This window comes from Magnolia sinica, chromosome 1 (genome assembly GCF_029962835.1).
Source record: "Magnolia sinica isolate HGM2019 chromosome 1, MsV1, whole genome shotgun sequence".
Taxonomy (NCBI): Eukaryota; Viridiplantae; Streptophyta; class Magnoliopsida; order Magnoliales; family Magnoliaceae; genus Magnolia; species Magnolia sinica.
This window is the reverse complement of record NC_080573.1, coordinates 109,450,804-109,505,667: the sequence shown is the minus strand read 5'-3', so window position 1 is coordinate 109,505,667 and position 54,864 is coordinate 109,450,804. Positions and strand designations below refer to the sequence as shown.

At 43.2% G+C, this 54,864-nt stretch overlaps 3 protein-coding genes and 1 long non-coding RNA gene across 4 annotated transcripts in view; 2 read left to right on the top strand and 2 right to left on the bottom strand.

Annotated features, from left to right (window-relative positions):
* Positions 1-17,974: 17,974 nt before the first annotated feature.
* LOC131248333 (uncharacterized) lies at positions 17,975-18,499 on the bottom strand. Its single transcript, XM_058248585.1, has one exon. The coding sequence runs from the start codon at positions 18,497-18,499 to the stop codon at positions 17,975-17,977; it is 525 nt and encodes a 174-aa protein (XP_058104568.1).
* Positions 18,500-31,518: 13,019 nt separating this feature from the next.
* Positions 31,519-34,245, top strand: LOC131253655 (pentatricopeptide repeat-containing protein At2g02750). The gene has a single exon (XM_058254756.1). It carries the CDS (start codon positions 31,653-31,655, stop codon positions 33,546-33,548), a length of 1,896 nt encoding a protein of 631 aa, XP_058110739.1. The 5' UTR covers positions 31,519-31,652; the 3' UTR covers positions 33,549-34,245.
* A 94-nt stretch (positions 34,246-34,339) lies between these two features.
* LOC131253652 (uncharacterized) lies at positions 34,340-36,463 on the top strand. The gene is made up of 2 exons (XR_009175271.1): positions 34,340-34,504; positions 36,118-36,463. It is a non-coding gene; the product is annotated as an uncharacterized LOC131253652 (long non-coding RNA).
* Positions 36,464-44,473: 8,010 nt separating this feature from the next.
* The window catches only part of LOC131253644 (SNF1-related protein kinase regulatory subunit gamma-1-like), a 13,045-nt gene continuing 2,654 nt past the window's right edge, over positions 44,474-54,864 (bottom strand). The window contains exons 2-6 of the mRNA XM_058254734.1: positions 50,833-50,997; positions 49,342-49,784; positions 47,972-48,238; positions 45,218-45,390; positions 44,474-44,856 (exon numbers count right to left, since the gene is read on the bottom strand). Coding sequence (XP_058110717.1) covers positions 44,571-44,856; positions 45,218-45,390; positions 47,972-48,238; positions 49,342-49,784; positions 50,833-50,995 — 1,332 coding nt within the window. The 5' untranslated portion in view covers positions 50,996-50,997 and the 3' untranslated portion in view covers positions 44,474-44,570. The remainder of the gene's footprint in view (positions 44,857-45,217; positions 45,391-47,971; positions 48,239-49,341; positions 49,785-50,832; positions 50,998-54,864) is intronic.

Here is a 54,864-nt window from a genome sequence, read left to right as displayed (position 1 = left end):
ATCACATTCATTTGTATTTGAGAATTTTTGTTGATCGACTGGTTTGCTGCTAGAGTATGCGTGTGAGGGTTTGTCAGTGTCAATGCCCTGGGAAGACCACGGTGTTAGGTTTGATTTACTCGTCTTGCCCCGTTTTAGTTGGAGAGACCTTACCAGCTGACCTATTTGCCCTGCTGATGTTCGAGTTCAATGTTATCCTGGGTATGAATTGGCTTGTCGAGTACCACATTGTATTGGACTATTCTGAAAGGACAATCATATTTTGTATACTCGGTGTGCCATAGTGCCAGTTTGCAGCCGAGCCCAGAGGAGAGCAACTCGCTTGCCTTATGTCATGTGTCGTGGAGGAGTCAGTTGTCTTGAGTATCGACCTACTACCTATCGTTTGTAGTTTTCCGGATGTGTTTTAGGAGATTCTAAGATTGCCGCCTTGTCGGTATATTGAGTTTCAGATCGACCCTATGCCCGATACAATGCCTATCTCAAAGGCCCCGTATCGCATGACACCATTAGAGTTGCGGGAACTGCATAAGTAGTTGGACGAGTTGCGTGAGTTGAGCTTTATCTTTTTTTCACCGTGAGGAGCGCTGATAATTTTCGTGAAGAAGAAGGATGGCTCGTTGGGGCTTTGTGTGGATTACCGTGAGCTCAACAAGGTGACAATTAAGAATAAGTACTCGCTTCCAATGATTGATGATATGTTCGACCCCCCGCAACAGGCGTAATTCTTTTTGAAGATAGACATGTGGTCCGATTATCACCATGTTCAAGTTTGGGAGGAGGATATCCCGAAGACATCTTTCAAGACACGCTATGGTCACTTTGAGTTTCAAGTCATGTCCTTCGGACTGATCAATGCTCCCGTCGTGTTCATACAGTTGATGAATGAGGTCTTCCATCCGTATTTTAACCAGTTCGTTGTGGTCTTTATCAATGATATTTTAATTTATTCGAGGACTCAGGAGGAGCATGAGCGGCATTTGGAGATCACCTTGCAGACCCTCCAGGCACACCAACTCTATGCGAAGCTAGAGAAGTACGAGTTCTTGCAGGAGGAGGTGAAGTTCCTCGGCACGTGGTGACGAGATAGGACGTAACAGTAGACCCTTCGAAGATTGAGCCCACGAACGCGTCCGAGATCTGTAGTTTCCTTGGGTTAGCGGGCTACTATCGACGTTTCATTGAGGGATTCTCTCGTACTATAGCTCCCTTGACCAGGTTAATGCGGAAGGGCGCTGAGTTCGTTTAGAGTGACACATGTGAGCGAGCATTCACAGAGCTGAAGGACCATCTTACGTTCCCACCAATCCTCACTCTCCCCGCTGGGAGTGAAGGATTCGTGGTTTTTATAGATGCCTTGGGTGCTATCTTGATGCAACATGGGAAGCCTGTGGCCTTCACGTCTCACCAGCTTAAGGTTTATGAGCAGAATTACCCCACACATGATCTGGAGTTAGCTGAAGTTGTCTTTACATTGAAAGTGTGGAGGCACTATTTTTATGTAGTTAGATTCAAGCTCTTCTCTTACCATAAGAGCTTAAAGTATCTCTTCTCGCAATCTGTGTTAAACATGAGGCAGAGGCGTTAGATGGAGCTCCTAAAGGACTATGATTTTAATATTCAATACCACTCCGACAAGGTTAATGTGGTGGCAGATGCCCTTAGCCATCAGCCACGGGGTTTGGTGGCACATATGATGGTCCAGGAGTAAAGGATTGTAACACCCTGCACCTCTGGTACACAAGTGTTACCATTAAAACCTGTGTTAGCGTAACTATGAGCCTAATTACTAAACAAGTTTTAACTTAAACCAAGGCAAAGAGAACTCAACACTCAAATACGTCACCAAGCTCTCTTAGGGACTAAGTAAGACCATGCACACTAGGGATATTCAACAGGCCAAGTAACTAGGCCTGAGCACACCCATAGCTCTAGGACCCCTTTTTGTCCATTGATACTTGAACCTAGGAGGACCTAACTCTCAGATTAGCAGGAATATATAAGAAAACTCTCCGATCACGACCTGAGAGCCACCCGAGCGTTGGATCGTTCTGATCGATGGTCCGACACCTCAGGAAAGGCTCCCTAGATGAACGTGCAGTGTGGATTGCATTATCTCATCGTGATGGACCCCACACAGGGGTGCGCGTGCACCATAGTCAGCATGTAGGATGCGCACTGGACCGCCCAGCTGGTTAAACCTGTCTTGACCCGACTAAACACATGAAAAGGAGATTTTTCTCCCACCAGGACATTTTTAAAAAAACAAATGGACGTCCTGGCCGCATGGTGGCCCACTTCAGGCCACTGCCCGGGCAATCCAGACCGTCAATCAGGTGCATGGGCCATGGATGACTAAACCATGGAGGTCTGATCGAACCCATGCAAACACACACGTGCTCGGGTAGGAGCTAAACAACACCGTGCGACGACGTTTCTCCATCGGGAGGGGACTGTGCGAACGCCACGTTGGTAATACGCGTCCGCCTTCTTCCCTCCATCCCAGCCGCCCTTTCAAGCTTAATCCGCACTCTTCCTCCACTTCCAAAGAAGGGCAGGCAACCGTCTGTTATAGCAACAGGCGTGATGAGACATTTCCTCTTTGGAAAAGCCTCTCTGGTGTGATCCGAGTGCCTCCCTAAGCCACGCGGATCATCTCCGCCATCCGTTGTAGGGCTATGACGGCTCTCTCCGAAAGGCCTCCCATCTCACGAGAAAACCAAGGAAGCGGGGGGAAATCTCGGATTGTGGCCCTCGGTGTGGTCAGTAACCCCATCTGATATGTTCAGAAGGACCAGATCACGTAAATGTACCATGGACAAAAATTTGCCATTAATGGTTACACCATCTTCTCTGTCCAGTCTGATGATCCATCATCATGGCATGGACCCCATTGGCTGATCAAAGATACTTTTCCAGTGGGCCTCGGGGGCGGCATTCCATCCCTTGCATTAGATTAATCTCATGCATACAAGGGACCGAGGATGGGAGCATGAACAGCCGCACACATCTCGACTGTCCACTAGGACCGTTGGTGCGTGTTTCACGCTTATAAATGGGCATGTCCGCCTTGGGATCCCCACCCAGAAAACTAGGAAGAAAGAGAGAGAGTAGGAGCGGAAATAGGAGAGATTTTAGGAGGTGCTAGTTGAGAGCGTGAACTCGGTGCCACACTGCACCAACTCAACTCGCTTGACTCGAATTGAGTTGGGTCAGTGCAGACCAGTAGCACTGCAATACATAAGAAAAGAGAGTGGAGAACAAGAAAGGAGAAAGAGGGAGGGAGAAGGCAAGCAAGTGGGGAACCCGGCACCGCACTACACCAACTCCACTCGACCAGCTCAGATCAAGTTAGGTCAGTTCAGGCCTGAGGAACCTCACAAAAGGAAGGGAGAGAAGAAGTAGGAGGAATCAGCATCGTGACCCAGCTTGCCGTTGGGTCCATCAGCAGGTACCGTTGCTCACATCTCCCTCCATCCACAACCTTCAAAAGGGCTGAGACCAAACTCAGATCAGGGCTGAAACAACCTCCGATCAGGGCCAAGATCAGCCACTGACTATTGCCGAAAATAGCCTCCGATCAGGGCTAAAACCAGCCCCATGATAGGCTGAAATCGGGCCTAGGCTGTAATCAGAGACCAGGCCTAGCTCGGCCACAAGCTCTGGGCTGAGCCAGACTTCCAACAGAAGTTCTGGGCCAATCCAAGCTTCCAGCTATAGCAAGTGGGCTGAGTTTGGATTGGGTCTCAGCCACCGAACTAGGCTAGGATGTGGGCTGATGTAGCCCCTGATTTGAGCCATTATCTGGGCCAAGAAACCGCCACCATTTGAACTATAGATTGGGCTAAGATCTGGGCTGAAAACTAGCCCCGAACTGGGCGGAAACTAGCCCCAACTTTGGGCCAGAATTAGCCACACGAGCTGGGCTGAAAACCAGCCTAGAACTGGGCTGAAGTTTGGGTTGATTCCCGTTGTAGTTGGGTCCAGCCCAGCCACTCAAAGTGGGCCTAGATTGGGCTACAACTCAGGTCATGGTTTGGGCTAAGCTCAGTTGCTGACCTGGGCCAAAGAGTTGGGCCGAACCGGCTACAGATATGGGCTGAGCCCAGCCACAGCTGTGGGCTGCACCTGAGCCAAGCTCAGTGGGCCGCACAGATGGGCCAGACTAATCAGTCCATCCCCGTTTAGGCCACCCAGATGGGCCAGGCCGGTCCCGTTGGGCCATGGACTGTTGGGCCAATGGGTTGGGCCCAATCTTCATAGTTTTGGGTAAAGCCCAATAAGCCCACCTGTTTATAGGAGCCAAGGAACATAGAAAGCAGGCCTTAACATCGTTGCGTGGGAGAAAAACCCAAGTTAAATCAGGCCTGGAAAATTATCAGAATCACTTACCAAATTCAACTATTAACTTCTTATTGGAAATGGCCCTAGGTATTCAAGTAGGTGACATTGAATCATGGGTTGATCATTAGAAAGGAAGAGCTACGTAAAGAATCCAATCGAGAAGGTGATGACTTTTCCCCTTGGGCTTTCCATCTCTAAGTTAGTCCAAACATAGTATCCATATAATTTATAGTCAATAGTTTAAGACTCTGGTTATTTGTGTTAAATTATTAAATTCTATTAGCGGTCCCATCTTGAACTATGATTGATAAACCATGTCTACATGAAATAAGTATTACATGCTAGGTTCACATATTAATTGATAACTCATAAACATTGTTCATTGCAATGATCTTTGATTTCCATGTTTTAGCATCATAATACTTGATAGTTCGTACTTTAGTTTCATGACGCCACGTTATAAGTTCTACTACCATTATATAATTGTATGCACCTTTACATATTAGTAGATTGTTGTGAGTCGTCATAGGATTCAATTCACAGCATTACACGTGGAAAATTCTACTATTACATGTGAGCCACACTTGGGATGTAACTAGACAGATTACGTGGAAAATGAGACCCTTGACTTGAAGTTATTTTTGACCAACCACTTTTAGAGGGATTCCTGTCACGCCCCGTACTCTGAAACCGGGCTCACAAAATTCCCGATCGCCGAATCCGGCGACGACAGCCTCCGTAGAACTCCATTTTCGGATCCCGGTACCCATTCACCAGGTTCCGATCCTGGGATACTATAAGGAGGATTTCAAGTCATCAGTCTAATTCATAATGAGCATAACAAAAGCATAACCCACAAACAATAACCATAAGAACACCACTACAAAATCCACTATGATCAAAAACTTTTGAGTACAATGCAGCAGAAAGGGGAAATACAATGCAACAAAAGAAACAAAACTCTAGAAGCTCGGCTGCACGCTCCAATTATGGCGAGACTATGGCTGCGACTGCGTCCTGGCGTCACCTGCACGCATCAATCGTGTATAAGCTTATAGAAAGCTTAGAGGGTGGTGTAAGTATGTGCGCAATATAAGCGTGCTCAAAATGCAAGGTAAGAGTAATGCGGAATCATGACGATGAGCACGTGGCATGCAATCAGCCGTACCAAGGCTATGCGGTGCAAGATATGAATGCTATCGGCCATAACACAGCCATGCGATGCGAGATGTAACTCAAACATGCCAATCCTCATCATGTATCAGTACAATTCTCATTCTGGATAATCACCGGGGTTCAATACACTCCAAATGGCACTGTCACTCTCCTAGCCGCACAGTCCAAGTAAGCGTAAGAAACCTCACTATCCGCCTGGCCAATAGTCTGTCAATACCTATCCGGCACGTCGATAGCGGACCCATTCGCGAGCTGGTCAAACTCAGCCTAATATTGCCCCCTACTCTCGGGCGAGTAAGGCCACACCCCTTTCCAACCGACCATGACACAGTAGGAGACGCGGCCTCCTGGTATTCGGCCCTCATGCGCTCATATATCCACTCGGTCTCGACGTTGGAGTCATCCTCTGGTACCATCGGGTTTAGGGATTTTCACCCAGGGACGTCTATGGCGCCCGTATGCTAGAACCAAATATTTCCGGTTTCCAATCCTGCCATCCACGATGTGTCTGTGGAGGTTATGGCCCTGATGTGGCTAGGGCATACAATAACTACAATCACACAAATGCAAGTGCATGAATCACACTATCAGTCATGCAACAGCCCTGTATATACCATGCACTTATATGAGGCAACTCCGCCTATCAGGGAGCCCATAAACAGTCTATCCAAAGGTATATGCTATGATCGGTCATTCCTCACATCAGGCATACATATGGTGCGAATGATCATGAATCATGCATCTATACTAAACATGTAATAAGAGATGAGTTCTAGGTATAATGGAGATGGGCCTAGACGGCCTACTTACCACAAGTTTGGGCCTATCAGTGGGCCTTAGGGAGAGTTATAATGCGGACATTTAACCAACATTATCAATGTGGACGTCAAACCAGCATTGCTCCCAAGGTGTGGCCCGTTATAAGTGTCAATACATATGCTATGGTGGAGTCACACTATAAGGGACATTATGTTCATCCTATTGGGCCTTGACCCGTGGGCCTCCAGTACATCAAATGGGCCTCATAATACGGGCCTAATGCAAATCAAGGCGGGCCTCAACAAGGACCACTAATACATGAAGATGGGCCTCCACAATGGGCTTTAAATTATCTCCAACACAGTTGGACAGTTGGATGAAACACATACATCATGATGGAGGGCGTGATTTACAATACATACATAGGCGGGTCCTAAGTAGGACTCACCATAATGCTTGTTCTCCACCCAGCCTAGGGCCCAATATAATGTTTATTTTCCACCCAACTTAGGGCCCATTATAATGTTTATTTTCCACCCAACTGTTCATAAGATCATGTGGACCAGGGTAGGGCCCACTAAAATATTTATTATCATCCAATCTATTCATAAGGTCACGTGGGCCTGAATAGGGCCCACTGTAGTATTTATTTTCCATACAAAATGGGCCCAATGCTATATTTATTTTCTGTCCAAAATGGGCCCACAGTCATATTTATTTTTCACCCAACCTGTTGATAGGCCACGCGGACCAGGGGGCCCACCATACTACTTATTATTATTATTATTATTATTATTATTATTTATTTATTATTATTATTTTTTTTGTTGGCGTGGGAGTTCACGTGGACCAGGCCCACGGTTATGTTTATTTGCCATTCCAACTATTGAAGAGCCCCCAAATCTAGGGCCCACCGTGATGTGGTCCACGATCCAGCCCACCCATTTTGTGTGTCCCACTGGACTAACGGTCCAGACCAAATTTCAGTGACATCCAAAACTCTGGTAGGCCCCACCAAGTGATTTTACATGTTTTGGCATGTCTTCACATGATTTTAAATGGTATGGCCCACCTGAGTTCCGTATAAGGCTGATTTTCGGAGTGGACGTGTGGACTGAGGGGACCCATCAATTGCACGGTGTTGATGGTTGAAAGCATCAAGGTGGGGCCCACAGCTGGGGCCGTGAGCCCCAGCCCGGTCGCTGGCAGAGCCTGCTACGTGCGCTGACGGCAGCAGCAGCTGCCTTAAGTGATATTTTTTTTTTTTTTTTGAAAACTAATTTTTCCACGGTTTTCCCGGGGTAGGGCCCTTATCAGATCGATCCGATCCCGCCACTGGTCCCTGTAGGTTGATACAATCCCATAGAGTCCAATATTGGGATATTTCAGACATACAGGAGCATCAGGGAGGTATTTTAATGGTAATACCGCTATTTCCTTTGGTATGGCCCGCTTGGTTATCAGATTAGTCCAAATTTTTGGTTCAACGGCTGAAATGAACTGGGTAACGGAATAGACGGCTTAGATTATATATATACATCAAGGTGGGGCCTGCATGAGTGGCCCACCATTTGGCTAGCTCGTTAGTACCTCCCATGCTATTTTACACTTCTCAGTTTGCCAATGTCCAGCGTCCAGGGACGCTGGACGGCATGCACAAACACATTGCTGTGGTGGGTCCCACGTAGATGTGGCCCACCAACATATATGCATATAATATATATATTATATTATATATATAATACATATTATATTATATATATTATATAAAATATAACATATATACATATATTTATATATATATATATAAATACATTGGGTCCATCCAAACAATGGATGGTGTGGATCATCACCTGCAATAGAGTGGGCCACACCGTCTGATGTAGATGGACGGGGTAGATGTAGCACATATTGGTGGGATCCACACCATTACAAAGAAAGAGAGAAAGAGAGAGATAGGGAGAGATGTACGGTGAGATAGAGGAACCCCGCCACTATGGGCCCTCTTGATTAAATCACATACATCCAAATGGGTCCCACCAACAAGTGGGCCCTAAAATTTAAAATAATGACAAATCACCCACCTTATCTTCCTTCTTCTTGGTCCCTTAGACTCCAATGCTCCTTAGCTTCAACTTTGATGGAGGTTGATGGACTTTTGATGGTGGGGATGAGAGATGAGAGGGTGTAGATGGAAGATGGAAGGTGGACCACACTTGTGGTTTGGGAGAGAAGTGTTGGACGTGAGAGGCTTGGGTTGCTTTGAGAGATATGAGAAATGAGAGAGAGAGGGGTGATATGGATGGGTGAGGTGTGATGGGGGATGGTTTGGGTTGAAAAATTGTAAAAGGGGTATGGTTGATATTGAAAATGGGAAAAAGAGGAGTGGTGAGGTGGAAAGAGGGTAGACTTTTGAAAAAGGTGGAGATGGGTTGTTGTACTTGAGGTATAGGATGCTTTAATGGTTGATTGATGGGACTAATTGTAGAGATTCCCTCGAAATTCGCAACGCGCGGTGTTTCTTCGAAATAAACGCTGATCGGCATCTTCTTGCCTGGGTATCGGTTCGGTGCGCAAGTCACGGCGTTGGAACCGCGGCAACGACGCGGTCGCTATGATACAACTTTCGGATCAAGCCGACGTCGGTGCGCGGGACCTAGCTTAGGATCGTGCGCAGACACCGAATACGGTGCGAAGGTTGCCGGAATTTGACCGGAAGGACCGCGGAAGCTAACGGAACAGTACGGACTAGGACACGGGTCTTACAATTCCATTAAACATTCCAAGGTGGAAAAACCTCATGAGCTAAGAACGGTGGTCATGGGACACTATACCTGAACTGTTGGCCTAAGCTGGGTGGCGAGCCCCCCGTAGTGACCATTGAGTTACTTAAATTGGTTGAATGTAACTGGAATAGTAATGGTTTGGCTAATCATGCATTTATAGCATATTAGCGATGACAGGTAGCTAATTTTGGATGCTTTAGCACGTGCCTTAGATTTATCTGGGTATCGTTTCGCTAGGTCCTAGACCACCGACTATCGACCTATTTTAATGATTTGACACCATGCTGTAAGAGATATGCTACGCTGGTGACTGGTCTTATGCATGGGTGACGAGCCCAAGTTTGACTGGATGAGCATCCCTAGGACGATTTGCATTCATACATCCATGCATTTTAATAAGATTGCATCTTATCTGTTTTGGAATGTTTCATTATTTTTCTTTAAACTATGTTTGCTAAGGCAACGATGTGAAATCTTAAGGAAAATTCACACCAAGTTGGCTACTCATTCATCAAATATCCAACCGTACAGAGTATGTAGGAGTAGATGAAGAAGATGGTAGCACCGGCCCTAAAGGCATGATAGCAGGATCTGAAGGTGGATATTATGGAGATGAGCCGCAGCTGGAGGCAGCTGAATATTTTGGCTTGAACTAGTAGATGCCGTATTTCTTTATTGATGTTTTGGTACCTTAAAACTTATAAATTTTGTAATTAAGGCCCCCAACTGAGTGGGCCAGATATTCAAATTTCATGATATTATCCCTGCTTGCTTATGCTATCGTACTCTGATTTTGATATTTCCACTAGCTATCTGAATTATTAACACTCTGGTTTCTAGAACGAGTCTTGTACTCGGGTACTGGGAACTGGGGCGTTACAAGGATGCTTGAGGATGTTGTTGAGTATGACTTCGAGTTGAGCCTGTAGTTTTCCATCGTTCAGTTATTAAGCTTGTCAATTCAACCCTCTCTTGTTGCAAGGGTGATCGAAGCTCAACAGGTAGACCAAACATTGTAGGATTATCGAGCAGAGGCCACGTCCAAGGTCAGTCGAATTGACAGATTGGGTTTGATGGCGGACTCCGTTTCAGAGGTCAGTTGTGTGTTCTGGATATTCCAGAGTTGCATGGAGATCTTATGACCGACACACACCGATCGAGGTTTACTATCCACTCCAACTCCACCAAGATGTATCGCGATATGAGGAGGCAATATTTTTGGGTTAGGATGAAGCGTCAGATTACTAGTTTTGTGGCCGATTGCGACACCTGCCAGCGTGTCAAGGTTGATCATCAGAGGCCTCCAGGTTCCTTGCAGCCATTGAGTGTCCTATTATGGAAGTGTGCAGCACCCCGAATTCCATCGACCGAGTAGGAACTTAGCTGCTGAATTTTTGAGTGACACGTATGCCCTAATGGGCCCCATATGCAATTGTAAATGAAGTATCCTGTGGGCAATGGAGAATTAAACTAAGCATAGTGTAACAAAATCTCATACAGAAATGTCAAGTGCTACTAATAAAACAAACATCCAACATAAGATCGAAATGTCTAAAATAATATCCAACCAGGGATCTAGTCCCATCCATACAAACAACCTAAAATGAATAAAGCCCTGGCCCAGTCTCACGATCGTCCACCAAACTAGTATGATCCGCCAAAGGTCTGGAAGTACATCCGCTCCTCCTCATCATCCACACCGGCATCCTCCAGCGCGTCCAACTCCAGTGTCCCTACATCTATGCTAGATTTTGGTTGGCGTTTTAGAACACCGTCCCAGAGTGGGAGTGAGTAGCTAACTCAGTGGTACCATGAACAATAAGTTGCACAAATTATCATGCACAAGAGTAAATTTAGTGAACAACATATATCATAGAATCCTAGATACTCTAATTAATGTAAATGCATGATTTAATGATATGATGCATGCCTCTCACCACCAACACTCCCATGGTCTTATGGTAAATGTGGGGTTTAGGAGGAATAAGAACTGATGTGGTAAGTTATGAGTGGTTGGGGAGAGAGAAACGCCACGTGGTGCACTATCATTGGCTCTTGGGGTTGGTAAAATGATAAATAATACTGGCTAGAGACAGCTGTTGCTCGAAGGACACACGCATCCGGTGAGTGGAGTTAATTGGAGTACCACCGGTGATAGTCAAACTACCGCTCGGGCTGGGTTCGGGCCGAGCTCGAGCGTGTGGGCCTCATATGGTGCACCGGTTCGTCCGATAGTCTTCTTCTAGGCTTTTGGGTTCGAATGGGTGGGTTTTCATGCTGATCTAGCTCTGATGGGTTTTAGGTTTGGAATTTCGAGTTGGTTTGTGAGGTTCTAAGGGTTCGGGTTTGGGCTTGGGTTCGAGTTAAGGTTTGGGGTTTACTTGGTTTATTGATCATGGTCCGAATTTGTCCTTGCCTTTTCAAGGTGTTAGCCTGGGTGGGGTGTCTATAGATGCCCCTCTTTGGCTGAGGTTGTGAGCAACCGAAGGTCAAAGCGAGTGAACACCCCACCCTTCTGGTCAGAAAGGATAGTGATTCAAATCTGTTGCCTGCCATTGTATCATTGTCAGCTGATTGTATGAAAAAGATATGACTTGCACATATTATGAGGGTTAACGAAAACATTGTGATTGTCCCTGCGCGTTGGTGTGGCATTACGGGTCACCAATCACAACCCTTTCACGTTAGATTGTTAATAGGATTGGAGGGTAAGTCTGAAAAGTAGGGCCTTTACGCATTGGTGCGGCTTTATAAGGATTCCCGTACTATTTGGTCTATTGTTCCTTTGCTATGTAAGCACCCTAGGAGTATTCGTTTTGTTTGATCATTAAAGTGGTTAGCTACTATGCGCGTTGATGCAACCTTATGGGGAACTCACTACACCGACTTGAACTCGATCAAATTTTACGAATATCCCGGACTAGGTATATATAGGTAATCTTTTGCCATGTAGTCTGCTAATTCTGATACTTTGGTTACAATGGATTGTTGTCACTTTGAGTTTGATTATTCTTTCCAGAGATAGATCCACTCATTTCTACTAGCATTCATACGACTGTCCAGATATAAAGATTAGGACAGTCGTACATGTATTATATATGGATTCGATCATCCTTCGGGGAAATCGGGAGAGATCGAATCTTATTTAGATGTTTGCACTGACTGTAATTGGAGAATATGAAAGATTCCTCAGTACACTGTGCGACGTGTGCTCTTTTTTTTTTTTTTTGAAAATTTTGTTTGAAAGCTATTCCCTTTGGAGCTAGACTCTTTGGAGATTTTATTTGAAAATATTTTTTTGGATTTTTTTTGAAAAATATCCGTTCGATCTCGCTGGTGGGCATCGTCGTTTGGTTTTTATTTGTAAAAAATTGATAAATGGCCTCCACTAATAAATTAATGGGGTTAATGGTTTGAAATATTTTTTAGATTTTTGAAAGATCCATCTGATCTCACGGGTTGTTGTGATCATCCAGTTTTTATTATAAGAAATTGACAGATGGCCTCCACTAATAAATTAATGTGGCTAATAGTTTGAAATATTTTTTTGGATTTTTCGAAAGAACTGTCCGATCTTGCTGGTGAGCACAGTCGTCCGGTTTTTATTGTACGGTTCAGATAAAAAAGTCAGATGGCCTCCACTAATGGAATAATGAGGCATCCAATCATCATTTATTAGATTTCTTGAAATTTTCCCATTTTTTCCAACAATATATCTTTTCATTTTATCAAGATTCCCAATTTCTCGCGAGATTTTGAGATGAGAAACCACTTTTCATGGGGAATCCTATCTTTTCCTCTTTTTGTCTTTTCTTGTGTTGTTATCTAATGGACCAAGGAAAGATCCGGACATCCCATCTCATCATGGGGGACAAGCCCACTGTCCCATGCAATTCTGGTCAGGGGCGGCAGTCCGATTACCGCCGATTCGAGCGTTTGTCTGCTGGTTCGAGCTGAACACAGGTCTGATGGATGTGGCCTCCTTCCCTATTTGTTTTCACTTCCTGGACGTCCAGGGACACCATTGTTGTCCCTGGAAGCTCTCTTTGGCCTCTGATCTTGGCGATTTTTCTTGATCTCTCTCCTTCTCTGTTATTCAGGTGGATGATCCATGGATTTTATTATGTTTTGTTTTTGGTTGGATCCTCTCTATATGATATTTTTGAAGGAGTTCATCTGTGACCTTGAATCTTCTTTTGGGCCTGGGTAGGCCATGATCGGGACCGTTGGATCATTTTAGTCAGATCTCAACTGTTGGATCTTGCTATTTTTTTGGGCCAAAGAGTTGGCTGGATTTTTCTATTTTTATTTGTTTATTATTTTTATATTTTTTTTTAGAGTGGGGTGTGATAAGAAAGGGAGCCCCACTCTTTTATTTGGTTTTTGTCTCTCTCTTTCTCCCCTTTCTGTGATGATCTGGACCATAAGATGGATGATTTAGGGCCCACTTGAGCACTTGGATGGTATGGATCTTGATGGCGGGCCACCACTTGTGAAGTGGGTCACACACTTTAGCTTGATTTTTTGGATTCTATGGATGAAGGTTTTCAAATGGGCCCCAAATCATGATCCTGATTTGGTCAAATTGGAATATACCTTGATTTGGCTATGTAGTCCCTAGAGATTATCTTATGAGAATATGGACTTATGGAAGTGGGCCTGAATTATGGACAAGTGGGCCGATAGAATGGGCCTTGGAGAAGTAGGCTTTGAGCCTTAGAAACATAGGCCTTTGAAAATGGGCCTTGATGGGCTTTGTTCATTTGGGCTTTGATGGGCCTTGTAGAAGTGGGCTCTTGAAAGTGGGCTTGGGCCTTGAAAACATGGACTTTTGAAAATGGGCCTTGATGGGCTTTGTGTATTTGGGCTTTGATGGGCCTCCTGCAGCTGGCTTGGGGCAGATATTTAGCACGAATTTCAAGGCAGTGATGGGACAGGCTGCTGTTGTCAGGGATCAGGGTACCGGTCCAGTCAGCTACTGGGGTACTTTGGGTGCTGCAGCTCTTGGAGCGTGTACTTTCTAGACTGCTCTCGATGTGGCGGTCGTTGGAAGCTCGAGCCCACCTGTTGCAGCTTTTTCAGGATACGCTTCGGGATGCGTTGGGTGAGTTAGGCTTTTTTCGGCATCATGAGATAAATCTGCTGGATGAGGGTATGCCCATTTTTGACGATTCACCTGTGGATCCAGGGTTCCAGATTGTAGAGGGCATACCTGTTCGGACCTGCCGATTGCAGCCACGCGGCACTTGTTCTGAGCGGTTGCATATCTGGATTGAAAGTCTGACCGAGTCTGAGATCTTTGAGTTGGGCTCCCTGGGCTTTTGAGAGGTTCTTCATTTTTACCAAGTTTGCCTAGATTGGCGATTGTTGAGTGCGGCTTCGTATGATTGGGTTCCAGCGTTGAACCTATTTTCCTTCAATGATTTGGAGCTGGCCCATCTTTGAAGGAGTTTGTGCGCCTATCTGGTCTTCCTCTTACCCGGGAACCTTATGTTCCTTCATCTAAGCCGGTTCGTCCTATTGACCTGACCTCCTAGTTTGGATTTCCAGCTGTTTTTCCCACTGTAGAAGGTAAGGCCGGTGAGCTTTCGCTTGAGCTTCTGTATGATCACTGTTCTATTGCTCGAGGAGGCCCTAGATCCAATCGTCAGCTTCAGTGCTTGAATGCACTGATATTCTGTGTCCTGGCTGAGCTGCTCTTCTCAGGCTAACGACAGTCATCGTTGGTGGTTTTACTAAATGTGTTCCGCCGCGTTCTGTTCCATAGGGGCATCATTTCTATGGTGTTGGTGGAGCTCTTTTTGGGCTTGACCGAGTGCTCTCTTGGTCATACTCGCATCCTTCGAGGCTGCTGCTCATTCCTCTAGGTATTCTTTGCACTTGTCTTCTTTCCTTTCCTCTGCTTTGTTATTTGCTTGCAACTTGAGCTCGACTCGTACCTTTCTCCAAGTATGGTTGTGGGAGCATCTTTATATGACCCCCCCGCTTGTGTGGCCTGTCTCTCGTCGTGTCGACATACTGTCTCTGTTGCTTGATGGCCTTCCTCTTGATGTGGAGGCTACTGAGTCATTGTACCGTCGTATGCTTTCTTAGCTCCGAGGATGGGAGATTAGCTGGGAGGCTCCATGGCTTTGCCATACCCCTTTTAATTTGCAGTGCAACTCGCACTCCTCTGTTGTTGCTGGGCCTTCGAGGATACTGCTCTTATCATCTTACTCGCTTCTTCCAGCAGTTTGGCTTCTGGTAGGATGTTCCGGACTTTGCCTTTTCTAGATTTGGACATGCTTCTCTTCCTTTTAACTTGATTACTATGTATCAACGAGTCTGGATTTCCTAGCGGGGCTTTTTGAACGTGGTGGCTCTAGAGTTTGAGTCTTGGGCTCCACTCTTGGCGACAGTACCTTACCAGCGATGGGTAGCAGAGCAATCGCTTTATAATTAGGTCCCCGGTTGGCACTTGATGGACGAGGCCGATGATCGAGACATGGTTGGCAATATTGCTTCATCCTTCTCATGTGTCGATGATTCGTTGGAGGCGTTCGAGGAGCGGCCGTTCATTGATCCATCATTTCTGCTTGCGACACACGACCATCTTATATCTGAGATTGCCGTTCTTCGCCACTCCTGTGAGGATATGGTCCGCTGATTGGCAGTGGGGAGGCGGTATGATGAGGGCATGCCTGCTGCGTATCGCCTGGAGAGGGATGAGGTCTTCTACCTGTGCATGGAGGTAGAGCGACTCAGGTAGAGATTGTTGATGTATGAGGATAGAAGCTTACCTGGGGTCCCTGATTTTGACCAGCTGCTTATCTTGTATGGATGGATATTATATTTTTTGTTTTCTTATTTTTGTTTTTGCAAGTAAAGAGACAAGTGATGTAAAAGATTTTTGACAAGAAAGAATATTTTTGTGTGTGCCAAAACTTGTGCTAGCTCAGGTTCGGATTTATGCTTTTGGATGATTGAGATCAGAATATTAGGCTCAGCCCACGTTGTGTTCTGTAGTCTTGGTTTAGTAGAGATCTTGATTCCCTGAGAGTATCTAGGATCGTGTCCTTGGATTTGAGTAGAGTCTAATGGAATACTGATCTGGAGTTAGTCCCTTCTTTGTATCTCGTTGTTACGCTTGCTGCCTTGGCTTCTTCTGTACCTGCACTTTTATTTTTTTGGTTTGTTAGCCATTTTTGCCCATAGCGCCCTTTCATGTTTTCACTATGACTGACTTTCCCTTCATTTTTGCCCGTAGCGTCCTTTCGGATTTTTAATATGTCTCGAGTTTTTGGTCTTGCCTGCCCCTTGGCAGGTGTGTTGTTTTTACCCTTGGTGCCCTTTCAGGTTTTCACCAAGTCTGCTACATGCCCGCTGTTTTTACTCGAGGCGCCCTTTCGGGTTTTCAACTCACCCTTTTGCTTAGGCATATTTTCTCTTTTTTTTTTGTTATTTTGTTTCTTTTCAAAGTGCCGGAAGAGACAGAGAGGTATCCTTCATAGCCGGCCGAATGGTTACCCTCTTGTCCTTATCTTTGATCGCAATTGTAAGCTGTTTTATGTCGATTGGGGAATTTGGGGATGGGGATGACCTTATTTTCTTCTCCTTTTTGCCTTCTTTTTGGGATTTTCTGTCTTTTCCTCTCTCTCTCTCTCTCTTTTTCTTTTTCTTTGTTTCTTCTTCTTTTTGTGTTGTTTTTTTTATAGGAGAAATGATAGGTACTTTTCTTTATTTAGGGAGGTGATGGGTACAACTCTTTTTTTTTGTGTTGGGAGAGGGGATGAGTATATATTTTTATTTAGGGGAAGTGATGGATACAACTTTGCGATTGTAATCATTAACAAAGTTAGGAATGGTTACCCATGATAGATCTTCACATTATCGGCATTGATGGGCTCGAGAAGATCTTCTCCTCTCAGACTGGTGAGCCAAAGAGCGCCTCTTGGAAGTACCTCCCTAATGATCAGCGGTTCGTCCCACGAGGGTTTAAACTTTCCTTTAAGATCTGGCAAGTGCAGCGGTAGGATACGCTTCATGACCATGTCACCGATTTTGAAACTTCTTTTTCGGACCCTCTTGTTGTAGGCCCAGGCGATCCTTCTTTGGTAGCATTGTGAGTGACTTAGCGCACGCATGTGCTTTTTGTTTGCCAGATGCAGTTGATCGTATCTTGCTTCGTGCCACTCGCCTTCATTGACATTGCTCTCCAGCAATACCCGGAGTGATGGGATTTCGATTTCGACTGGTAGCACTGCTTCTATTTCGTATGCGAGTTCAAATGGTTACGGCTGTAGCAAACCGTACAAACGTCCTATAAGCCCAGAGTGCATATGAGAGCATTTCCAACCAGTCGTGGTATGTTTTAACCATTTTCTCCAGTATACGCATGATAGTGTTGTTTGCGGCTTCAACCCCACCATTCATTTGAGGACGGTAGGGGCTTGATCAATGACATTGAACTTTAAATTTGTTGAGGAACGGAGTCCCGCTGTCTGTAATAATGGCATGAGGGACCTCATACCAGCTGATGATGTTGTTCTTCATGAACTTGATTACATGAGACGCTGCGATAGTGGTATAGGATGCTGCCTCTATCCATTTGATGAAGTAATCTACCGTCACCAGGATGTACTCATGCCCGTTTGAAGCTTTGTGGTTGACTTTGTCGATGATGTCAAGTTCCCATATAGAGAAGGGCCTGGGTGTCATCTGGTTGTAGAGTTTGGAAGCAGGTGCATGGATTTGGTTCGCATGTTCCTGACACTTGAAGCATTTTCTGACGTGTTTGTAGCAATCTGTCTCCAGCGTTAGCTAGTAGTAACTGAGCCGTAGGATCTTCTTTGCCATCATATGTCCATTCATGTGTAGGCTGTATAGTCCTTCGTGGATTTCTGACATGATCTGTGCCGCTTCTGTTTCATCTATGCAACGGAGAATGACTTGATTGAAGGATCGCTTGTAGAGGATGCCTCCGGTGATTGTGAACTGGCCGCTAGCCGTTGGATGGTGCGACGATCAGTTGACGTCTCTCCTTCTCGGTACTTTTGATGCTCGAGATATTCCTTGATGTATGTGCACCACAACTGATCATTTGGAGAGGTTTCAGCTTCGTCGATCTGTAGGCAGAACACGGGTTCTTCCTGGAGTTCAATGGTGAGTTCCCATTCAGTAACTCCTTTTGGGATTTCCATCATTGAGGCAAGGGTAGCCAAGGCGTCCGTGAATTGGTTCATGACTCGAGGCATGTAAGTGAATGTGATCTCTTCAAATTCTTTAGTTAGATTTTCCAGATAGACGTGATAAGGGATCAGTTTTTCGTCATTGGTCTTCCAATTGCCATTCGTCTGATTGATGATGAGTTGTGCGTCTCCAAAGACTCGTAACTTCTTTTTGTTGAGGATTATGGCTTTTCTTAGACCAGCGATACATGCTTCATACTCAGCCATGTTGTTTGTGCATTGGAACGCCAATTGCCTGGAGATAGGAATTGGGACGTCGTCGGGGGAGTAGATTATTGCTCCTACCCCACTCCCTTTTAAGTTATCGAAGAAGAGTGTCCACTCTCCTGGCTTTCTTTCTTCTTCTTCCTCAATTAGGAGAATGTCCTCATCAGGGAAAAATGTCTTTAGGGGTTTGTAATCTGGCAGAGAGTGTGCTGCTAAATCATCGGCTAGTGCTTACCCCTTGATCGCCTTCTGAGTGACATAGGTGATGTCAAACTTGGAAAGCAACAGTTGCCATTTTGTGATCCTGCCTGTTAGTGCTGGTTTCTTGAATAGGTACTTTAGAGGGTCCATGCGAGTGAGCAGAAGGATTGGGTGAGCGATCATGTATTGTGGTAATCGCTGCATTACCCATACTAGGGTGAGGCATGTTTTCTCTAAGCTGGAGTATTTGACTTCATAGCTTGTGAATCATCGGCTTAGATAGTAGATCGCTTGCTCCTTTCTTCTTGAGTCATCGTGTTGGCCAAGAACACATCTAATTGCTTCCGCTGTGACAGAGATGTACAGTAGTAGGGGCCTACCTGAGATAGGTGGCATGAGCACTGGATGATTTAACAGGTACTTGATCTTGTCGAAAGCCACTTGACAGTCGTCATTCCATTCCTTTGGTGAATTCTTCCTTAGGAGCTTGAATATGGGCTCACAGATGGGCGTGAACTGTGCGATGAATCAACTGATGTATCGGATCCTTCCGAGGAAACCCCGAATCTCTTTTTTGGTACTAGGCGGTGGTATCTCGATGATTGCTTTGGTTTTGATCTTGTCCACTCGGATGCTATCTTCACTGACGATGAAGCCTAACAGCTTGCCCCTGGTTGGGCCGAAGACACATTTTTGCAGGTTGAGGTGGAGCTTTAACTTTTCTAGTCTGTCGAAGAGCTTTTTGAGGTCTTCGAAATGTCTTTCGATCGTGCGAGATTTGACGATCATGTCGTCCACATAGACTTCTATTTCTTTGTTTATCATGTCGTAGAACAAAACAGTCATAACTCGCTGATATGTAGCTCCTGTATTCTTCAGCCCGAAGGGCATAACCCGATAGCAGAAAGTTCCCCATGGTGTGATGAAGGAAGTCTTCTCCCGATCTTCGACGACCATCTTGATCTGATTGTTACCGGAGAAGCCATCCATGAAGGAGAAGATCTTGTGTCCAATAGTGTTATCTACCAATGTATTGATGTGAGGCAGAGGGAAATCGTCTTTAGGACTTGCTTTGTTGAGGTCATTAAAGTCGATGCACATCCTGACTTTGTCATCCTTCTTTAGAACTGGTACGATATTTGCGAGCCGTTCCGGGTAATTGGAGACTACCAGGAATCCCGCATTGTATTGCTTGATGACTTCATCATGAACCTTCAGGGCCCATTCTGGCTTCATTCTCTGTACCTTCTGCTTGATAGGCTTCATGTTTAGCTTTGTTGGCAACTGATGCACCACCAAATCTTCATCGAGCCCTGTCATTTCTTCGTAAGAGAAGGTAAAGTTGAACAACCTTGATTTCAAGAATTCCATCATCCTCTGCTTGTATTCAGGAGACAGTGATCTTCTGATGCGCTCCTCTCTAGGGAGTTCATGTGATCCCAAGTTCACAACTTCGAAATCGTCTGCCACAACGTTGGCCTTTGTTTTGAACCTTTCGAGGGAATCCTCGAGTTTGAGAGCTGTATCATTATTTTCCTCATCCTAGGCTTCATTCAAACCTATGAATTCGAAATCTAACTCTAGATCAAAATCGTATGAGTCGACCTCGAACTTTGATGCTATGAGGATGTGTTTGGCACAGTTAGTTTTGAAAGATTTTCTGTTGTTTTTAGTTTTTGAAGATTTTTTGATGTTTTGTGATTTTGAGAAATATTTGGTGTTTTTGTGATTTTTGGAATATCTAATGTTTTTGTGATTTGAAGATTTTTTGATTTTTTTGTGTCGCCAAGGGATCCCGAACAGGATGGTGTTACAAACCATGATTGATCCTATCTTGTTTCGGGGTATCAACTGCAATTTATATTGCCGTTTTTTTTAGGATGACGTCTGTAGGTAGCTCACCAGCCTATTCGATCATCAGGGGGAGGGCTGTCCAGCCTGGTTCTTTCCCCCTTTCGATCCTGTTGCTCTGCTTTATTTGTGCTTGTAGGTCATTCGTCCCGATGACCATGATGCCTGCTGGGCTGGGCTCAGAGTCGGAGTCTGATTCGATCTCCTCGCTCAGAAGTTGGAGCTCTTCGGGCTCCTTAGGTCCACCTTGCAGTGGGACTCTGATGTCTGTCCAATCAAGGGTAGGCCATTTCCCTTTTTCAATCCAATGAACGGGCTGCTTCTGTTCCCTATGCTGCTGAGTTATTTGTGGGGGTGTTTCCCCTAGACTGTTGGTGGGGATAGTGCCTCCTCGCTTTTGCTTGGGTGACTTACAACGGGCACTCCTGGTCCTGGGTCCTCTATGGGTGGCCCTGTTTCCGTGCCCCTACCTTCATGTGATAGATCCGGGGGTTCTGCCCCTGGCATTGAGTGTGCCTTTGATGCTCTGAGGATCTTATCTCACCGTATTGGCGGCCAAATGGATTCCTGGCTAGAATGTTTTGTTAGTTTGAGCCGCTGGAGGTGGTCCTCAAGAGAGATCATCATGTCACCACAGACTGTTCCAGCCTTAACAAACTCGATGGGTGTGCACTTGAACGGTTGCCTCTTTTTCGACCTTGTGGTCTGGTCTTCCGGTGTTGGTTGTTACCCCAGTCCCTGCCTTTACATGTTGGCATGAGCTGGCTTCACTACCATACCTTTCTTATGGAACTCGGTACGGTAGTTCAAGATTAGCCATTCAACAGGAGGGATGACATATTCAACTACGAGTGGGTAGGGATTGGAGATGGAGTTCACAATTTCGAACTTAAAACTATGATATGATATATCGCTCCCCGTGTGCTGGACGTCAATAACTGGCATGTCAGTTTCTAGGGTATTGACCGCCACCAGTAGGATGATTTCTAGTTCGGCCAGCACTGAGATGATCCAATTTTTCGAAGAGAATTTAACCCTTTGGTGGAGAGTGGATGCGATGGCTCCAACAACATGGAGCCAGGGCCATCCCAACAGAAGGTTAAATGAGGCAGGAATGTTAATGACCTGAAATGTAACAAGAATTATGTTTGGTCCGATTTGTAACTGAATGTCTATTTTCGCCTTCACTTGCTTTCGGGAGTTATCGAAGGCTCTGACACTCATGGTACTAGGCCTGAAAGAAAACAGTTCTATTCCCAAACGTTCGACAATCCTCAAAGGGCAAACATTTAGGCTTAATCCGTTATCGATGAGTACGAGTGGTACTTTAAAATTTTTGTAACGGACACCTATGTTCAGGGAGCGTCCATGTTTGCGACCTTCAGGTGGCAACTCCTCATCAGAGAAGGTGATAGCTCGCGGTGCGAGGAGCTGTCCGTTCATATATTATATTTATAAATAAATGTGGTGGTGGGCCCTACGTGGGACCCACCTATGCTGCGTGAAGCAGCAGCAGTTGCATCATACGCAGCTGCCTAGTTGCTGTACTGACAGCAGTATGTTCTATGGGTCCCACCTATTTCATTCATGCCATCTATCTATGGGGCCCACCATGATGCATGTATTGTATCCAGCCGTCCAACTATTTGATATATCATTTTATGGCATGAGTAAAAGAATGGGTCGGATCTAAAGTTCAAGCGGACCCCACCATTAAAAATTAATGGGGACAACGACATCCACCATTCAAACTTCTAAGGGCTACAGTAGTTCTCAATCAAGCCAATATTTTGGTTTTCACTTCATTTATCTTTATGTGAATTTATGAATAGGTCAGATCTCAAACATACATAAGGGTGGGCCCGAGTTGATATGTATGAGGCCCATTGGTGCAGCTCGTGGACGCGGTCCACTTGATGTATATGAGGCCCACTGGTGCGGCCCATGTGATATGGCCCACTTGATATGTATGAGGCACATTGGTGCGGCTCGTGGACGCGGTCCACTTGATGTATATGGAGCCCACTGGTGCGGCCCATGTGATATGGCCGACTTGATATGTATGAGGCCTATAGGTTGCAGCCCACTCATTATATATGCGGCCCATTTGATTCAGCCCGTTGCGATAGGTTGGGGGCCCATGAGATGAGGCCCATTGTGATATATCCGAGGCCCATGGACGTGGCCCATTGAGATGTATCTGAGGCCCATGGGCGTGGCCCATTGTGGTACATTCGAGGCCTTTGTTTGAAGCCCGATGCGATATATGTGAGGCCCATGATTGATGCCCGATGTGATGTATGTGTGGCCGTTATGTTGTGAATGAAATCCCTTATATGGGCCACTCCTTGGGAGCAATGTTGGTTAGATATCCACATTGATGGGCAATGATGGTTAGATGTCCTCCTTGTGACCTTTCCTTAGGCCTTGTTAGGCCCATTCTCTTCGTGGGTTAACCCAAATAAGTGGGCCCCATTCACCATAGACGGATGGCTCTGTGCCATCGGATTGGATATAACCACGGCCGAGGGCTGATCTTTATATTATGGTTCGATCGGCTGTTCATATATGGACCTCGCCTTGCTTATCGGCCGATTATTGGTGCCGATCATCGATACTGATTATTGGTGCCGATTATCGGTGCCGATTATCAATGATGATTATTGGTGCCAATTATTGGGGCCGATGCCAATTATCGATGTCAGTTATCGATACCGATTATGAGTATATGACAACATAGCATCATGATACATGCCATACACACCATCTGTATGCTTAATATGAGGAGTAATTGATCATAGCACATGCCATTGGGTAGATTATTATGGCACTCCCTAATAGGGGGAGTTGCTCACATGAGCGCACGATATGCGCAGGATTACTGCATGACTGGGTAGTGTGATTCATGCATTTCACATTATGTGACATGTTTACTGTACGCCCTAGCGACATCAGGGCCGTAGCCTCCACAAGTGTATCGTGGTTGGTAGGATTGGACACCAGAAATCTTATTCTACATGGGGTGCTATAGATATCCCTGAGTGAAATTTCCTAAACCCTTATGGTACTAGGAGGTTGCTTCAACGTCTAGACCGAGTGGATACATGAGCGCTGAGTGCCTATTACTAGAAGGCTGCGCTTTCCACCGTGTCGTGGTCAGTTGGAAGGGGGTGTGGCCTTACTCACCCGAGAAGAGGGGGTAAAGTTAGGCTGAGTTTGACCAGCTCGAGGAATGGGTCCGCTATCGACGGGTCAAGCTCGATATTGGCAGACGGATAGTGAGGTCTCTTCCACTCACCTTATTGTGCGCGATGGGGCGACAATCTGGTTTGAAGTGTACTAGACCCTTGTGATATTCCAAAGTTGAGCTATATTGATATGTGGACTTAGATGAGGATTAGTGTGTTTAAATTGTATCTTGCATCGCATGACCTTGGTATGACCGACATCATTCATGCCTTACATCACATGGCCTTGGTACGGCCAATAGTGTTAATGTATTCATCAGCATATTCCACATTACTCTAATATTACATAATGATATTATTACATTGCACACACACTTTCACCACCCTCTAAGCTTTCCGTTAGCTTATACATGACTGTTGTGTGCAGGTGACGTTGGATCGCAGCAGCGTTGAGGCAGGAGCACATAGCAGATTATCTTAGAGCTTTTGTCTATCATTATTGTATTTCCCTTTATGCGCACTGTACTTCTAAGTTTTTGATCATAGTGGAAATGTGATGGAGTTTTTGGTTGTTGTTTGTAGGTTATGCCATTGGTTATGCTTATTATGAATCAAACTGACGTTGAAAATCCTCCTTATAGAATCTCAGGATCAGAACCTGGCAAATGGGTGCCAGGAGCAGAGAATGGAGTACTATGGAGGTTGTCGGCGCCGGATTTGGCGATCGAGAATTTTGTGAGCCCGGTTTCCGAGTTTGGGGCGTGACATCATCTATGAAGGATATAAAATATTTCTTTTCTCCATAAGTTATAATATTTTTAAGGTCATATATGTTATTGTGAATCAAATCTAGGACTCAATTGTATACATATTTCATATTTATTTTGATTTTCCCATTTCACTATAGGAATAAGCTCTATACTAATCATGCCTTTAAAAGAATGATAATTTACATGACCTAGTCTAGCATGCCACATATTAAGAAACTCAATCATGTAAGTATAAGAACTAGTACCATTATCATTCATAACACTTAGTTTGAACAATCCATCAATTATATAGTGTTTTCCAACAAAAGTATCATTTTTAGTGATAACACATTTTCTAGATTCAAAAACTAACTTAAATCCATTCTTATCAAAAATAGATCTAGAGACAAGATTCTTCCAAAGGTCTGGTACATGCAACGCGTCAAGAAGAGTCGATACCTTTCTAGAAGAAAGCTTTAAACTTACCTTTCCTTTGCCAATGACCTTTGCCTTGGATAAATTTTTCATGAAAATGTCTGTTGTATCCTCTCATTCTCGTAGGAGGAAAAGATACCACAGTCGTGACAAAGATGTTTGGTGGCACTTGAATCAATCCACCACTCATTTAAACCACAAACAATGAGTGCTTTAATGATGACCCCCACAAACTCCTCGATAACATGTGCATGGTCCTTTTCCTTCTTATCGCCTTTGCGAAATCCAAATTCCTTAGCAAAGTGTCCCTTTTTCTCACACACATAACATCCTTTATTCTTCTTATTGTTCTTGTTTCTTTAGCCATATGGATGCCTTTTCTTTTATGGTCCAGACTTTTAGTTTTATTGAGCCTTTTGGTTATTCTCAATAAGGTAGGCCTTAGTTATAGATTTTAGATCTAGAGAATGTTTATCACAGTTTCTAGCTTCCTCTTTTATAAGTATGTGAAGGATGAGGTCATCCAAACTCATATCTTTTCTTTTATGCTTCAGGGAATTTTTATACTCCTTTCAAGATTATGAAAGTTTTTTTTTTTTATATATAAATTATTATAGTAGTTTGGAAAGCCTCATCAATCACCATACCTTCATACTAGATTTTATGAGATGTAAATTATGCATCTGATATACTACAAACTTATCATTAGATATCATAAAATCAATATAACGACTAAGTACATACTTCGTTGTTCCAGCATCCTCTGTTCTGATTTTCTTTTTAAGATGATTTCACATTTCTTTGGCAGTGGAGAGATAGCAATAAATATCATAGTTTTCATTGGTCATCACATTAAAAATATGATTTCAGCACAGATAGTCATCATTCTTCCATTTGGATAGTTCAAAAGATGCCGATGGTTCATTCACCTTAACTGATGGGGACAGAATCTTTGATAATGTAAATCAACTTTAGGGTAGTCAGACATAACTCCACTTTCTACTTCCATCCCTTAAAGTTATTTCCATAAAAAATCTCAATTTTATGAGTTTTAGAAACGATACCCATGGTACTGAGATTTTTTAGAGAGAAATATGTCTTTAAATTGTTGGTTCTAAAATACAAAGATCTAACAAAAAATAATAAACCAGAAATAATAATAGAAGAATCTTGAGAGCTGAGACACGTCACAATCGCTATCTTAAAGACAAATTTGCCCCCACAGGAAGACTCTAGATGCACTGGTTTTTAGCGAATCTGCTCTTGGGATACAATAACTCTTCTCCAAGATGAACAACGTTGATAAGGTGCACTCTCAATCTTTGCAACACGAACTCAAGAATGCCTATACTGATTTGCCTAGAGAGAACACAAAAGGAAAACCAGAGAAGAGAGAATTTTTTTTGGATTGACTTTGCGATAGAGAGCAAATAACTTGATAGAGAAAAGTAGGTAGCCATTGGGATTCAAGGTGTATGTGAGTGGTGTACAATGACTCTTTGTCTCCATATGCATGAGTGCGAAACATATGTTGAGAAAACTAAAAGTGCTCTATCAAAGATGTTATGGGTAAAAATGGACTGGCTAAAGAGCAGAGGTCGGCTCAGACATTTCTGCGGGACACGAGGTCAGCCAGCACCAGTCATGACCAATAAGCTCCACAATGGCCAAGGAAGAGAGGTTGGTCACCTACTACACCCAGGTCAAGTTTGCAGACTACACTTGGGTTAGGTCGGCAGACTACCTCCAGGAAATGTTGGCAGACTATACTCAGATTAGGTCGGTAGACTACCCCCAGGATAGGTCGGTAGACTACACCCAAGTCAAGTTGGCAGACTACCCCCGGGAAAGGTTGGTAAACTACACTCAAGTCAAGTAGGCATACTACACCCAGGTTAGGTCGGCAAACTACACCCATGTCAGGTCAGCAAATTACCCCCATGACAGGTCAGCAGACTACACCCAGGTCAGGTCGTTAGACTACCTGCTAGGAAAGGTCGACAGACCACACCCAAGTCAAGTTGACAGACTACCCCCAGGAAAGGTCGTCAGACTACACTGAGGTCAGGTTGACAGACTACACCCAGGGTAGGTCGACATACTACCTCTAAGAAAGGTCTGCAGACTACACTCAGGTCAGGTTGCATATTACACCCAGGTCAAGTTGGCAGACTACCCTCAGGACAGGTCGACAGACTACACCCAGGTTAGGTCAGCAGATTACCCCCAGGACAGGTCGACTAAAACCACGTCGGCCTCCTACTGCACATCTCCGGTGAATTCGAATAATTAGATCTTATCTAAGAAAGATCCACCCGAGATCTTCTCCAAAGATCTCGGAGGATATCCACGACATGCTCGGGATCCCGAGATCTTCGCTAAGGATCCTAGGAGATTCTCCCACACGTTCGGGATTCGAAGCCCTCTATAATACGTCCCTACTAAATAGGGAGATCTCCTTTACGCCACCACCTCTCCTCAACTATAAATAGGAGCATCTTTAATGGTGAAAGGTACGCAGAATCTCTCACCCAAAACCCCTCAATACTACAAGACCTAGATTCCTAGCCTAACTTTGGCATCGAAGGGTTTCCTGCTCTAGCCAGGGTATCCTTCGTTTTCTTCCTGTGTAGGTACTCGAAGGTCTAAAGAGGGTGAACCGGATTTTTGCATCAACAGTTTGACATCGTCTGTGGGAAACGACATCAAAGTCGTTCCTGCTTTACCAGAAAACCACAATGGCGAAAGGAAAGAAGAAAGCTCTAGCTATCATTGCTACAGCCATCCCAGCTCTTCCGGAATCATCTGTTGCGGCCATCCCAGCTCTTTCGGAATCATCTGCTGCAGCCATCTCAGCTCTTCCCGAATCATTTCTTACAACCAATCCAGAGCTTTTCCTAAATCATTGGCTGTAGCCAAGTCAGAGATCTTCCTAAATCATTTACTACAGCCAAGTTAGAGCTCTTCCTGGATTATTTGATGCAACCAAGCCAGAGCTCTTTCTGAATCATTTGCTGCAGCTAAGTTAGAGCTCTTCCTGAATCATTTGCTGCAACCAAGTCAAAGCTCTTCCTGAATCATTTGATGCAGCCAATCTAGAGCTCTTCCTGAATCATTTGCTGTAGCCAAGTCAGAGCTCTTCCTAAATCATTGGTTGCAGCCAAGGCAGAGCTCTTCCTGAATCATTCGCTGTAGGCAAGGCAGAGCTCCTTCTGAAGCATTTGTTGTAGCCAAGTCAGAGCTCTTCCTGAATCATTTGATACAGCCAAGTCAGAGCTCTTCCTGAATCATTTGCTGTAGCCAAGTCAGAGATTTTCCTGAATCATTTGCTACAGCCAAGTCAGAGCTCTTCCTGAATCATTTGATGTAACCAATCCAAAGCTCTTCCTGAATCATTTGATGTAACCAATCCAAAGCTCTTCCTGAATTATTTGTTGCGGCTAAGTCAGAGCTCTTCCTAAATCATTTGCTATAGTCAAGATAGAGCTTTTCCTGAATCATTTGATGCAGCCAATCCAGAGCTCTTCTTGAATCATTTGCTGCAGCCAAGCCAGAGCTCTTCCTGAATAATTTGATTTAGCCAATACAGAGCTCTTCCCGAATCATTTGTTGCAGCCAAGTTAGAGCCCTTCCTGAATCATTTAATACAACTAATTTAGAGCTCTTCCTAAATCATCTATTGCAGCCGTCCCATCTCTTCCTGAATCATCAGTTGAGTAGGGTGCCCAGCCCTACCAGAAGCGGGCCGACTCTACTCCCACAGCGCCCGCTCCTCGATCCCACACCCGGGGTGGTTGATTAGTCTCCTTGGAGAACTGAGTCGAAGCCCTAGATAAAACATGGATCAACTCATGTAACCCCGGAAGAGATAGAATCCACCCCTTAGTCGCGATGCAGAGGATGATGGTGCCACTGCACCACCTCAAGCACCAGTCGACTCGCAGAGAAATAAGCAACCTCCTGAGCTGTTAGCTCAGGCTTTACCACAATTCGGGAGTAGCCACGCTCGCAAACTTCGACTTGTGCCCCGCACCGGAGAGGAAGAGCTGTGGAAAAGCCTCGAAACAGTGGCCGAGAATGAGGGCATTGAGAGGCAGAGCTCAGGAAAACTCAAGGGCAAATCAGCGACATCAGACAAGCCTATCGTGCCCGAGTGTCGACCTTAATAGAAGCGGAGCCGAGTAAGAAAACCTAATGACCGAGCTGAACCAATTAATGAAGTTCGGTAATAAGGCTAATTAGCCAACTCCGACCTCGACATCAAATACTAAGGGAAATATCGACTAAAAGACATGGGGGGCTCTTACCTCGCCTATGGAATGCTAACCACTTAAAGATCTACTACTCCTAAGGACTCAAGAAGTCCTCCGACCAGGAGCGCGTTGACTGACTGGCCTACCCGACAAGGGTGACCTCCCTTTTTAAAAGAAAAAAAGGTGCTCACAACATTACCGTCACGCTTTCTACTGTTCGATGATTTCTACAATAAAAGAACTTCCCTAAGTCAGGGGAAGAGAACTTCTTTCAAAATTACAACTATCCGAGCTGAAAAATCAACTATGAGGACTTCCTTTAGTGTAAGGAAAAAAAGTTCTCTACCATGGATTCTACTATGGAAGATCTTCCCTAGATCATGAAGAGAATCTCTTTTTCTACAATCCGCACTACACGAATTACTGAGGATTTCCCTTAGTGCAAGGAAAAAAAATCCTCACCAGTCGTCCGACCCTTAAAGAAGAGGTCATACCACTAATTGGTAACGCCACTCGGATCGCACGATGTACAATGAAGATCTCTTAGTGAAGGGGAAAATAATCCTCCTAAGTAAACTTCCCGGTCCCTCATGAAGGGGTCATTGCAGCTAACCCATCTATTCGACGAAAGCAGAATTTTCCTAATAAAAGGAAGAGCTCAAGAGCTCACCCCAATGTTCCCACTGGGCTAAAATGTCCGACCTCACCAAAATCATCCTACTTCCCAGGCCCGCTGCGCGAGCTCGAAAGTAGGGGGCTTACTATTATAGGTAAAAATGGATTGGCTAAAAAGAAGATGTCAGCTAGGACATTTTTGCGGAACACAAGGTCGGCCAGCGCTGGTCATGACCAATAAGCTCCACAATGGCCAATGAAAAGAGGCCGATCACCTACTACACTCAGGTCAGGTCGGTAGACTACCCTCAGGATAGGTCGGCAGATTACACCTAGGTCAGGTCGGCAAACTACTCCCAGGAAAGGTCGGTAGACTACACTCAGGTTAGGTCGATATACTACCCCCAGGATAGGTCGGCAGACTACATCCAGGTCAGGTCGGTAGACTACCCCCAGGAAAGGTCGATAGACTACACTCAGGTTAGGTCGACATACTACACCCGGGTGAGGTCGGTAAACGATACCCAGGTCAGGTCGACAAACTACCCTAGGATAGGTCGACAGACTACATGCAGGTCAGGTTGGCAGAGTAGCTCCAGGAAAGGTCAGCAGAGTACACTTAGGTCAAGTCAGCAGACTATCGCCAGGATAGGTCGACAGACTACACCCAGGTCAAGTTGGCAGACTACCCCTAGGACAGGTCGGTAGACTACACCTAAGTCAGGTCGGCAGACTACTCCCATGAAAGGTCGGTAGACTACACTTAGGTTAGATTAATATATTACACGAAGGTCAGGTCGGCAGACTACACGTAGGGCAGGTCGGCAGTCTACCCCCAGGACAGGTCGATAGACTATACGCAAGTTAGGTCGATAGACTACCTGCAGGAAAGGTTGACAGACTACACCCAGGTTAGGTCAACAGATTATACCCAGGTTAGGTCGGCCAAAACCACCTCAACCCCCTACTACACATCTTCGGTAACTCCGAATAATAAGATCTTATCTAAGAAAGATCCGCCTGAAATATTCTCCAAAGATCTCGGAGGATATCCGCAACACGCTCGGGATCCCAAGATTTTCGCCAAGGATCTCGGGAGATTCCCCCACGCGTTCGGGATCGAATCCCTGTATAGTATGTCTCTACTAAATATGGAGATCTCCTCTATGCCACCACATCTCCTCAACTATAAATAGGAGCATCTTTAATGGTGAAAGGTACACAGAATCTCTCACTCGAAACTCTTTAATACTACAAGACCTAGATTCTTAGCCTGACTTTGACATCGGAGGGTCTCCTGCTCTAGCCAAGGTCTCCTTTGTCTTCTTCCCGTGCAGGTACTCGATGGTCTAAAGAGGGTGGACTAGATTTTTGCATCAACAAAAGACACACCAAGCTGCGTCGCGTGTGCGCGCGTTCAAGATTGGTCTCATGGTATACCTTTGTTTTCCAATTCAAAGAATTAGTGAGGAGTTTTAATTTAATGACTTAGTTTTCTTAACAATTTTTCAACGTGAGTTAAAACTAAACTCAATTAAGTTGGTTAATAAAGGGGGAAAAAAAAACCAATCTTCCTAAAATTTTCAAATCTTTGATTTAAAAGTCCTTTTAATTTAACATTAAGTCATTTACTTTTTTCACTTAAATTGGATGCTAACAGCTACTCATGTGAGATTATTATTATTCTTGGCTGCTTGCCTTGATACCTCTCTCTCTCTATATCAAATTTCGTGGCTTTTTGCCTTGTTGCCTCTCTCTACGTATCAAATGAGGCTCTCTCTCACGAACCATGTCGAGGATCATATAATTCCTTTCCCCCAAACCCCACTTTTGATCAGTGACAAGGGATAGTGGGACCCTCATGAACAACACCAATAGCAAAATAAGAAAACTAGTCCTAGATGGACTCTACAACCAATCTCTCTACCTGTATAGAACTCTCCTTGCTTCTGGTTTCCACCCAAACAGCTTCACCTTCCCATCTCTACTCAAAGCATCTGCAAAGCTCCAATCCCCTCCACAAGCACACGCCACCCATGCCCATCTCCTCAAAACAGGTTTTCACGCTGACATATATGCCGCCACAGCTCTTATAGACACGTACATGAAACTCCGCCTATTAGATGATGCACTCAAGGTGTTCGATAAAACTCCCAACAGAAATTTGGCTTCTTTCAACGCCGTGATTTCCGGATTCTCGCAAAATGGGTGTTTTAGAGAAGCTATGGAGGTTTTCAAACGGGTGGAAAGGGGAGGGTTCTGCCCCAATTCAGTCACTCTTGCCAGTGTTTTGCCTTCCTGCGAAATAGCCAAACAGGGCGCGGAGTTGCATGGTTTTGCAGTGAAGTTGGGGCATGAGATGGATGTTTATGTGGCCACTGCATTGCTGACGATGTACTCAAATTGCAAGGAATTGGATACTGCTTTGAGAGCATTTGGAATGATTCAAGAAAAGAAGGCGGTGAGCTACAATGCCATGATTTCGGGGCTTCTGACAAATGGTTATTCTGATATGGCCTTGAATATATTCAAGGAGATGATTGTATCTTGTGGTGAAAAACCCAATTCAGTGACTTGGGCATCTCTCCTTTCCGCATGTTCAGACCTTTCAGCCCTGCGGCTTGGCATGCAGATTCACAATTTTGTATTGAAAAATGAGGTGGGTTTTGATGTTCTGATAGGAACAGCACTTGTAGATATGTATTCTAAATGTGGGTGTTTGAAATGGGCTTCTCAGATTTTCTTGGGATTGAATGAGAGGGATTTGATAACATGGAACTCCATGATCTCAGGAATGCTGTTACATGGTCATTTTGAGACTGCTTTTGAGCTTTTCCATCAGTTAGAATCAGAAGGATTGGAGCCTGATATGGCCACATGGAATCTTATGATCAGTGGGTTTTCACAGCGAGGGAACGGGGTTGATGCTTTTAGACTGTTTGATAAAATGCGGTCTGCTGGTGTGGCAAATCCAAACCTGAAAACAATCACAAGCCTCCTAACAGCTTGCTCGACCCTCTCAGATCTCCATCATGGGAGGGAGATTCATGGTCACTTGGTTAGGACAGGTGCTGATAATGATGAATTTGTCTCGACTGCACTGATCGATATGTACATGAAATGTGGGTATTCTTGTCAGGCTAGATGGATCTTTGATCGGGCCGTGAGAAGATCCGATGATCTTGCACTGTGGAATGCAATGATTTCTGGGTATGGACGGAACGGGGAGAATGAATCAGCACTTGAAATTTTCAACCAGATGCAAGATGAAAGAATACAGCCCAATTCAGCTACTTTCATCAGTGTTTTGTCAGTGTGTGGTCACACTGGACAGACCGAGAAGGGGCAGGAACTTTTTAAGATGATGAGGAGAGAATATGGAGTGCATCCGACTGCGAAGCATTTCGCTTGCATGGTTGATCTTTTAGGTCGAGCCGGGAAGCTCAAGGAAGCTAGGGTACTGATAGAAGAAATTCCAAAGCCAACAGCTTCTGTCTTTGCTTCTTTGCTTGGTGCTTGTAAATGTCATTCGGATGCCGAACTGGGAGAAGAGATGGCTGAAAGGCTTTGGGAACTAGACCCAGGGAACCCAACTCCATTTGTGATTCTGTCTAATATATATGCTGAGCAACAAAGGTGGGTTGATGTTGAAAGGGTGAGGGAGATGATGAAGGATAGAGGACTGCAGAAGGTTCCTGGTTATAGCTGGATAGGAGTGAGACAAGAAAGCTTACATCAGCATACTCAAGGATTTTAGTGTTATTATTCTCTGAGAGGCAGCATATGAGGCCTAGGGAAATGATGAACTTGAGACATCAGGCTGTGATATATGTTTGGATGCGGCGGGCTGCAATATCTGGAATTTTCAGAGAAGGTATTAAGTACAGAGCCTCTATGAGAGGGAGGCTTCTTTGATCACAAAATTGGGATGTTGGAAAACCCAGTTTTTTAAGAGCGGCTTATGGGAGATGATACTGTACGGCCAGTTGGATGATAATAAGGTAGAACGCCAATCATAGTGGGGAAATTGGCATCTAAAAGCAATTTCCAAATTTTTTTTGGTTGGTTTTCACCACTTCAATTTTGAGGATAGAAAAAAAGAAGGTGAGAAGACGCTGAGCGGTCATCCAGCGGGCCCACGAAGAAAAACCTGGTTTCATAGTCCAAATGGGGACTGCATGCACATTGGGTAAAAAATAAAAGAAAAACCTATGCATGTAATGACTATGCCACTAAGCTTCCTTGATTAAGATATCCTCCACCTGTTGCTATGTTTAGGTGGACCAAGAAGCAGGTGCTTAGGTCTGGGTTTTTCCCATCAGTACCTATCACTAGGCACCCTAAAATTGTCCAAGATAACTAGAGGATTTGAGCTGGCCAAACTTTATTCTTTGTAATCCCAAATGACTGCATCTCAAATGGACTTTATTAAAACCAGACTTGGATTTGGGTCAGTACCAATGACTCTGTCGATGGTAACCTGGGTAGCTGATGACACTATCTTTTGACATCCCAAGGGCAAATCCATTATCGCTTAAGGTCATCCATATCTACTAAGGGCTGTTGATCAGAACATTCAGGAAAAAAAAAAAAATTTTCATTGAATCCGAATTTCTTATGGCAGTTCAAATAATCCCCAAAGAATCAGTGTTCTTAGCCATGCAACTTCTGCATTGATCGTGCTGAGGCGCATCTCGAAACTCGTCCAATGAGGTATGCACAAGTTTGGCATGAAACTAGTTCTAATGGTGATCCTTCCTGTTATTTATCCTAAAGGTTTTGACTACAATCTTATTTTATGGTAGGCTAAACTTGGCCCTGATTGTAATTTATTGCGAAAATTCTGTGTGGACTGTAGCTAACCCACACCCACAAAAGAAGAAGAAGAAGAAGAAGAATTCCAAGGAGATGAGATAAATGGGCGTAAAACAGTCATCAGGACTTGTATTTTAAATCACAAAAGACGTCAAAAGAATGCAAGGAATTGTAGAAAGACTATCCATTACAACAGTCATCAGGACTTCTATTTTAATCAGGCTGTTTTGCCATCTTATGCAGCTGTTATGTTTTAGGTCCACCTTTCATTTAAATTTTCTCCCCATGAATTGCTGTTAAAGCAGTGCTCTTATAATCTTTGCTTTAATTTAACTAGGGGGTATGGCTCATGCAGCAAAGGTAAAGAGAATAGGGGAGACAAAAAAAGGAGAGGGAGACCGAGGGAAAGGGCGTGGATACACCAGTGAGAGTAGATGGAGAAGATGGCGCCCAAAATGGTTTCAATCGTGAGCAACCCATTATCACTTTTTTCCAGTGTTAGATCTGCCTTGTTTTTTAGGCTTGTCCCGGCACTAGTGGTCAAAATAGAATGGAGTGGATTTCACAGAGTCATCACAATAGACCCCACATGGGGTTTGTTACATGAGCTCCTACTATGATGTTTTGTGGTGTGGGCTACATGCAAGGAGGGGAGGATATGTGGGAATAGGCTACACACATGAATGGAGTGAAATTACAAATAAATCCCTCAGCTGGAGGGCCAGGCACACCCATTTCCTTTGAAAATACAAAGGAAATGCGCCCTTCTATCCAACTAATCGCAGAGTTATATATAGTAGAGATATAGTTACCATTATATGGGTTTATATATAATAGGGCCTGAAAATATGGATTTAAGTAGCAGTTTCAGAGAGCGGCTTGGCAACAGAATATGACTAGCCACAACTCGGTCTGACTTGGTGTGGTGACTGATCCCTTACTCAGCACCGGACTATTTTCCAAACCACTCCTCAAATTGCAGCTGTTACAAGATTCATTGTTCCAACTGGTCTAAAATGCATTCAAAGAGAATTTTCCACCGTGTTACAAAAGCTATGGTTCAGATATACATAAAAGCATCAACCCGGCAGTTTATGAAGAATAGCTCAGCCTCCTTTTCCTCTATTGTTTGGTCCCCGGCTACCTACCCCATCTCGGCTTTCGTTTAGACAGGAAATGTAAGATTTTTAACAGTGGACCAACATCATAGGAGGGGCCTTTGTATCCCAAAAAGGCTACCTACCCCATCTTGGCTTTCGTTTAGACAGGAAAGGTAAGATTTTTAACTGTGGACCAACATCATAGGAGGGGCCTTTGTATCCCAAAAAGGCGTCGTGTGCAAGAGCAACATCATAGGAGGGACCAACATCATAGGAAAGGTAAGATTTTTAACAGTGGACCAACATCATAGGAGACTGTTCATGTTTTCATTCACTGTCCATTCATTTACTGGCAGCTTCTTATTTATTGTCCATTCATGCACTTTCTTTGGTCTTGCTTTCTCTCTTCAGTTTATTTTGGCTGGCCAGAGAGAGTGTCAAAGATCTGCTTGGAAGTTGGGAAACAGCCCTTTTAAAGCTTGACGATGCATTCTATGGAACTTACTCGCATTAGCTTTGTGCTGGGATATATGGACGGAGAGAAATAGACGTAGCCTTGTGTTGGGATATATGAATGGAGAGAAATAGATGTACATTCAGAGGTGAGGAATCCTCAATTTTGAAGATTCTGTCCTGGTGAAAGAGTGTATCCGTTTTTTCACCTCCTTGATCATTTAAAGAGTATGTTTAAGCCTCCCCAACGTGTATGTGGTGTACAAGGAGTGTGAGAAATTAATGTGTAGTTTTCTTTCCTGCATATGGTCCGTTTCCTTCAATCTCTTTCGAGTTGCATGGCCTGTTAGTTGAAAAACTCAAGAGCTCTTAAGTAGTAGGGGGCAGCTGTCTGTTCTTGCAAAAAAGAAAGGTGCTTTGGCAGTTGCTCCTCATGCAATATGTTGGGATATATTAAGGAACAAAAGGGTGAAGCATTTGTTGCAAGAAAGATGCCGATGAGTTTTTAAAGTCAACTTACTAGTGAAAGAAAATTATAAGTCTAGTTGTAACTTACAAGTAACTTAGTTTCCGTGTTTATATAACTTGTAAGTTAGTTACAAATAATAAGTTGTATATTCACACCAATTAGAGTTAAGAATGTGAAATTATTTAAAAATTAGATTGACACATAATAAAGCTTAGATAAAATTATGTCATTTTATTGAGCCCATCTAGATGAATAATTAGATCAATTCTTAAGCTATGCTAATCATCAAGTGAGCCATAAAAGTGAGGCCAACATATTCAAAATGCTTGTAAAAACCAAAGGGCCTACTTCCACATTGTTTATATTGCCTGCCATGTTGTTTATATGCCATCTAATCCATTCATCATGCTAGCCTCAATATGATAAAATGACAAAGATAAGGTCATTCCAAAACTCAGGTGGGTCACACCACGTGATCTTCAAGGTCTTAGGCATGATTTTACAATGTTCTCTAAGTTGTGGCCTTTCTGCGGTGAGCATGAGGAGAACATGATAGACAGGGTGGATCGACATTTCTACTTACAATCAACAATGTTTCCTCTTGAAAGGCTAGAAGAAAGTGATATGTGGTGCATGACTAATTGACGCAGGGATGAACGTGATGAGGATAACTACTCCGAATCTACGGAGCTTCTCTGGATTCCTCACAAAGACTTTTCAAATCCACAAGGAAAGAAAGTAGAAAATAGAAATAAATTCTAAGAAATTCGAAATTGATTAATTGATCCATAAAAACGAGTTCACAACCCTTTAAATAGGGGTACCAAGCAATGAGAAAGAAATTAGAAACAAACTACAACTCAAACTCCTAGAATCCGCGACTTACTATAAATAGTAAACTTACTATTTATAGACAGTCGTGATGTCTACTAGTGCGCAAGGTTTTCGGCCAAAAATAGTAAGTGTCCTATTTGGCTTCACCAAACCGTTCTCCTAATTATTCTAAGCTCTTTTCACGTTGGGCGCAACTCCTAAAGCCCGACGGATGAAGAGTTATAATCAAACTAAAACTTACTATTTATAGTAAAAACGAAATTAAAACAGGGGAACGACCGTCGATTCAGGGGTTTTTCACAATTCCAGGCTGCACAACCCAGCGTAGCGGGGTTGGTTGGCTTCAGTAGCTCATTCTGCCCCAAAATCATATATTTTACGTCAGATAACTCATTCCGGATTGCAAGATACGCCCGATTTAAGGTTCGATGGTCTGGATCACTTCTGTCGTCGACCGGGCCTTTTCTGATCCATCTTGGCCATGTAACTATCCGCGACCCACTCTACATCAGTCTCCTCCACTTCAAAAGAACTTGTCCTCGAGTTCTCATCATGCTCTGGTTCATGATACTCGGTTAGGTCCGCGACATTGAAAGTCCGTGAGATTGTCATGTCATCTGGGAGATCAACAACATAAGCATTGTCATTGATCTTTCGGATGATTGGTATTGGTTCAATCTTCTTATTTTTCAACTTGTTGTACATCTCGGTCGGAAATCTCTCTTTGCGCAGATGGACCATAACGCGGTCGCCCACTTCGAACACTTTTTGTCGCCGATGCTTGTCCGCTTGTTCCTTGTACTTCTCGTTCGAGGCATGTAGCTTGGTCTGCACTTCTGCATGGATGCCCATGATCTTGACTGCCATATGTTCTGCTATAATGCTCGTGTCTAGGTGCTTGGGCAGAGGGACCAAGTCAAGTGTGTGGCGAGGCACTCGTCCGTAGATAATCTGAAACGGTGATCTCCCTGTCGAGCGGTTCACCATATTGTTGAATGCAAACTCTGCTTGAGACAAGGCTAAATCCCACTGCTTCAGTTTTTCTCCTGAAATGCAGCGAAGGAGGTTTCCTAACATGCGATTCACAACTTCGGTCTGCCCATCAGTCTGTGGGTGGTAAGCACTGCTGAATTGAAGTCGTGTATCGAATCGATTCCATAAAGTCCGTCAAAAGTGACTAATAAACTTCGTGTCACGATCGGAAGTAATGGTCTTGGGGACCCCGTGTAGCCGTACGACCTCCCTGAAAAATAGATTCGCCACGTGTGTTGCATCGAGGGTCTTCTTATATGGGATAAAGTGCGCCATCTTGGAGAAACGATCTACCACCACGAACACTGAATCCATGCCGCATTGTGTTCGTGGGAGACCAAGCACGAAGTCCATTGATAAATCCTCCCAAGGACCGTTAGGCACAGGTAACGGGGTGTAGAGGCCCGTATTTTGAGATTGCCCCTTGGAGGTCTGACAAACATGGCAATGTTGTACGGCTTTTTGCACATCGCGTACTAATTGCGGCCAGTAATACCGCTCTTCCACAAGAGCTCGCGTCTTGTCTTGCCCCAGGTGTCCACCGAGGCCACCTCCATGTAGCTCATGAATAATCTGCTCCCTCAGAGAACTTTGGGGGATGCACAATCGATTCCCTTTGAAGAGAAAATCGTCCTGTATATGAAGGTCACTGGGATGACCTTCTTGACACTTCATCCAAGAATCTTTGAAGTCCTCATCCTCAGCATATAGCTCATTGAGACAGTCGAAGCTGACCACCTCGTTGCTCATTGTAACAAGTAGTGATGCACGACGGCTAAGTGCATCAGCCACCTTGTTCTGCTGCCCTGACTTGTGTTTCAGAACGAACGTGAATTCCTATAAAAATGCAACCCATCTAGCATACACACGATTCACGTTAGGCTGACTATTAATAAACTTTAATGCTTGATGGTCAGTGTACAAAACAAACTCTCTTTGAATCAGATAATGCCGCCAATGTCGCAGCGCCTGAACAACTGTGTACAACTCAAGCTCATAAGTCGACTACTTCTTTCGGGCTTCACTGAGCTTCTCGCTGTAGAAGGCTACCGGCCTGCCTTCCTGTGATAATACTCCTCCAATTCCTACGTATGAAGTGTCACACTCAATCTCAAACAATTTGTCGAAATTAGGAAGCATCAAAACCGGTGTTGTAGACAAACGATGCTTGATCTCATGAAAGCTCTTGTCAGCTTTATCGGTCCACTGGAACGGTCATTTTTTCATGCAATCTGTTATAGGCGCGACTATGGTACTAAAATCTCACACAAATCGACGATAGAAAGTCGCTAACCTGTGAAAACTCTTCACCTCATGAATATTTGTCGGGATCGGCCATTCCCTAATAGCTCGCACCTTTTCATCGTCCACACGAATGCTTGTGGACGTTACAACAAATCCTAGAAACAACAGGCTGTCAGTTAAAAAATTACACTTCTTCAAGTTGAGGTACAACTTATTAATTTGTAGGACCTGCAGCACCTGCCTGAGATGTTTCCTGTGCTCCGCCTCATCCTGGCTATATATCAATATGTCATCAAAATATACTACCACAAATCGGCCAGTGAATAGTTTTAGAACTTGATTCATCAAACGCATAAAAGTACTTGGTGCGTTCGATAGGCCGAAGGGCATGACCAGCCACTTATACAACCATTCCTTGGTCTTGAATGCCGTTTTCCACTCATCACCGGGTTGAATACGAATCTGATGGTACCCGCTTCTTAGATCTAGTTTAGAGAACACCTTGGCCCCTTCTAACATATCGAGCATGTCGTCCAACCGTGGTATTGGGAACCGATATTTGATGGTAATTTTATTGATTGCCCTACTGTTGACACACATGTGCCAGCTTCCATCTTTTTTTAGCGTTAATAATGCTGGTACGGCACATGGGCTCATGCTCTCTCAAGAGACCCTTACGGATCAATTCCTCCACTTGCCCCTGAAGTATCTCACACTCCTTCGGACTCATCCGATAATGAGGGCGGTTGGGCAGGCTAGCCCCACGGACGAGGTCTATGTGATGTTGGATGTCCCTCATGGGGGCAATCCATTAAGTAAATACTCAGGCTAGACTTCTTTGAATTCGTTTAGCAACAGTCTTAAACTTGGAGGGATGTTTAAGGGTTCCTCTTCCTTGCCCTTCACCACTACAGCGTATACCTCGCCGGTTTCCTTGGATTCTTCCATAAAATTCCGAATGGTCAAGAAAGAACTCCCCTCCACTTTAGAGGCTTTAGGGTGGTTCTCTGGTGCCATAGGGGCAAAGATTATTTTTCGATTATCCTTGACGAATACGTAAACATTATCTTGTCCCCGATAAGTCGCATTATGGTTTGACTGTCAGGGTCGACCGAGTAACATATGGCAAGCTTCCATATCGACCACGTCACAAAGTATTTGATCTTTATAATTTTTGCCAATTGAAAACGAGATAATGCATTGTTCAGTTACCTTGGTCTCATTCACCTTTTTTATCCAGCCAATCAAGTACGGGGAAGGATGTTTCATCGTTGGTAGCCGCAACTTGTCCACCATCACTCTTGAGACAATGTTCTCGCTACTACCACTGTCTATGATCACATCACAGACCTTTCTATTGACGGTGCACCGGGTACGAAATATATTGTGTTGTTGTGGATGTAATTCCTTTCGTGGGGCATACAACAATCGCCTTACAACTAGAAATTCGCCACGATCCTCGCCTGTCATTTCATCGCCACCTGCTATTTCTTCAGTGATTTGTTCATGTTCATTAAAGAGATGGTCTTCTTCTACGGCCTCATCTTCATTGCCCCCTTCGTTTATAGTTAAGTGTGCTGCGGGACGTTGAGGACAAGTGTTTGATAAGTGGCCTGGTTGGCCACAGCGGTAACAATTGTTTGACCTTGGCCGAGCATAAGGATTTGAAATCCTACTCGGACTCACTGTTGTGGGTGCTGCACGTTGAGGTTTAGATGAGCCGCTTCCCGTATCACGGTTTGCGGTTGTAGGAAGTTGAGGTACTGGGTCTTTTCCTCGTGGCAGTACTGGATCCTGCGTGGGACCCATCATGGGGGGTCGAGTTGAAGGATATGGACGAGCAGGAGCTCTTGCAAGTTGTGTTTCTGCCTGCCTGCCAATTGAACTGCTTCATCCACAGTCCCGACTGGGTACATCTGAACTCGGTCCTGAATTGTCGGTCGCAACCCACCTATAAATCGTGCCACCTTCTGTGACTCAGATTCTGACAGATCGTTTCGTGTAGCCAGCCGTTGAAATTCTTCAGTGTAATTTGTGACTGTTCGATTTCCTTGTTTGCAATTTTGATATTGCTAGAATAATATCTGCTCATAATCACTGGGGAGAAATCGAGATCGAAGAAAACGTCTCATCCGTGGCCATGATGAGATGGGCGCCTTGTTCTGGCGGGCTCGTGAGAGTTGTAATTGTTCCCACCATGCAGAAGTACCAGATTTTAATTTAAACGCTACAAATTTTAACCTTTTATGATCTGACACGTCCATGTAATCAAAATATCTCTCTACTTCGGATAGCCAATCGAGAAAATCTTCTATATATAATAAACCGTTAAAACTAGGAAGTTCAGCCTTACCTCGATAGTCTCTTTTAGCACGATCTAGATGATCATCTCCATGGATTGGTCGTCTGGCAAAACCCTCATTAAGGTCCTCATCGCTAGAACTTGAATCATCTGGTGTAGCCCTATGTTCTGCCACTGGTAGTGCTCTACGAAAATCGGGGTTGCGTCGTACAACAACCATGGGTGGTGGAGCCACCATGGGTGGGGGAACAACCAAAGGTGATGGAGCATAACCTAGGGCTCGGGGTGGGAGTAGCGCATTCGCAAGACGGTCGAGAGTTACCTGTAGCCCTTGCATGGTCAACTGACTCTCTTGGTGGAAAGCTTCCATTCTTTTCGAAAGACAACGAATCCTTTGATCATCGCCCACAGAATTTTGATTCATACCTTCATGGTTTGCCATCGCCCCGAGGGGAATCCTCGCTTTGATACCAATTGACGCAGGGATGAACGTGATGAGGAACACTACTCCGAATCCACGGAGCTTCTCTGAACTCCTCACAGAGACTTCTTGAATCCACAAGGAAAGAAAGTAGAAAATAAAAATAAATTCTAAGAAATTTGAAATTGATTAATTAATGAATAAAAACGAGTTCACAACCCTTTAAATAGGGGTACCAAGCAATGGGAAAGAAATTAGAATCAAACTACAACTCAAACTCCTAGAATCCGCGACTTACTATAAATAGTAAACTTACTATTTATAAACAGTCGTGAAGTCTACTAGTGCGCAAGGTTTTCGGCCAAAAATAGTAAGTGTCCTATTTGGCTTCACCAAACCATTCTCCAAATTATTCTAAGCTCTTTTCAAGTTGGGCGCAACTCCTAAAGTCCGACGGATGAAGAGTTATAATCAAACTAAAACTTACTATTTATAGTAAAAATGAAATTAAAACAGGGAAACGATCGTCGATCCAGGGGTTTTTCGCAATTCCGGACTGCGCAACCCGGCGTAGCGGGGTTGGTTGGCTTCAGTAGCTCGTTCTACCCCAAAATCATATATTTTACGTTAGATAACTCATTCCGTATTGCAAGATACGCCCGATTTAAGGTTCGATGCTCTGGATCACTTCTGTCGTCGACCGGGCCTTTTCTGATCCATCTTAGCCATGTAACTATCCACGACCCACTCTACATCACTAATTGTTGTAAATACATTGAAAATATAGAAGGAAATGCTAAGATAGGGCATAAGGTCCAAATTCCAAAATATGAGGTTCATTGAACCGACGTGCATACATAAACCGCTATATTTGTTTTGGATCAATTTGATATTTGTTTTTTCCCCCTTCATCCAGGTCTTTATGGCCTAATCAAAAGCTTGGATGTCAAATAAACATTATGTGGTTCCTAGGATTTTTTATTTTATTTTAATTATTTTTTATTATGGTAGGCATTCAATCACTATTGTTTTCCTGTGGTGTGGTCTACCTAAGATTTAGATCTGCCTCATTTTTTGGATGAAGCCCTAAAATGATCTGGAAAATGGATGGATGGCGTGGATAAAACACATAATCTGGCTATTGGCAGGGTCACTAGCCAAACCGAGAGAGAGAGAAGCTGTGTTTCCGCCTCTCTTTCCTAAATTCAAAACAGGTAGCTGTTGCCCGTAACAAAGTCACCTATAACATTTCTTGCTTCCTCACCTGATACAAAGTTATAGGTTGACACTTTGTCACCTGTAAGATTTCTCCTCCAAACATCAACTATAAGAAAAATACCTGTAACTTTTTTACATTTTACAGAAGTTAACATGCATCCAAACGGCCCCTTAAGACAGCATCATTATTTGGGCCCTCAATTTTCAGAACCCCTGCATTGGATCTTCCAAGGGATTTGCTGTCCACTATTATCTGTTAGGCTAGAGGCTAGATGGTTTTGGATCCTTGTAATTTGTCTTTGCATTTTGCTATTTGTTCCATTGAGCCTTTTGATTCCCATCTATTCTGGATCCATGTAGGTCAGCAAGAACGACGACGGCAGGGACACATTCCTTTAGTGCAAAAGAAATGCTAGGGGTACTTGTAAATCTGTCCATGCACATATACTCTTGGTTACCCCTGCCAATGCGGCATGTGTGTGATTTTGGTCTTCATAAGATGGGCCCGGCAATACATGTACCGTGTCAAAATTTGGGCCGGTCTGATAATGGTATGCGCATGATGGGGCTTGCCTGATGAACAGGTTGGAATTCTTACACGTGTGGTAGGTTTTGCAAGTACCCCTAGCAGTACTCTTTCATGAAAGATAGAAGCTCATCAGTTTCCCGCGCGAAAATGGAAACAAAGGCTAAAAATTAGTCATATTGTGGATTGAAGGCAAAGTTAAAGACTTCCATGGTTCATCTTGCTGTTTACTCGAGTTAAAATCATACCTTAAAATCTGCCGAGAGATATCTGAAGAACTGAAGATACTTCCGAAATATCATAGTCAAATGCTTTATGGCGCATGAATGCCACCAAGCGGTTATTGGCTCCGAATACAATAGTATCACTGGCTTAACATTTCCATCAGGCAAAACCCAAAGTAATTATCAAAGTGGTTAGGAGGCTCAAAAATAAAGCAGGAAATCACGTCTCTGAGTGTCACAACTCCAATGACATGACCCTCCCCGTCTACCACGTAAATCCTGTGAACTTTTCTGAAGGCCAGGTTTTCTATGACATTCCCAAGGTGTGTGTCCAGTGTGCATGTTATTGGTGGCATCATCCGTGTCATCCCAGATTCTTGATTTCTTGAAGCAATGGTTCTCATGAAATCCGTTACTGTCAGCTGCCTGCAAGATATGAAAGAATACAACTAAAACAATCGATAATTGTACATGTGAATGTGAACCCCCTTTGCCCCATGATGTTGTGATCCAGACTGTGAATCTAGTAGGCCCCACCATGACATCTCCTACATGGAATAAATCTCATTCATTAGAGATCCTCATTGTCCATACATGTGCTGGAATATGGACCCTTACACGGTAAGAATGTATGATCAATGAGATTTTTTCCATAGGCCCCATCTACAGCCGAACCTCATGGGCTGGCATTTTCATTGTTTCTCTTTACATGACGGAGGGTGGGCTTTCTGATTGTGGTGATTAAACACTAACTGTGCACTAAAGACTCCTTTTAATCCAAGAGTACCTGAAAGTGGAAAAAAGATCAGGTTTGAGCAACAAGTATCTGATGTCTCTGATGCTTATGTTGCCAAGGATCTTCCTCTCGGGACCTTCTACTACTGGAAGGCCACCTATTTGGTTGTCCTTCATAAGCTTGAAAGCTTCCAGAATCAGTGTATCATGATTGACACAGATAACCTGAGCAATGCGACATTCGAAAATTTATGTAAATGAAATCAAGAAAAATCCTTTCAACCATACTATATATAAAGAAAATACTTGCGCTGTCATTTCCAAAATTACATTCATTTTATTACAAACTTCTAATATGTAATATGCTTAAAGAGCATATGGATAATTCACTGTTATTGACAGAAACTCCTTTTCTGCTGCGAATCACCACATTCTCTCTCTCTCTCTCTCTCATTTCTATTAGCACAAGTAAGATTTACAGTCATAATCTACCATGTGCCAATGAGCCATGTTTGTGTTGTATTCGGGCCAATCATCAGGTGGTCCTATTGTCCATGTTCCGTGATGGAAGTAGATGTCCTTAAATGACAAGTGGATCATGGGTCATTCCTTCTTGCCGTTCTTTTTTTTTTTCCCCCAGTTCACATGCAAATCCTATCTCCTTTGTGCATTCGCACGGGGGAACTGATCAGACTCAACCGAGTCGGAGTTGACTTGGCCCAGTTGCATCTGACTGGGATGAATCAACAATCCATGGTTAAGATACAATAACACTTCCATCCATTGCCAGCCACCAACATAAAATGGTTCATACTTCATGATGCATAAGTTACAAGAAATAGTAATGTCTTGATGAGTGCCTGAACAAGAAAGAGGAAGAGGGTGGAGAACTGTATAGATTCTATATGATATAGTGATGCTGCAGGTTAGTTTCTGACAAGATCTGAGTTGGCACAGTTTATTATTTTTTTTTTCTGCATTTATTCAAATTTATATTAAGTTGTCATAAGTCTGAGATTACCAAATTGGCCAAGGTTTTGAGACTCCTTCAATATGCTATATTCAGTCAATCTTGTGAGATTCATGCTATATTCCAAATTTCTTTAAAATGCCCATACAACAATTCTGTTGTTTGCAGTAAATGGCTTAAATAAACAATTTTTGCTGCAATCCATAGATGCAGGTAATTCTCAATGATGGATCTAGTGATCCCTTTAGCATTATAAACTATTCTGTAAAATTCGGTTTTTTTTTTTTTGGTAAATGTAAGAAATCATCAGATGCCATATTGGTAATGGGTTGGAGGGATTCATGAAATATTGGGAGAAAGCCGAGGCGATCCAGGTTGCTAAAGATAAGTTTCAGGGTTCATGTATTTTCTTTCAATAAGCTACAAGAACAACCCCTGCTGTGGTAGGACATACCGAAGTAGTAGGAACAACCTAAACAAGAGGGGCTTATCGACTACCGGAATGCCAGAAGGAACCACCTGGCCTTAGATTGAGCTGGTGGTCCAACAACGAGAATTCCATGTTTCTGTACAACCACAGGAGTGGATTTCTCCTACAGCAGGGAGTTATAATACCACTATTCCAGTGGGAGGGGGTTTGATGGGTTCAACAACTAAAGGTATGGGCTGGTCTGAGAGGGTACTTGTAGGGTCTCATGGCCCAGTCGCAGGACTAACAAAGGAGCAACACTAACTAGGCCAAAGATACTGGTACCGAAGATGATTATATAGGTTGAGCCAGTCCTGAAGTTTTAGTCATAGGACCCAATTACATCTTGCTTGGCATTGACTTATGAGTTGGCTGCGACTAGAACTCAGAGAGAAGAGTAGACCAAATGTGAGTGGAAGAATGAAAAAAAAAAAGGAGACTTAATTGAAAAAAAGCATAATGAGGAAAGGAAATAAACAGGAAAATAGTTTCAAGACAAAACTACAGCAGTCGCCTGTACAGATTCTTTGTATTTTTTTGATGAAGCGAATTTGTGGGACCTAGTGGATCCACCCATGATCAGCGAAGACCATCGTGACCCAAAAATAAAGAAGATTGGATCATCAGAAAGATGCAATTAAGGGCATGCCAAATGTAGTAGTAGTAGCGAATTTGTGGGACCTAGTGGATCCACTGTCCGCTTTGCAAGCTCTTTCTTGGACAGCTGTCGTTGGATCAGGGAGATTGGGGCCAAGTGCAATCCATGGTGGAACTTACTACCTCACATTAATTCTTAAGGCAATAAGGTTCAAAGAATTTGTATGTGAGTGGAGCTCAAATCAAGGTACCTGGATCATGGGCCACTTTGGTATGTTGTGTAGGAATGTGTACATGGTATGTTACTTCCTCCAATACATGGTACGTTAGGGGTAGGATCATGTGCATCACTCCAATACATAGATTGGGTATGTAATTTAGTTTTATATATGAAATCAACATTACAATTTATATAGAAGTGATGAATGCTATTACTATGGACCCTAAATGCTTAGTCTTATATTATCTAAAGAAATAAAAGTATGAAACTCTACATTTAAAGATTAACTTAATCAATAGTAAGAATATAGAGCCACATTTCTGGTCACTAAAAATACCATCTGGATCGCAAATGACCCATAATCTGGTTCACTCAATCTAGAATGGAAAACATTGGCTCAAATAGAAAATCCTACATTAAGAAATCACAGGATGATAAGTGAAGGTTCATACATTCAGAAAATGGCTGCATAAAGCTAAAATTGTCATGGGAAAAGGAATGTAATAACATATTATATGTTTGAACTTTAAAGCAGTGATGGAAACCGCACCTCATTTTGAGACATGAAAGGAAGTCCAAGATCAGAAATAGGACATGCGGCAATGTAATTGAACCAATCTCTCCCCCTGCACATATCAAGACCTTGTACTACCGCTGATTGAGTAATGAAATTCTTAATGAAGGGCTTGCCTACTTCAATTACTGGGACATTCCTCATTCTATACTTCGACAGAAGCAGCAACACGCTCAACATGGAACTATCCAATGCAAGAGGAAGGAAAGGAGCCCAACGGAAGGATTTTACAATCGACCGTACCTGAAATAAGAGGATAATGTGAATTAAGAAAACAATACAAAACACAAAACAGTACTATTTCAAAACTCTAAAGCCCTGCTTTGTAGACATCTAAAACTGAGTTCATATCAATTTACCAATGGTATTTATCTACTAGCGATCTTGATCTCTTATACGTAATGAGTTCATGTTAAGAGTATTTATGTATGTTGCAGGCCACTGATCAGTTAGCTACCTCAGTCCAATTCCCTTTCCTTTTGGGGTTGGCCTACCCATGTGGTGGCCCACCAAGTCAATGGTCCCAATCAGTTGAGGGAACTGAATATTGGCATTCCTCCATATAAAATGGTGCACCATTGCAAAACTTGTTGAAAAAATGGTTTTGTATGGTAACACACCCTCAGATGAGGATCATTTCGTAGCTCAGTTTTCAAATATTTTGACTGTTGCACCAACCTTTTATTAATTGCTTGGAACAGAAATTCCAAGTCCACAGTGAAGAAATTTAAATATCATTTTTTTCCTTTGTTCCTTATTCTGCTATTTAGTTACTATTGGCTAATTGTGATAAGATCCTCTGCTTCTTTCTATCTTACATGCTCTTACATGAACGAAAATGATGTGGCACCTATTGCTGAATATAATAGCAGAAACACCAAGGAGAATCAGCATGAGGACCATTGAGGGTGCACATGTGCCAATGTGGAACAAATGTGCAAGATTCAAGCAATTCATCAAGTGGGACGCACTGTGGACATGTATCAGAGTATCAGTTCCCGGTTTGTTCATTTCACTGGGCTTCACATGCATGTTGTAAAAAGACTCTTGGTCATTTTTTCTAGCTGTCCATTTTTCCAATAAAAGTGTCCCACATCAAGGTGGACCTCACCTGATGAAGGGCTGTTTCTTGCATGTCCCATAGTGGAACGTGTGCTACGAATAGAACCCTCAATCGTCTTTGCATGAATCTTCTCAGCAGCTGTGGTGTTATCATTATGGGATTCAAGATTACAGGTATGCTGACTGAAAGAAACTCCTGGATGTGCAAAATAGTTCTTGAAAGACCTGAACTAAGATTAAGATGAAAGGACAAAAAAAGAGTCTTTGAATGATTAAAAGCTTACTGTGGTTGTTTTGAAGGGTTCTTCCTGAACGAGGACATTGTAGAAGTCCTCTCCCAAACGATCAGCAGCTGTAGGAGCATCTTTTACCATCACTTGTTCTGCCGCCAGTCCCCCGGCAACCGCTGCACCAACAGCTGCAACAGTCAGCCCAGCAATTGCAACTGGGCCAGTTGCACCCATGGCCAGTGCTCCAAGAGCACCAATGGCACCCGCTCCCACTCCAGCAGCTGTTGCAGTTCCTGCGGACAAAGCAGCAGCAGCAAGCTCTGCATTCTCCAACACCCACAGTATAATTGCAGAATAATCTATGATTCCTAGATACCTGTCCCTCCAATCTAGACTATCTCCTGAGTCTGGATTTCTCACAGGAGCAGACATGATGTTGTTTTCGGATAGAATTTTAACTGCATTGACAATAGTTGTGTCCGCTGAAATTTCAATCACTACACAAGAAAAAAAAACAAATTAACAGAATGAAAACAAGTAGTATGGCATCGAAACAATATAAAGCAACCATTCAGATTCAGAATGATAGACATAATCTTTGCATTGTTATATCATTAGGAAGTTCTCATCACCAACAAATACAAAGATGTGCCATGTTAAGGGTTTTGTAAAGAACTAGGGCAGAACTAGGGATCCTCATTTATGGCTATCCATACCATCCAAATTGTGGCCTCGTGGGGCACATTGTGTATGGAAAACATACTGATCAAACAATCCTAACCATCCAATGGATGTCTATCAAATGGATTGTGAGAAGCAAAATAGTGACTGGTCCAAATTCTAAGGGAAAAAAATAAGATGTTTACTATTATCCTCTCAGTGTGACCGTTGATTTATGCTCCATCCACAGTTGGGCCACCAGTTTAGCCAGTCTGGATTGCTTTACAACTATATGCCATTTGTATGTTGAAGATTCACTACCATCAAAGGAGTCTACCAAAGATCTATAGTTGATCAGTTTTCAGGTCCAGTGTAAATTATTCCAAGCAGTCAGATTCTTAAACATCAACATTAGACTGAAACAAAAATTTTATTAATACTATCAATTGAACCCATTTACTCAAAGGTTTTTATTTTTTCCTTTTTGAATATCTTGTAAATCATATATACATCACAAATCTGTCAAATAATCTCTTAATAATATCCTCAATATTCCATTTTGTGGAATGGAGGAAACCCACCAAATCCAACATTTTCTCTTTCACACCATTCATTTTGCTGAGGGGTTTGTAAATATCCTTTCTTGGCAGCTAAATGCTATTACAGTTAAATGAGAGAGGGAGGGAGAGTTCATCACATAAGTTATGCTACTATCCAAGATATCAGTATCACATGTACTTGTATTCCAAGGCATACTATCTTTCATTTCAGTAAATAAATAATGAAATAATATAGAGAAATATTTGTGGGATATCCAGATAATATCAAACACATGAGTGGAAAATTCTAGAATGTACAACGACAGAAGAGAAGCACCAGAATCACCTTTGCCGCCTGGAATTTCTGGAAAGGATGACACTGGAATCTTTGCAAATGCATCTGTTAAAGATTCCTGCAAGTCATATGGTAACTTCTTTTGAGATTGAACCGCCTCGAAATACGCATCATAGCTTGGAATTCTTGAGATCTGTTGAGCCTCTTTTGCCATGCCTACAAATAAAGAACCAGAATTGATCCATGTAAGATATCCATGTATCATTATTTATAATAAATTACATTGAATAAATATCATATTGCTCCTCCCAATAACTAAAATGTCCACATCCTCAATTAAGATACATCTTTACCAACTTCTCCCAATTGAACTGGTTCAACCGATAGTTCAACTGGTGGTTCTACCAGTTCAACTTAGTTTCTACAGATTGGGAACTGCTCCCTATCTTCTTCTTCTTCTTCTTCTTTTTCACTCAACTGCTGGTCTGGTCCTGTATTAAATCATTGCTTCTGAATCATCCTGTCGCTTGTCCTTTTTAACTCCTTTTTTTTTTTTTTGCACATGTTGGACTTTTCTGCATGCCTATCTTAGGAGCCTTAGTGGTTTGAATAGACATAAGGTGTGGAAGTTGAGGATGCGATATGAAAGTGCGCCGAAGGAACTCCTAAGCAACCTTTGTGGCATAGGGAGATGTAATTGCAAGGTATGGAATTGCAACTATCCTGATGGTGAGGCAAGTGCTGGAGAGCATGGGTAGCATTGTCTTGTGTGTCCATGTGGAAAGATAGATACCGGTGGTTCTGCCTTCTAGCTGTCAGATAAAAGACACGATTGGTCCTGATCAATCATTACATGAATAGTCCTAATGCACCCAGTCTGTAACAGTGACGCAGTGGTTCTGTGATCCAAACCGTTAATCTGATGGGCTCCATTGTGCGATGTCCACAACGTTCAAGAATTGAAGTAGGATGGAATACTTACCGATTAGAAGATCGAGACTCCCAATTTTAAGAAAAAATTGATCATCCCTTCACTTGCAGAAAAAAATAAACAAATGAAAGGAAAAAGGTAATGTATGTAGAGTCATCCCACAAAGAAATACCCAAAGGGTCATACCAAAAGATCTGTTGGCATCATAACACTAGGTTCTAGAAGAATCACTCTGATATTAGACTCCCATAGCAGGAAAACTAGGAAGAATCACTAGACTTCCATAACATGAAAACTAGAAAATAACTTTCGTCCAATCAATATACGAACCATCAACCACAGCATTGTCTTTCTATAGGCTGTAAATCTAGTCTAGATTATTCTAGAAAGAAAACTCTCATGCCTTTTCTGTTAAATTAGCATCTCATTGGACCCTTTATAACTGTCTTATTCTACTCAACTTAGGATATAAGAGAATAATTAAACAAGGAAGTTAAAAAAAAGTCCAAACATCACTAGGACTTATACCAATTGTAGGGGATTATGACACAACATACAGTTTACAGGGATGAGAAGGGTCACAAAGACTCGACTCCAAAATACCATACAGTTAATACCTAAAGCTTCTTAAAGACATCCAATTGATCCTGGAAGCCCGAAAAGTCAAAATTTCCATTAGATGGGCAATCCAATTTTGTCGTCCCCACAGTTGGAATAATTGATCTAGTCCACAAGAACTATCAGGACCTTTTATATGATCAAGACGATGAATTAGGTCAATTAGAAGATAGATGTGGTCCAAATCTTCAATATGGATGTTTGGATAGCCTAAATATTCAATCTGCATGGTTAGGATGCGCTTGATCTATAGTCAAACTTGGGACCTGATGTGCAATCTAAACCCCTAAATAAGCCTGATCACACAAATGGAAATATCTTGGCCTTGACTGGATGAGTGGATGTATTGGTTGCATTAATTTACCCCAGCTCGAAGAACAGTCTTTTTTTTTTGGAAGAACAGTCTTCCTCAAGTATGAAGTTGGTGCTTGTCGATGGCCAAAGTTTGCCTTCATGCTGTGCCTTCTTGACGTAGGTGGAAGTTGGTGATGCTGTTCTATATGTCAAGTTGACATCTCTTATATGGATGATGTTATACAAGGTTTTGAATATCAGATTTAGTTTAAAATGACTTTATAAGCTTCCTCTACGGTTGAAATGGAAAAAGAAGAGGAAAAATGATAGACAATTTTTTTAAAAATAATCATATTTATGGCCGTATTGACACTGTATCAGTGCTGATTTGCCCTGTATCGGGCAATATTGCATGATATGGGCTGATACAACCCATTTTTAGGGTGTGCCGATTTAGCCTTGTATCATGTATTGTGTCCGGCTAATATGGATATGATACATCCATATCATCGATAAACAATACAGATATTTAAAACTACGGCAGTTTATCACATACATAATTGTGTATCATGAACTTTGATGATGCCTCAAAATTCTTCTTGGATGGTGAAGAAGTTTGCTTTGAATTCTTGTTCATGGAGTGGGGTTCATCCTTCCTTTTGTGATTGGTCACCTCAATCTGTGCAAGGTAAGAGTTAGAAAGGAGGCTTAAGCTCTGGTAGCTTCTTTTCTTCAGAACTCTTCATTGTGGCTATTGATCTATTGTTTTGATTGATTTCCCACATCGTCATCATCATTTGATTCAAGGGTAGGCTCATCCATTGGCCAATTAGTGAATCCCATGAGTGATTTATTAGATAATCCATTTCACTGTCATCAATCCAATAGGGAATCCTTACATGTGTATCTTCGGTCATGATGCGTTCATTAGGAACCTGTCAGGATTTTCAGGCTGCACTTCCTTCAATTCCATCACAAATGTTTCCTATAGCTCCTTCCTTGGTTCTTGAATTTCATCTTCTAGAAGGCTTTGTGGACATCTAGATTCTCTTAAGTGTCGAATTCATTTTGAATTCTTTCCCATTGTTAATAAATGTTTGAATTCACATGAATTTCATAGTGTCTAATCTCTAACAAGGTGAGAGTTCATCCACATTTTGGATTAGGAGTATGGAATGCTCATTAGAGTGAAGGATCACAAGAAGATTGGCGTGAAACTCTTTTGATAGAGGTCTAGAATGTGTGGTACGAGTGGAAAAACACGTAGCCTTTATTTGCACCGAAAACCCCTCAGATTGCCCGAATGTCGAATGCCCCATATATAGGAACCAAGTTCCAACCGTAAAAAAAGGGCAGAAAATGGTCGGTGCGATCGATTGAACTCCCCTACGATGGGATCGAAGGCGGGTTCAATGGCATTGAGAAATTCCAGAAAATATTCATTTTGTTGTTGGACATTTTTAGGCACCTTCGATCGATCGAGCTTGATCAATCGAGATCACTTGATGGGATTAAGGATCGCTCAATGAGATCATGAATCACAAAGAAACTACTATTTTGGGTATACGATTTCACAGTAGCTTTGCACCTCTTTTTAGCCTTATCATGTTCCAATTAAGCTTCTAAGGCTAAAGGATGATCAATAAGGTATGCCTATTAAGGTGAGGATTGTGTAGAGGTTATGGGGTTATTTTGGGTCAAGGGTTAGGGTTAACAAGGTACCTCATTTACTTGTTGTTTGCCCTTAATGCTCATGTCCTCTTGTGTCTTCAGTCTTCATCTTCCAATAGCTCGACCGACAACATGACACATAGACTTACGTGGTGGACAAACAAGGTGCACAAATCAGTGCACTAACACTATTCACCTATAAGTGACTTACAACTTATATTCAAATAAGTAGCATGTGACTTTCCTTGTAACTTAAAACTAACATGCATCCAAACGACTCCTTAATAGATAGCTCGTGTAACTCTTTCCCTTTACTGCTTTCAAACAGAAGATCTGAATTTCCTCAGAGGTTTGCCAGCCTCATTGGCACCCCAACACTAGTAATCACAAGTGCCACACTAGTATATGCGTAAGTCATCTAAGCCATGTATAAGGTGGAACCCAACTAGGATATTATTGAGCCAAAAATTTCAGGCTGTTCAGCCATCTCCTATGGCCAATATTTTCGAAAGTAGTAGATGGTGACTTTTAAGTGAAAGTCACAACTTTAAAACTTATGAGCATCCAAA

What these genes read in the sequence shown, in the direction of transcription:
- LOC131253655 (XM_058254756.1), top strand. Translation starts at nt 31,653, where the DNA reads ATGAACAACACCAATAGCAAAATAAGAAAACTAGTCCTAGATGGACTC.
- LOC131248333 (XM_058248585.1), bottom strand. Translation starts at nt 18,499, where the DNA reads ATGGCTGAGTATGAAGCATGTATCGCTGGTCTAAGAAAAGCCATAATC.